The sequence below is a fragment of the Triticum urartu genome, chromosome 7A (genome assembly GCF_056163025.1).
Source record: "Triticum urartu cultivar PI428250 chromosome 7A, HENAU_Tu73, whole genome shotgun sequence".
NCBI lineage: Eukaryota > Viridiplantae > Streptophyta > Magnoliopsida > Poales > Poaceae > Triticum > Triticum urartu.
In genome coordinates this window covers 54,793,063-54,865,151 of record NC_141879.1, presented here as the reverse complement: position 1 = coordinate 54,865,151, position 72,089 = coordinate 54,793,063, and the positions used below count along the sequence as shown (strand labels likewise).

General features: G+C 43.9%; 2 protein-coding genes and 1 pseudogene across 14 annotated transcripts; all 3 read left to right on the top strand.

Moving 5' to 3' along the window:
* Positions 1-25,960: 25,960 nt before the first annotated feature.
* LOC125520113 (hypersensitive-induced response protein 4-like) lies at positions 25,961-52,309 on the top strand. 13 transcript variants are annotated; one of them, XM_087534902.1, is made up of 7 exons: positions 25,961-26,300; positions 27,506-27,627; positions 27,705-27,795; positions 47,704-47,806; positions 47,997-48,093; positions 48,447-48,532; positions 48,614-52,308. In XM_087534902.1, the coding sequence occupies exons 1-2, from the start codon at positions 26,139-26,141 to the stop codon at positions 27,623-27,625; spliced, it is 282 nt and encodes a 93-aa protein (XP_087391028.1). In that variant the 5' UTR covers positions 25,961-26,138; the 3' UTR covers positions 27,626-27,627; positions 27,705-27,795; positions 47,704-47,806; positions 47,997-48,093; positions 48,447-48,532; positions 48,614-52,308. The 13 variants fall into 13 exon arrangements, with proteins under 13 accessions (XP_087391028.1, XP_087391026.1, XP_087391027.1 ...); XM_087534900.1 differs by having other exon boundaries at positions 47,668-47,806; XM_087534901.1 differs by lacking the exon at positions 47,997-48,093 and having other exon boundaries at positions 47,668-47,806.
* Positions 52,310-53,484: 1,175 nt separating this feature from the next.
* LOC125520112 (SPFH/Band 7/PHB domain-containing membrane-associated protein family) lies at positions 53,485-56,574 on the top strand. Its single transcript, XM_048684934.2, has 5 exons — positions 53,485-53,839; positions 54,740-54,860; positions 54,945-55,036; positions 55,642-55,738; positions 55,991-56,574. Exons 1-5 carry the CDS (start codon positions 53,645-53,647, stop codon positions 56,350-56,352), a joined length of 867 nt encoding a protein of 288 aa, XP_048540891.1. The 5' UTR covers positions 53,485-53,644; the 3' UTR covers positions 56,353-56,574.
* A 96-nt stretch (positions 56,575-56,670) lies between these two features.
* LOC125518280 (uncharacterized) lies at positions 56,671-60,580 on the top strand (annotated as a pseudogene).
* Positions 60,581-72,089: the final 11,509 nt, after the last annotated feature.

Here is a 72,089-nt window from a genome sequence, read left to right as displayed (position 1 = left end):
GAACCGCATACCAGGCATGCGTTCAGATCCTTGTATGCACCGCGGTAGAGGATGCAGTCATTAGGGCATGCATGTATCTTCTCCACCTCCAATCCTAGAGGGCATACGACCTTTTTTGCTGCATATGTACTGTCGGGCAATTCGTTATCCTTTGGAAGCTTCTTCTTCAATATTTTCAGTAGCTTCTCAAATCCTTTGTCAGCCACAGCATTCTCTGCCTTCCACTGCAGCAATTCCAGTACGGTACCGAGCTTTGTGTTGACATCTTCGCAATTGGGGTATAACCCTTTTTTGTGATCCTCTAACATGCGATCGAACTTCAGCTTCTCCTTTTGACTTTCGCATTGCGTCCTTGCATCGACAATGACCCGGCAGAGATCATCATCATGGGGCACATTGTCTGGTTCCTCTTGATCTTCAGCAGCTTCACCCGTTGCAGCATCATTGGGCACATCGTCTGGTTCCTCTTGATCTTCACCAGCTCCCCCTGTTGCAGCATCACCGTATTCAGGGGGCACATAGTTGTCATCGTACTCTTCTTCTTCGCCGTCTTCCATCATAACCCCTATTTCTCCGTGCCTCGTCCAAACATTATAGTGTGGCATGAAACCCTTGTAAAGCAGGTGGGAGTGAAGGATTTTCCGGTTAGAGTAAGACCTCGTATTCCCACATTCAGTGCATGGACAACACATAAAACCATTCTGCTTGTTTGCCTCAGCCGCATCGAGAAACTCATGCACGCCCTTAATGTACTCGCAGGTGTGTCTGTCACCGTACATCCATTGCCGGTTCATCTGCGTGCATTATATATAATTAAGTGTCCAAATTAATAGAAGTTCATCATCACATTAAAACCAAAGTTCATACATAGTTCTCATCTAACAACATATAGCTCTCCAGAGCATCTAATTAATTAAACCATACATTGAAACTATGTAAAACATTTCAATGCGAAAACAAATGCGATCATAATCGCAACCAAGGTAACAATTGATCCAACGGCATAATGATACCAAGCCTCGGTATGAATGGCATATTTTCTAATCTTTCTAATCTTCAAGCGCATTGCATCGATCTTGATCTTGTGATCATCGACGACATCCGCAACATGCAACTCCAATATCATCTTCTCCTCCTCAATTTTTTTATTTTTTCCTTCAACAAATTATTTTCTTCTTCAACTAAATTTAACCTCTCGACAATAGGGTCGGTTGGCATTTCCGATTCACATACATCCTACATAAATAAAATCTATGTCACGTTGGTCGGCATAATTTTCATAAACAATAAATGAACCAATAGTTATAAAGATAATATATATACCACATCCGAATCATAGACATGACGAGGGCCGACGGGGGCGGATACCAAAACCATCGCACTATATAAAATGCAATAATAAAAGTAAGAAAATAATACAAGTATCTATGTAAACATACAAGTAAGAATATTTTTCCTTTCAGAAAGAAGATAAGAACAAGAGGCTCACCACGGTGGTGCCGGCGATGAGCTCGGCGCGGGTGATCGACGGCGGTGAAGACAGGGACGGGGCGTGATGGACCGCTAAACCTAGACAAATATTATGGAAAATGGAGCTTGGAGGTCGAGCTTGGAGAGGAGAAAGCTTAAGTAGTGTGGCTCGGGCATTCCATCGAACACCTTGTGTGCATAGGAGGTGAGCTAGAGCACCACCAAGCCCTCTCCCCCTCGGCCAGAGAAAAACAGAGCACTGGGGTGCTCTGCTCGCGAGCGAGGGGTATATATAGGCACCTCATTGGTCCCAGTTGGTGACATGAACCGAGACTAAAGGGGAGCCTTTGGTCCCGGTTCAAGCCACCAACCGGGACCAATGGTGGTGGGCCAGGAGCGAGGCCCATTGGTCCCGGTTCATCCCACCAACCGGGACCAAAAGGTCCAGATGAACCGGGACCAATGGCCCACTTGGCCCGGCCGGCCCCCTGGGCTCACGAACCGGGACCAATGCCCACATTGGTCCTGGTTCTGGACTGAACCGGGACTAATGGGCTGACCCGGCCTGGACCAAAGCCCTGTTTTCTACTAGTGATGGCACAAGCAACTATGATCTCTAATTGTCATTGCAAACATGTTTATTCATAATAAGCTGAATCAAGAATGAGGGACTTATCATATTTACAAAAACAAAAGAGGTCGAGTTCATACCAGCTTTTCTCATCTCAGTCAGTCCATCATATATCATCATAATTGCCTTTCACTTGCACGACCGAACGGTGTGAATAATAATAAGAGTGTACGTGCATTGGACTAAGCTGGAATCTGCGAGCATTCAATAAACATGAGAAGACAAGGCAATATGGGCTCTTGGTTAAATCAACAATAATGCATATAAGAGCCACTTCAACAATTTAATTATGGTCTTCTCCTATTGACCCCCAAAGAAAAGAAAAGAAATAAAACTATTTACACGGGAAAGCTCCCAACAAGCAAAAGAAGAACGGGAAATATTTTTGGGTTTTCTTTTTAATTATTACTACTACAGCAGAAAAATAAACTACTACTAATTTTTTTGGTTTTTCTTAAGGTTTAACAAACACACAAGAAGAAAGTAGGAAAAAGAAAATAAACTAGCATGGATATTACAGTGAAAGAGTATGAGCACTGACATCTAGCAATGAGTGTGTGTGAACATAAATGTAATGTCGATGAGAAATACGTACTCGCCCAAGCTTAGGCTTTTGGCCTAAGTTGGTCTATTGCCAGGGATAGCCTGGCGGATACCCATAGGTGTAGCTGGGGTCGTACTGCGACGAAGAATAGTTGGGATCATACTGATGTGCAGCGGTTAATGCCTGCTGAGCAGCAGCGTGGAGTCGAGCTGCCTCCGCTCTCCTCTCGTACTCTTCTGCCTCCTCTATGGTAATAACATATTTTCTTTTTGTCTATGAATCAAAGAAGGCAGGAGCAGGGAGAGTAATACGGAAAACACGTCGTTTATCAAAAATTAAACGATATAAGAGAGGTGATTCAGGCCTCTCGACAAACTGGTGCGAAGCCATAGAGTTATAATCTAAATATGCAGGAGGCAACTCCGTATCACCCTCACGAATGTCTATCTCAAGAAAATGAGCTAAGCGGGTTGCATAAATTCCTCCAAAGAAATCTCCATTATGTCTATTATGATGCAACCTATGAGCTACAATGGCTCCCATATGATAAGATTGGTCTCCTAACACAGCACTCCTAAGAATGCTAAAATCAGGGACACACATGTGACATGCTTCATCCTTAGCATTTATGCATCTACCGATGAAGAGAGCAAAATAATGTATAGAAGGAAAGTGAATGCTCCCTATGGTAGCCTGCGTTATATCTCTAGATTCCCCCACAGTTATACTAGCAAGAAAGTTTCTAAATTCAGATTTAGGGGGATCCCTAACACTACCCCATGATGGAAGTTTGCAAGGAGAAGTGAAATACTCTAAGTCCATGGTATAAGATTTGTCATAGAGATCAAACATGACTGAAGGAGAATTACGCGAAGATGAATACTCAAACCTCCTCACAAATGAACTTGTGAGATCATGATACTGGAGGCATTTGTTAGCCTCAAAATCATCAAGACTGGCATTGCGCAAATATGCTTTGAATTCTTCTTTAATTCCCGCACTGTCCATAAAATTTTCCGACGGCCATTCGCAAGGCCGTACTGGAGCGTCTCTTGGTGGATCCTCGTCAGCATCGCGCATAGCAATCCTGGGTCCTTGCTTCTTAGAAGAACCACCTTGGAACATCTTCCTAAGCATATTGTTTTTCTCCGAAAAATTCTGAAATTTTTAGTAATCTTCAAACAAAAGTGAACCAACTTAAATAAAACTGATAGCAACTACTCCTACAAGTGACTAGAGCCTAAATCAAGCATTAGAACTACTTGGAACCATATAAATTTGACATGCAATGTCAAGGACATGGTCACCTATGCAGCACAAATTTGCAAAGAATAAAGCACTAGAACAAAAACAAATTGGACCAATGGAGGAGTCACATACCAAGGAACAATCTCCCCAAGCATTTTTGCGAGAGGTGCTTTGAGCAAGGAGATCGAAAATCACAGCAAAAGTGGCTAGAACTCGTGCTTGAGTTGGTTTTTCGGGTTTGTGTGAGACAGAGGAAGAAGATGGGTGCTGGGATAAGTGGAGGAGGGCCACCGTGGGCCCACGAGGCAGGGGGGCGCGCCCACCACCCTCGTGACCAGGTGGCAGCTGCTCCCGCGGTAATTTTTGCACAGTAAATCCTCAAATATTCCCGAAAAAATCATATTAAATTGGCATGGCATTCCGAGGACTTCTATTTTCGGGATATTTTTATATTGCACGGATAAGTCAGGAAACAGACAGAAAAATATTATTTTTACTTTATTTCTACTAATTAACAGAAAATAAAGAGAAGGTACAGAAGGTGGTGCTTCTAGTTTCATCCATCTCATGCTCATCAAAAAGAATCCACTAACAAGGTTGATCAAGTCTTGTTAACAAACTCATTCCGATGATCATGAAACCGGAGAAATTTCGAATAACACTAAGTTACCTCAACGGGGATATGCACATCCCCTATAATAAGTATATCATATTTCTTTTTGACAGTAGGAAGAGGAAATTCAAAACCTCCAATTATAATCGATGGAATTTTTCCAATGGAGTTGATACTATGAACTTGAGGTTGTTTCCTCGGAAAGTGTACCGTATGCTCATTACCATTAACATGAAAAGTGACATTGCCTTTGTTGCAATCAATAACAGCTCCTACAGTATTAAGAAAAGGTCTTCCAAGAATAATAGACATACTATCATCCTCGGGAATATCAAGAATAACAAAGTCCGTTAAAATAGTAGCGTTTGCAACCACAACAGGCACATCCTCACAGATACCGACAGGTATAGCAGTTGATTTATCATCCATTTGCAAAGATATTTCGGCAGGTGTCAGCTTATTCAAGTCAAGTCTACGATATAAAGAGAGAGGCATAACACTAACACTGGCTCCAAGATCACATAAAGCAGTTTTAATATAATTTCTTTTAATGGAGCAAGGTATAGTAGGTACTCCGGGATCTCCAAGTTTCTTTGGTATTCCACCCTTAAAAGTATAATTAGCAAGCATGGTGGAAATCTCAGCTTCCGGTATCTTTCTTTTATTAGCAATGATATCCTTCATATATTTAGTATAAGGATTTGTTTTGAGCACATCAGTTAATCGCATATGCAAAAAGATAGGCCTAATCATTTCAGCAAAGCGCTCAAAATCCTCATCATCCTTTTTCTTGGATGGTTTTGGAGGAAAAGGCATGGGTTTCTGAACCCAAGGTTCCCTTTCTTTACCATGTTTCCTAGCAACAAAGTCTCTTTTATCATAACGTTGATTCTTTGATTGTGGGTTATCAAGATCAACAGCAGGTTCAATTTCTACATCATTGTCATTACTAGGTTGAGCATCATCATGAACATCATCATTAATATTTTCACTAGGTTCATGTTCATTACCAGATTGTGTTTCAGCATCAGACATAGATATACCATTTGGATTATTAGGTGGTTCAGCAATAGGTTCACTAGAAGTTTGCACAGTTCTATAATTTTTCTTCTTCTTCTTTTTAGAAGAACTAGGAACATCAATATTATTTCTTTGAGAATCTTGCTCGATTCTCTTAGGGTGGCCTTCAGGATACAAAGGTTCTTGAGTCATTCTACCAGTTCTAGTAGCCACTCTAACAGCATAATCATTTTTCTTACTATTCATTTCGTCAAGCACTTCTTTTTGAGCCTTAAGTACTTGTTCTACTTGAGTGGTAACCATAGAAGCATGTTTGCTAACAAGTTTAAGTTCACCTTTAATATTAGCCATATAATCACCCAAGCATCTAATCATATAAGCATTTTCTTTTAATTGTCTACCAAAATAAGCATTGAAGTCGTCTTGCTTAAACATAAAGTTATCAAACTCATCCAAGCACTGACTAGCAATTTTAGTAGGAGGAACTTCAGCTTTATCATATCTATAGAGAGAATTTACCTTTACTACCTGTGTCGGGATATCGGGGTCAGGAGGTTCTTCAATAAATAAAGAATTGAGATCATAAGTTGCTTCAGCAGGCGGTATATTAAGACCATGTATTTCTTCAATAGGAGGTAAATTCTTAACATCTTCAGCTTTAATACCTTTTTATTTCATAGATTTCTTTGCTTCTTGCATATCTTCGGGGCTGAGGAATAGAACACCTCTCTTCTTCGGAGTTGGTTTAGGAATAGACTCAGTAATTGGAGCAGGAGCTGGCTTAGGAGGTGCCCAATTATTTTCATTTGTCAACATATTATTCAATAGAATTTCGGCTTCATCTGGTGTTCTTTCCGTGAAAAGATAACCAGCACAACTATCCAGGTAATCTCTGGAAGCATCGGTTAGCCCATTATAAAAGATATCAAGTATTTCAGGTTTCTTAAGAAGATGATCAGGCAAAGCATTAAGTAACTTGAGAAGCCTCCCCCAAGCTTGTGGGAGACTCTCTTCTTTAATTTGCACAAAGTTGTATATTTCCCTCAAAGCAACTTGTTTCTTATGAGCAGGGAAATATTTAGCAGAGAAGTAATAAATCATATCCTGGGGACTACGCACACAACCAGGATCAAGAGAATTAAACCATATCTTAGCATCACCCTTTAATGAGAACGGAAATATTTTGAGTATATAAAAGTAACGCGATCTCTCGTCATTAGTAAACAGGGCGGCTATATCATTTAACTTAGTAAGATGTGCCACAACAGTTTCAGATTCATAGCCATAAAACAGATCAGATTCAACCAAAGTAATTATATCAGGATCAATAGAGAATTCATAATCCTTATCAGGAACACAGATAGGTGAAGTAGCAAAAGCAGGGTCGGGTTTCATTTTATCTCTAAGTGATTCTTTGTTCCATTTAACTAATAACCTCTTAAGCTCATATCTATCCCTGCAAGCTAAAATAGTGGTAGATGATTCCATATCAAAAAGATAACCCTCAGGGATAACAGGCACATTTTCATCATCACTATCATCATCGTATTCAGATTCAATAATTTCTTTTTCTCTAGCCCTAGCAATTTGTTCATCAAGAAATTCACCAAGGGACACAGTAGTATCGGGCATAGAAGCAGTTTCATCATAAGTATCATGCATAGCAGATGTGGCATCATCAATAACATGCGACATATCAGAACAAATAGCAGAAGCAAGTTTAGGTGTTGATAGCCTACTCATAACAGAAGGTGAATCAAGCGCAGAGCTAGATGGCAGTTCCTTACCTCCCCTCGTAGTTGAGGGATAAATTGTTGTCTTAGCGTCTTTCAAGTTCTTCATAGTGTCCAGCAGATATAAATCCCAAGTGACTCAAAGAATAGAGCTATGTTCCCCGGCAACGGCGCCTGAAATTGGTCTTGATAACCCACAAGTATAGGGGATCGCAATAGCTTTCGAGGGTAGAGTATTCAACCCAAATTTATTGATTCGACACAAGGGGAGCCAAAGAATATTCTCAAGTATTAGCAGCTGAGTTGTCAATTCAACCACACCTGGAAAATTAGTATCTGCAGCAAAGTGTTTAGTAGCACAATAATATGATAGTGGTGGTAGCGGCAACAAAAGTAAAGACAACAAAAGTAATGTTTTTGGTATTTTGTAGTGATTGTAACAATAGCAGCGGGAAAGTAAATAAGCGAGAACCAGTATATGGAAAATTCGTAGGCACCGGATCAGTGATGGATAATTATGCCAGATGCGGTTCATCATGTAACAGTCATAACATAGGGTGACACAGAACTAGCTCCAATTCATCAATATAATGTAGGCATGTATTCCGTATATAGTCATACGTGCTTATGGAAAAGAACTTGCATGACATCTTGTGTCCTACCCTCCCGTGGCAGCGGGGTCCTATTGAAAACTAAGGGATATTAAGGCCTCCTTTTAATAGAGAACCGGAACAAAGCATTAGCACATAGTGAATACATGAACTCCTCAAACTTAGGTCATCACCGGGAGTGGTCCCAATTATTGTCACTTCGGGGTTGCCGGATCATAACACATAGTAGGTGACTATAGACTTGCAAGATAGGATCAAGAACTCACATATATTCATAAAAACATAATAGGTCCAGATCTGAAATCATGGCAGTCGGGCCCTAGTGACAAGCATTAAGCATAGCAAAGTCATAGCAACATCAATCTCAGAACATAGTGGATACTAGGGATCAAACCCTAACAAAACTAACTCGATTACATGATAAATCTCATCCAACCCATCACCGTCCAGCAAGCCTACGATGGAATTACTCACGCACGGCGGTGAGCATCATGAAATTGGTGATGGAGGATGGTTGATGATGACGACGGCGACGAATCCCCCTCTCCGAAGCCCCGAACGGACTCCAGATCAGCCCTCCCGAGAGGTTTTAGGGCTTAGTGGCGGCTCTGTATCGTAAAACGCGATGATTTCTTCTTAAGCAAATATATAGAGTTGGAGTTGGTGTCGGAGGGCATCCAAGGGGCCCATGAGGTAGGGGGCGCGCCCTAGAGGGGGGGCCACCCTCGTGGACAGGGTGTGGGACCCCTGGTCTTCATCTTTGGCGAGGATTTTTTATTATTTTTTCTAAGATGTTCCGTGGAGTTTCAGGTCATTCTGAGAATATTTGTTTTCTGCACATAAAACAACACCATGGCAATTTTGCTGAAAACAGCGTCAGTCCGGGTTAGTTCCATTCAAATCATACAAGTTAGAGTCTAAAACAAGGGCAAAAGTGTTTGGAAAAGTAGATACGACGAAGACGTATCAGTGCACATATGGAAAATAAATAAAAATCATCTTTTGTTCACCGACCGAATATTCCCTTAAGAACGCTAGCTTACGGCTTCACCCAGTCTGAGGTACACATCCGGCTGACCCGGCAGTAACAATCACAGAGGTGCTCCCCTTATGCCCTAGCCGAATTAACGGGAACGTAGGGCATACGTACAAGAGCCAGGCAACCCAGCTTGGCCAAAACTTAAGTCATATCGATGCATATAATGGCGAAGAAAAGGTACATGCGGAAGAATAACACATGTGCTAGGCATGAAGCCCAGATAGATAATTAAGCTTATGTGTAAGAAGCCCCCAGGTATAATGAGCGCGGTTAGCGCATCTATAATGTGCAAGCGAGGCACAAGTTGGCCCTTGAAGGCCTAGAGAAAGAATAAAAGAAAGAAAGAGAAAAAAGACAGATAATGTATATGCAAAAAATGGACAGAGGAAGGAGACGAATATAGAGTCCGGCGCTAGGCGTAGAATCTTCGGAGCCTGGCTGCGTTCCATGGGTTCGGCTCAAGCCGATTATTCGATGCATCCCGCAGACGGTATGCTCCACCGGTCAGAACTTGGTCAATAATGAAGGGACCTTCCCATTTGGACTCGAGCTTGGACTTTTTCTTCTCCGGCAGGCGTAGAACTAACTCGCCAACGTTATAAGTTTTGGCCCGTACTTCTCTGCTTTGGTATCTGCGAGCCTGTTGCTGATAAAATGCTGAACAGGCTTTTGCCACGTCGCGCTCCTCCTCCAGGGTGTCCAGACACTACAAGAAATATGTCAACTTATGACCTTTTTTCAGTGACCCTCGAAGAATTGGTCATAAATTTATGACCATTTTGGACCAATTGGTCAAAAGCTGTTCAGGGGGCTCCAAACCCTAAACCATTGCGACCATTTTGGTCAGAAAGGTCGTAATTTCCTTACACGGAATGGTCACAAAGCAAACAGTGCTAGTCCGCTGCCTTATTTCTAATTGTTAATGACCAATATAGATGGTCATAGCCTTGTAGATTGTGGTGGGTTCTGATGACTAGGCGCCATCTCATCAGTTTTGCCTATGTGTCATGTCCATGTGGCAGTTTTTGCCCTAGGTTGTGAAACAACCTATATTTCTATCATTCTCAAAATTCCCAAAAAAATCTCATAAATTCTTTGGGGCATATCTTCATCAAATATGTGAAAATCCTTCCTTGCCTAGTTCAAAACTAATTCAACAATATTCATTTTCCTATTATGTTCACAACAACACTTTATGAAGGAAGTGCTATTTATATATTCTTGATTGCCCTCGGAATTTTTGGGCACTCTTTCCTATCCAAATCATTACCGCATGACAAAATTCATCTTCATTGGCCTAGCAAATCTTCCTCGGCAAATTTCCAAAGTTTTTGTCCACCTAGAAGCATTGTGAAGGAAGTACCTTTTTATATCTCTAAATGACATGAAATTTATACAGTTCCTTCATATGCCCAAATTATCACCCTCCTCCAAATTGCAACTCAGTCAAATCATCTATGTGAGCCCAGGTTCAATATATATATTTTATGGCCAAATTGGCACGTTGCAAAGCAAGTGTTATATAGACCCCTCCTATTACCCTCAAACTTTTCGGGCACTCTTCCATACCCAAATCATTGCCACATGATAATATTCAGCTCAATTTTCCTAGTAAATCTTTCTCAAGAAATTTCCAAAGTTTCTACCTCGAGAGAAGCTTTGTGAAGTAAGTACTAGCTAGGCTCACCCAAATGATCTGAAAATTTACCAGCGCATGACCATACCTATGTAACTTACCTACACCAATTTTTAGCTCATTTCATTCATCCAATCTATCTCAATAGTTTTCCCAAGTTTTTGTCCATAGAAGAGCATTGTGAAGGAAGTACTACTTTGGCATGTCAAAATGATATCAATTTTCTACAATGCTTTCCTATGCCCAAATAACCATCCTCCACCAAATTTCAGCTCAATCCATTCATTATTTTGAGCCCAGCTTCAACATTCATATTTTTGTCCATTGTGGTACTTTGCAAAGCAAGTACCACCTAGGATCCTCCTTTTGAGCTGAAAATTTGTGAATACATTCTCCTTAGTAGATGATCATCCTCGACCAAAACTCACGCCCATTGGCCATGTGCATTTCCCGTACCGCTAATCAAACACTTGGCTGCTTATTCATGTTTGAGCATCGATCGGTCTCCTCGTGAGAATATTATGTTGTGATTTTCTTCCTAGCACCTACCTGGGGAGTGCCCAACCCACTAGACATGCCTAGGCCGCCCAGAACACATGGCAATGCCACGGCCATGCGGTGACCACGCGGCGGGCATGCGAGTTTACGCGCTCTAGAGTTGGGGGCCTCGGCCACCGCCCAAACCTCGACGTATCGCCACCAAACCATGTATTTATGATTAAATAGGTACTTATGTAACTAGAAATGATTTTTGGAAAAAATAAATAGCAAACTATGAGGCAGATGCAGTTCAAATTTGACCCGCTTCCAACTGAATCGGCGGGAATTTGTCTTTTTCACCAGAGGTGGATCAAAACTTTTGACACCCAACCATTTTATCAATTGTGCATGAAATATGTCCTAGTATTTTATAAAATTGATTTGGTATAATTTTGCAACAAATATATGGTAGGTCCTTCACAAAAAAACCTCATTTCGGCCACTCGAAAAATGGAAAATGAATTTTCCGTGCAAAGAAAATGAAAACTCCTTTTGGCAACATTGTTTGGAATTCCAAGATGCACCCTTGTGCACAATATGAGATCATTTGAACAAACTATGCCATGAATGTGGCCATAAGATTGATCATTTGGCTTGAAAGCCATGAATCTTCACGCATGATAGCTCATTTCTGAGAACACTTTTTTAAAATAATTACGGTATTAAAAGTTTATTATTTTTCCTGGAAACTTGGTCACATATAATGACACAATGCGAAGGTTTTCCAATTTTTTGATTTTTTTTGAATTTTTTATGCCCGTTTCAAAATGCGGTCAAAACGGCGGGCTTGACCGTTCCTAGCTAGTGGTTGAACCTTGGAATTTTTTTGGTGTTTCTATGATTAAATAGATACTTATGTACCTAGAAATGATTTTTGGAAAAAAATAAATAGCAAACTATGAGGCAGCTACAGTTCAAATTTGACCCGTTTCCAGCTGAATCGACGGCAATTTGTCATTTTCACCAGAGGTGGATCAAAACCTTTTTCACCCAACCATTTGGTCAATTGTGCATTATATATGTCCTAGTATTTTATAAAATTTATTTGGTCCATTTTTGCAACAATTATTTGGTAGGTCCTTCACAAAAAACCTCCTTTTGGGCACTCGAAAAATGGAAAATGAATTTTCCGTGCAAAGAAAATGAAAACTTCCTTAGGCCACATTGTTTGGAATTCCAAGATGCACCCTTGTGCACAATATGAGATCATTTGAACAAACTATGCCATGAATGTGGCCATAAGATTGATCATTTGGCTTGAAAGCCATGAATCTTCACGCATGATAGCTCATTTTTGAGAACACTTTTTTAAAATAATTACCGTATTACAAGTTTATTATTTTTCCTGGAAACTTGGTCACATATAATGACACAATGCGAAGGTTTTCCAATTTTTTAATTTTTTTTGAATTTTTTATGCCCGTTTCAAAATGCGGTCAAAACGGCGGGCTTGACCGTTCCTAGCTAGTGGTTGAATCTTGGAAAACTTTTGATGTTTCTCTGATTAAATAGATACTTATGTACCTAGAAATGATTTTTGGAAAAAATAAATAGCAAACTATGAGGCAGCTGCAGTTCAAATTTGACCCGCTTCCAACTAAATCGGCGGGAATTTGTCTTTTTCACCAGAGGTGGATCAAAACTTTTGGCACCCAACCATTTTGTCAATTGTGCATTAAATATGTCCTAATATTTTATAAAAATGATTTGGTACAATTTTGCAACAAATATATGGTAGGTCCTTCACAAAAAACCTCATTTCGGGCACTCGAAAAATGGAAAATGAATTTTCCGTGCAAAGAAAATGAAAACTCCCTTTGGCAACATTGTTTGGAATTCCAAGATGAACCCTTGTGCATAATATGAGATCATTTGAACAAACTATGCCATGAATGTGACCATGAGATTGAGTGTTTGGGTTGAAATCCATGAATCTTCACACATGATAGCTCATTTATGAGAACACTTTTCTAAAATAATTTCTGTATTACAAGTTTATTATTTTTCCTGGAAACTTGGTCACATATAATGACACAATGCGAAGGTTTTCCAATTTTTTGAATTTTTTTGAATTTTTTATGCCTGTTTCAAAATGCAGTCAAAATGGCGGGCTTGACCGTTCCTAGCTAGTGGTTGAATCTTGGAATTTTTTTGGTGTTTCTCTGATTAAATAGGTACTTATGTACCTAGAAATGATTTTTGGAAAAAATAAATAGCAAACTATGAGGCAACTGTAGTTCAAATTTGACCCGCTTCCAACTGAATCGGCGGAAATTTGTCTTTTTCACGAGAGGTGGATTAAAAGTTTTGACACCCACCCATTTGGTTATTTGTACATTAAATATGGTCTAGTATTTTAGAAAAATGATTTGATACAATTTTGCAACAAATATTTGGTATGTTCTTCACAAAAAAACTCATTTTGAGCACTCAGAAAATGAAAAATGAATTTTCATGCAAAGAAAATGAAAAGTTCCTTATTACTATTTTGTTATTTTTTTCTTCTAAAAACTAGGTCACATTTGATGGCATGATGAGAAGGTTTTTCATTTGTTTCATTTTTTTCCAATGTATCAGGTCAAGTAAATAGCTAAGATGATCTAACATCTTATTTTTAAATTTATCACGACCAATTCAATTGGTCATAATATTGTATTGCGTTCTGATTGATCCGTGGACAAGGCACACGGATCATGCACAAAACACCATTGGATCTTCCCGGATCCAACGGTAGCCGTCGCTCCTCGCCTCCCCCACCAACCCCACCTGAGGCGAAACCCTAGCTGGCATCTTCCATCCACCCCCCGCCTCCTTTCTTTCTTTCTTTCTTTCTTCCTCTCCCCTCTCCCCCGATGCAGATCCCCTCGTCCCCCTCAGATCCCCCTCCCCCGATCCCACCAGCTGGCGGCGACCTCCCCGCATCCATGGCCTCCCCGCGCCCATCCACGCCGCATTGCCACCCCGACCCCTCCCTTCCCCACCGCATCGCCACCCCCAAGCCACCTCCCTTCCCTAACCCTACACCCGTACCTCAACCTGCGCCACAACTCGTCGGATCCCCCTTCTCCGTTGCCGCTCCCCCTCCTCTCCCCTCAACCGGCGGCCAGATCCACCCACTCCCTCTCCCCACCCACTCACCCAACTCCCTCTCCGTCACCGCCATCTAGGCCGGCAGCCATCTCCGGCACGCAAGGCATCGGTGACCAGGGAGGAGGCATGGAGATGAGCTTCGGGGGCGGAGGTGGAGGGGAGTGCTCGTCATCGTCCGCGGCGTCGATATAGTTCAGCGGTGCCCCTCCCCCTCCCCGCCTCCTACCCCCCTCGCCGCCGCCTCCTCCTTCCTCCAGCACTACATATCCAACCTCGCCTCTCGCTTCGCCGCCCCGCGCTCGCCGCCCCGCACTCTGGTCTCAAGAGCTCGCCAGAATGGTCGCCCACAGGGTAAGCTCCTCCTCCCTCTCTCTCTCTCTCTCTTCCCCGCCCCGCCGTCCTCCCCCAGTCCTCTAGATCCGCCGCGCCGTCGATCTTACCCCCATCGTGGTTGACCTCTTTGTGTTTGCGCGCAGTTCCACCAGTACCAGGTGGTTGGTCGCGCGCTGCCGACCCCCGGCGATGAGCAGCCTAAGATCTACCGCATGAAGCTTTGGGCCACCAACGAGGTCCGCGCCAAGTCCAAGTTCTGGTCAGTCTCCTCCCCCGACCTCGATCTTCCTCGCGCGCTGGTTTTGTCGGCGCTTATGTGTTTGGTTGTTTGCGCGCAGGTACTTCCCGAGGAAGCTCGAGAAGGTGAAGAAGGCCAACGGCCAGATGCTCGCCATCAACGAGGTATATCACTTCTCTCGAGTTGCCATGATCCGTGGATGCAACTTTAACTGTGCTGGCTGGTACTAACTGCCGTGGTTGTGCAATAGATCATTTTTGGTACCGTGTTGGTCTTGTGTATGGCGAAGACACTTGATTTTAGTTGCTGCATAGGGAGATGTATGCAGCGTCACAGTGTTCTAGCTTTAACCAAATGGTAGAATAATATTGTTTCTGTGGATCGTGCCAAGGTTTTGGTGGTTTCTACTGAAGGTCCTTGGTTCCTTACTAGGTCATGTATATTGGTCGTGACCTCACTTGTATGTTAGGTTTAGTTCGTGTGTTCTGTGATGTTGCTGAAATAGGGTATTTGGTAGATTTATACCAGATCGTGTAAGTTGGTTCTGGCCTCATTCGGTGTGAATTTAAATTGAATGAGCCGCTCTCTTAAACAACACTGCGACACTAAGTTCACTTTGCTCTTGTCTTGTTATGTAATAAGTGTTCTCAGTTGGTATCAAATGCGGTACCCTGTTCACCATGCTTATGTTATGTTACAAGTGTTTTGAATTAAGTCCATAAATGATTGTTGTCCAGTGCACACAGTAGCACTGCAAAATGCAAGTATGCTGATTATTTTTTGAAAACTCTACATCTTATTTCTAGCATCTTATACATGTAAAAAGAGAGTTAGAAAATGTGAATTAAGTGTAACCATGAGCTTTGTTTGTTCTTGTACTCTTTGTATGTTCCTGGTCGCCACCACCGACTGCGAGCGGGGGTCCTGGTCCTCTCCCTCGTCGTCCTCGGCGGAGGCATCGCGGCTTGGCGCCATCGCCGTGCCCTGCGTCAACGTCACGATCAGCTTCACGGATCGCCATCTTCACGGTACGCACGCACACATTTCTGAAATCCACAGTCAACAGTTTGGTGTACGCGCTGACTACTGAATCATGAGACATGCGTGTGGTTGTGGTTGTGCTTGTGCAGAGGTTGGTCGAAGAGGGCTGGAGTTCATGCCGTTCCTGCGGTCCCTATTCATGTTCCTCTTCGGCACCTCCTGGTTTATCTTCGACCTCATCCTGGTGAGATTTCCATCCAACCCTCCCCGTCCCCATGGTGCTCTTTCTAGTTAGTACTTGTCCGAGAGAGTTGCTTGGAGTAACTATACTCAAGATGCAGTCGCAGTAGGATTAGTTGCTTGGAGTATTTAACAAGACCGAACAAGATTTAACTTGTCAAGATTTAACAATATTTCTTAGTAAAGCTGAGTAGAGTATATATTCTGAACATGCAAGCATAAATATTCTCAGCATAAGTACATGATTAGGAGTATCATGCTTCTGAATATCTCCAAGCTGGATATTTCCATTAAACATGTTTCTGAATACCTCCCATATATATTTCCGTTAGTCTGCTTAGTGCATCATTAAGATTATAAGCATCATTTTCATTGAATCCTGGTTACATATTTGTGTGTACTCAAGTTGAAAATGGGACTTGGAATAATATGCAAGTTTCATCTGTTCTATTGCAGCGAGTGGGTCGGTTATGCACTGGCAGCATCCTTGCTACTAGCGGTGGGCGCGATGGTCCAGGCCAAGCAGAGAAAGATAGGTGAGATATGCTCAGAGGTGATCATCGACAAGTCCTCGGACAAGATGACGATGGACAGTATAGTGGAGGCACAGCACATCATGAAGAAGGTGCACGAGTACGTCAAGACGACGAACGTCGTGATCCTCAGGCTATGGTCCATTATTCTAGCCCGTTCACCAAAGGTATATATCATTGCACACTACTCTTGATCATTGACCATCCTTTGTGTAATGTTGGGGTACCGTCCGTCACATATGGTTCTGGACTATAATGTTTTGTGTACTGTTCATTGTCCTGATCATTGTTTCAGTTAAATTCAGTCCAAATTCAATCCAGGAGTACTCCAAATTTAGTCCAAACACAGTCCAGATATTGTTTTGGTTTCCTTGTACTCCAAATTCATTCCAAACACAGTCCAGGAGTATAAACAAGTTTACAGATTCAGTCCAATTTCACTTGTGCAGGAAATTCACCTGTGCGGCGGCGGCGGGGAAGGAGCAGCACCGGCAGCCCTGACAGAGGAAGCCATGTTGCCATTTTGTTTGTTCCCAGCCTTGACTATGGTTTTCCAGCGAGTCCGGCATGTCGTCATTTTCTTGTAAAGCAGTATTGTATCACACTTGTAGAGCTCGTTACACATGTAGATCTTGTAAAGTACTGTATTACACATGGTCATATGTATTGGCAACGTGATCTGGTTGCTCTTATTTGAAGTATCATGTGTGCTTTTGTCTGCCAAGTTAAATACTAGTTGAAATATGAAGAATATGAGCCTGATAGATGGGACTCACTTACCAGACCCAAACCTGACAACTGGGACCCATCTGACTGGTGGACCCATTTAATAAAAAAAGGAAACTATAATTATTTAGACGAAAAGGCCAAGGCCCAATAATAAAAAAGGCTGCAATGTTGGGCCAGGCCCATGAAGTCGACCAAAAATTGACAGAAAAAAATATAGAAAGGCTGAATTAATGGGCTAGGCCCATGTAGAAAACTGAATTGGACCGGGCTGAATCTTGTGCCACATCAGCTTGCCACGCTGGATGCCTACGTGGCCATATTGGACATATTTTGGTCGTAAACGTCTTCGACCATTCCAGAAGAAAGGCCGCTATAGTCAGTTTATGACCGCCAGCTTTTGACCTTCTGTTTTTGGTCACAAAAAGGTCGCAAATGGAAATTTGTGACCTTTCAGTGACCAATAGTGGTGGTCACAAGTTGACATATTTCTTGTAGTGAGACTGTCCTGCCGATCGATCTCGGCTTCTCTTTCTTCGTACATGCGCACTCGAGGTGAGTCATGAATTATGTCGCAGGGCAGAACTGCCTCTACGCCGTACACCATAAAGAAGGGTGTATATCCGGTAGTACGATTCGGCGTGGTCCGCAGCCCCCCAGAGTACGGAGTCGAGCTCCTCTACCCAGTGCGTGTTAGACTCCTTTAAGGACCGCACTAATCTGGGTTTAATGCCACTCATGATAAGACCATTTGCTCGCTCAACTTGGCTGTTGGTTTGTGGGTGATAGACAGAAGCATAATCGAGCTTGATGCCCATGTTGCTGCACCAGAGTTTTACCTCATCGGCCGTGAAGTTCGTGCCGTTGTTAGTGATGATGCTGTGGGGGACGCCATAACGGTGTACGACCCCGGATATGAAGTCTATCACCGGTCCGTATTCGGTTGTTTTAACAGGTTTGGCTTCTATCCATTTGGTGAATTTATCCACCATGACCAGTAAGTATTTTTTCTTATGGGTTCCCCTTTAAGGGGTCCAACCATGTCAAGCCCCCAGACCGCGAAGGGCCAGGTAATGGGGATTGTTTGGAGGGCGGTGGGTGGCATGTGGCTTTGGTTTGCAAAAAGCTGGCAACCGGGCAGCGTTAGACCAAGTCATGTGCGTCTGATTGGGCCGTCGGCCAATAAAACCCTGTACGGAAGGCCTTGCTTACAAGGGCCCGGGCTGCGGCGTGGTAGCCGCCAAGTCCGGCGTGAATTTCTGCCAAAAGCATCCGCCCTTCCTCTTCGGAGATGCACCTTTGAAGGACTCCGGTAGTGCTTTTTTTATACAGCTCTCCCTCGTGGACCCTGTAGGCTTTAGATCGCCGCACTATGCAGCGTGCCTCATTTTGGTCCGCGGGAAGTTCCTGCCTAGTTAGGTAGGCCAAGAATGGTTCTGTCCACGGGGCAATGATGGCCATTATGACGTGGGCTGAAGGTGTTATTTCGGTGGCAGAGCCTCCGATTATGTCAGAGTGTTCGGTATCGGGCATTTTGGCCGGGTCCAGACTATTGTTACCGGTGTCCCCTTCCCATACCACAGATGGCGTAAACAACCTCTCCAAAAAGATGTTGGGGGGGACCGCATCATGTTTTGCGCCGATGCGGGCGAGGATATCCGCCGCCTGATTGTTTTCCCGAGCCACATGGTGAAATTCGAGCCCCTCGAACCGAGCTGACATCTTTAGGACGGCGTTTCGATAGGCCGCCATCTTCGGATCTTTGGCATCGAAGTCTCCATTTATTTGGGATATTGCGAGGTTCGAATCCCCACGCACCTCTAGGCGTTGAATGCCCATGGAAACTGCCATCCGAAGACCATGTAACAGGGCTTCGTATTCGGCTGCGTTGTTGGAGTCTGTATACAGTATCTGCAGTACGTATTGCACTGTATCTCCAGTTGGGGACGTCAGGACGACGCCAGCCCCCAGACCAGCCAGCATTTTGGAGCCGTCGAAGTGCATGATCCAATTGGAGTATGCGCCGTACTCTTTAGGGAGTTCGGCTTCCGTCCATTCGGCGACAAAGTCGGCCAATACTTGCGATTTAATGGCTCACCGAGGTTTGTATGTTATGTTGAACGGGAGGAGCTCAATGGTCCATTTGGCAATCCGGCCCGTGGCGTCGCGGTTGTTTATAATATCATTAAGGGGCACTTCCGAGGCTACTGTAATCGAGCACTCTTGAAAGTAGTGTCGCAGCTTCCACGATGCCATGAATACCGCGTAGGCTATCTTTTGATAATGTGGGTACTGTGATTTGCATGGAGTGAGGACAGTGGATACATAATATACCGGCTTTTGAAGAGGGAATTTATGTCCGTCCGCTTCTCATTCGACGACGAGCACTGCACTTACAACCTGATGAGTTGCCGCAATGTACAACAACATTGGTTCGCTGATGTTTGGCGCGACCAGGATTGGGTTGGTTGCCAATATGGCCTTTATTTCTTCCAATCCGGCTGTGGCAGCGTCCGTCCACTCGAAGTGTTCGGTGTGCCGAAGGAGGCGATAAAGGGGTAATGCCTTTTCTCCTAAGCGGGAGATAAAGCGGCTTAGAGCCGCCACACATCCAGTTAATTTCTGGATTTGTTTGAGGTCTGTTGGGGTAGCCAACTGTGACAAAGCTCGGATTTTGGCCGGATTAGCTTCAATTCCTCTATTGGAGACAATGAAACCCAGTAGCTTTCTGGATGGTACGCCGAAAACGCATTTTTCTGGATTGAGCTTGATGTCGTATGTTCGGAGGTTGTCGAATGTGAGCCTCAAGTCGTCTATTAGAGAGTCGACGTGTTTGGTTTTGACGACCACATCGTCTACGTATGCCTCTACTGTTTTGCTGATCTGTTTCTCCAGACTGATGGGGAACGTAGTAATTTCAAAAAATTTCCTACGCACACGCAAGATCATGGTGATGCATAGCAACGAGGGGAGAGTGTGATCTACGTACCCTTGTAGACCGACAGCGGAAGCGTTATGACAACGCGGTTGATGTAGTCGTACGTCTTCACGGCCTGACCGATCAAGCACCGAAACTACGGCACCTCCGAGTTTTAGCACACGTTCAGCTCGATGACGATCCCCGGACTCCGATCCAGCAAAGTGTCGGGGAAGAGTTCCGTCAGCACGACGGCGTGGTGACGATCTTGATGTACTACTGTCGCAAGGCTTCGCCTAAGCACCGCTACAATATTATCGAGGACTATGGTGGCAGGGGGCGCCGCACATGGCTAAGAATATGATCACGTGGATCAACTTGTGTGTTTCTGGGGTGCCCCTGCCTCCGTATATAAAGGTTCAAGAGAGGAGGAGGCCGGCCGGCCCCTATGGCGCGCCAAGGAGGAGTCCTCCTCCTAGTAGGAGTAGGACTCCTCCTCGGAGGGGGAAAGAAGTGGGGAGGGAGAAGGAAAGGGGGGCGCCGCCCCCCCTCTCCTAGTCCAATTCGGACCAGGGGGAGGAGGCGTGCGGCCCACCTTTGGCTGCCCCTCTCTCTCTCCACTAAGGCCCATATGGCCCATTACTTCTCTCGGGGGGGGGGGGGGTTCCGGTAACCCTCCGGCTTTCCGGTTTTCTCCAAAATCACCCGGAACACTTCCGGTGTCCGAATATAGCCGTCCAATATATCAATCTTTATGTCTCGACCATTTTGAGACTCCTCGTCATGTCCGTGATCACATCCGGGACTCCGAACAACCTTCAGTACATCAAAACGTATAAACTCATAATATAACTGTCATCGAAACCTTAAGCGTGCGGACCCTACGGGTTCGAGAACAATGTAGACATGACCGAGACATGTCTCCGGTCAATAACCAATAGCGGGACCTGGATGCTCATATTGGCTCCTACATATTCTACGAAGATCTTTATCGGTCAGACCGCATAACAACATACGTTGTTCCCTTTGTCATCGGTATGTTACTTGCCCGAGATTCGATCGTCGGTATCCAATACCTAGTTCAATCTCGTTACCGGCAAGTCTCTTTACTCGTTCTGTAATACATCATCTCGCAACTAACTCATTAGTTGCATTGCTTGCAAGGCTTAAGTGATGTGCATTACCGAGAGGGCCCAGAGATACCTCTCCAACGATCGGAGTGACAAATCCTAATCTCGAAATATGTCAACCCAACATGTACCTTTGGAGACACCTGTAGAGCACCTTTATAATCACCCAGTTACGTTGTGACGTTTGGTAGCACACAAAGTGTTCCTCCGGCACACGGGAGTTACATAATCTCATAGTCATAGGAACATGTATAAGTCATGAAGAAAGCAATAGCAACATACTAAACGATCGGATGCTAAGCTAATGGAATGGGTCATGTCAATCAGATCATTCAACTAATGATGTGATCCCGTTAATCAAATGACAACTCTTTGTCAATGGTTAGGAAACATAACCATCTTTGATTAACGAGCTAGTCAAGTAGAGGCATACTAGTGACACTCTGTTTGTCTATGTATTCACACATGTATTATGTTTCCGGTTAATACAATTCTAGCATGAATAATAAACTTTTATCATGATATAAGGAAATAAATAATAACTTTATTATTGCCTCTAGGGCATATTTCCTTCACAGACATGTCTGAATCATGCGCTGATATGTTGCGTCAGCGTTTTTGAGCCCAAAAGGCATTGTGTTGAAACAGAAGGGGCCGTATGGTGTGATTAATGCCGTTGCGGCTTGGTCGGACTCCGCCATCTTGATTTGGTGGTAGTCGGAGTATGCGTCGAGGAAACACAATGACTCGTGTCCTGCGGTAGCATCGATAATTTGATCAATACGGGGGAGGGGGAAGGGATCCTTTGGGCAAGCCTTGTTGAGGTCCTTGAAATCGACACATAGGCGCCAGGATTTGTCCTTCTTTGGTACCATCACCAGGTTTGCTAGCCAGTCCGGGTGTTCTATTTCTCTAATGAATCCGGCCTCCAATAACTTGGCTAGTTCCTCTCCCATAGCCTGTCTCTTAGGTTCAGAGAAACGCCGAAGAGCCTGCTTGACCGGCTTGAATCCCTTTAGGATATTGAGGCTGTGCTCGGCCAGCCTGCGTGGGATTCCTGGCATGTCTGAGGGGTGCTAGGCGAATATGTCCCAATTCTCGCGCAGGAACTCTCGTAGTGCGGCGTCCACGGCAGGGTTTAACTGTGCCCCGATGGAGGCTGTTTTTGTAGGGTCCGTTGGGTGGACTTGGAATTTGACTATTTCATCCGCTGGTTTAAAAGAGGTGGACTTGGATCTCTTGTCAAGTATCACGTCGTCCCTGTTCACTATGGAGCGTAGTGCAGTTAATTCCTCGGTCGAAAGGGCTTCGGATAATGCCTTGAGGGCCAATGCGGCTGTTTTGTTTTCGGCGCGGAGTGCTGTGTCCGGATCACTAGCGAGAGTGATGATTCCGTTGGGCCCGGGCATTTTGAGCTTCATGTACCCATAATGGGGTATGGCTTGGAAGATCGTGAATGCCTCCCGTCCTAAAAGGGTGTGGTATCCACTACTGAACGGGGCCACTTGGAATGTAATTTCTTCGGACCTGTAGTTCTCCGGCGTGCCGAATACCACATCTAGTGTGATTTTCCCAGCACAGCGTGCTTCCCGACTGGGGATGATTCCTCTGAAGGTTGTGCTGCTTTGCTCAATGCAGTTCTAGTCTATTTTCATTTTTTGAAGAGTTTCCTCATAAATGAGGTTTAATCCACTGCCGTCGTTCATGAGTACTTTGGTGAGTCGAAAGCCGTCCACAATTGGACTGAGGACCAGTGCAGCTGGTGCTCGGGCTGTTCGGAATTTAGGTTCGTCACTAGCATTGAAGGTAATAGCCGTGTCACTCCATGGATTCATTGCTGCCACGTGGCAGATTTCGGCGAGGCTGTGGAGCGTTCGCTTGCGCCTATTATTTGATGCGAAGGTTTCAAAGACTGTTAATACCGTATTGTTATCCACGGGATGGTGCTCTGTGGCATTTGGGATGAGAAGATCCTCACCACTTTTGGCTACCTGCCGGAGTATTCAACATGCTCTAAGGCTGTGTGTTGGTATGGTATCCGATGTACTATGAATTTTGCAGGGTCCGTTAAGCCATCCCTCCAATATGGTTCCATGCCCTGTAGAGGGTTTTTGTTTCTTTGTAACTAACTCGGGTGTCTTATGATAGTGCACCCTTTTACTTCGGATTGGGTGTATATTCTGAGCCGGATTATCCCAAAATTTCGTTTCGGTTTTCCAGGCGCTTTCCTTTGCACAGTACTTTCGTACTATGGATGCCAAGTCAGCGAAGCGTGATATGTCACGGCGACTTAAGGCGTTAAGGATTCCCTTGTTCGTGCAATTATTGCAAAAAAATGAGACTGCGTCTTCCTCGCGGCAGTCCTTAACCTTATTCATCACAAGGAGGAATCTGGCCCAATAATGATGTACTGTTTCATGGGGCTCTTGCCTGATGTGGGAAAGATCGTTTATGTCTGGGTGGGTGGGTGGATTTGAGTCCGAACCCCTACCCGATCTGAGACCCAGGGGCCGAGGAGTTTCCGATCTTGGAAGTTCGGGTTCCGGAGTGTTGCCCGATAAGTCTGGCCCGCTGCCTGATTCTAGGTTCAGGGCTTGGGTGATGTCCTCCCGTAAGCGGGTATCCGGCTCGGAGAGCTCAGGAATCCGGACATAGTTAGTCCTCAAAATAGAGGAAGAATCGCCGCATTGTTCCTCCACTACCGCAATATGATAGGTGACCGGTGGAGAGTTAATCTCCCTTTGATCGGGTTTAAGCCCAATCCAATCATAGTCTGTAGCGACTCCCAAGGTGGCGATACGATCCAAGAGCTCGTTTAGGGAAGAGAGCTCCATTGGATCCATCCGCTCGGCGAATTCCGAGCCGACGTGGAGGCTGTTTTTGATGACCCGAGAGGTCATCGTCGGTGCAGCGGCCGAAAGGGCGGTCATGATGAAACTGCCAAGCCGGAGAGTTTGGCCGACAGCCAGGGCTCCTCCGGCGGTAATGTTGTTTTTAACAACGAGACGAGACATCCTTCCTTACGGCGACGGCACAGTAGAACTCTCAATGAAAGCACTAATGTCGGTGTCAAAACCGGCGGATCTCGGGTAGGGGGTCCCGAACTGTGCGTCTAAGGCGGATGGTAACAGGAGGCAGAGGACGCGATATTTTACCCAGGTTCGGGCCCTCTTGATGGAGGTAAAACTCTACGTCCTGCTTGATTATTCTTGATAATATGAGTAGTACAAGAGTTGATCTACCACGAGATCGGAGAGGCTAAACCCTAGAAGCTAGCCTATGGTATGATTGTATGTTGTCCTACAGACTAAAATCCTCCGGTTTATATAGACACCGGAGGGGGCTAGGGTTACACAAGGTCGGTTACAAAGGAGGAGATATACATATCCGTATTGCCTAGCTTGCCTTCCACGTCAAGTAGAGTCCCATCCGGATACGGGACGAAGTCTTCAATCTTGTATCTTTATAGTCCAACAGTCCGGCTAAAGGATATAATCCAGCTGTTCGGATGCCACCTAATCCAGGACTCCCTCACTAAGGAACATTCCTTTCATGCGTTGATTACCTGCCTAGTCCCTGTCTCGCTTTGGATCTGATGTAGCAGGTATGGCCACTACCCTTAAATGATAAACTAATTGACACTGGCCTGGAGTGGTTGTTATGCCTATTGGCGGAACAGAGCGAGGAGGTTCGGCCCATGATCATCATGTTGTTATGGCGTATCTTGTCCTTGCGAAATGACCAAATGCACCAAAAAGACCCCCTCCCCCCCTGGAGAGATTACACATGCATTTTTGTGTAGCTACCTTTCTTCATTTGATCAAGTTGAGAAGCATAGCGTCGAATATATCATCAAAGGTAAAATGTCACTGGACGAGGAACACGCACCTTGGCCTAGACCTTCTTCAGGCTGGGTGCACCATATGTGGATGGTTCATTCGTGCAGGATACCGGTCTAGCTGACAAGACATGGCATGGTTCTCAAATATGGCGATGGAAAGGTTATCTCCTTGGCTTATCAGTACTTATTTCACTGCAAAGATGCCCTTGAACCTAAAATCAGTGCTAGACTAGAAGGCGTGTCTACGAGTATAAATCAGCCAAATCTCCCAATTGTGATACAATTCGACGACAGGATTATTGTTGCCAACTCTTTGGACTGCTTCGCATATGGCCATCTTATACTGTAGATCAAGAAACTTCTGAAACTGTGAGGGTTTATATTCGATTGAAAATTGAGCGTCATCATGAACCAGCCTGTAGTTTTTTTTGAAGGTAGTTGAATACTTAGATGGTTAGAGGGACCCTCATAGGGATAGGATATGTGTGCGCGCGTCCATAGGGATGAGTGTATGCGCGTACGTATGAGCGCTTCCGTCTGTACTAATGTTCAAAAAAATAAAAATTGAGCGTCGCTTGTTGGTTGTGCCGGATGCCAGACAATGTAAACACAAGTTGTATTAGCATACTGTAGTTCGGCTTCTTTCTAAGAAATAAAATCCACATTTTTGTCTTTGAGATTAGCTGCTCAAAGTCACCCAAACCTAACGTCCGCGAGATATTCGGGTGACTGTTTTTCTTTTCTCTAGAAGCAGTAAAACACTTCGTTTTTTTATTTCAGTGCCACGTAGTCCGGGTTGGCACGGCCAGGGCGCGTCCCACCGTGCCCACGCACACTCGTACTCGTATCCGTGCCGCACCCGCATCCAAAGTTTCCAAACCCCCCAGAGAGGAGAAAAGCGTGTCGAAAGGGGAACCCAAGTCCCGCACGCCGCACGCCGAACTCGTCGCCGGAATCGTCGTTCCAGCAGCCCAGCCCGCCGACAGAGGGAGCGTAGGGAGTAGGCGACGAGGGATCGTCGGAGATGGTGCGGGTGCGTGGGCAGGCGAACGTGGCGGCGGCGGAGAACCGGGGCCGCTTCCTCCGCCTCGCCGAGCCGGGCATCAACTTCTTCAACCGCCGCGCCGGCGAGCTCGTCGCCGGGACCCTCTCCACCCGCGTCCAGTCGCTCGAGATCAAGACCAAGGTTCTCTTTCTTTTCCCCCTTCGCTTCCCGTCCCTCAGGCGATTGCTCTGTTCTGTTCCCCCTGGATTGATGGTACCCTACCCTAAATTCATCATCTTTATCACTCGCCCGGGCTAGATTCGCGATTAATACTACTTGCTGGGATGCTAGTAGTAACTTAGTAGTTGATCAATCGTGGTTGCCCAATTCTCTGCAGCGTTGGGAAGAGTTGTTGCTATAGGTTGAAAACATGAAACAACCCGGGCCAAGCCTAAATTCACCAAATTAAGAGCTGTCTGCGCCCAGGACCTCGTGTCCAGTCCGTTACAACAACCCATGTTACTAGTTTCGACTTTAGCCACAAAATAATACATATATGTGTTTGCGCCTTTGCAATCCCCATGTAAGCTAGGGAGGGAATTTGTTTTGCCATTTCGGAACCAGTTCTTTTGGCGCTAGATTGTTCGTTGGGAGGTGGTTGGTAGTTAAGATCATTTGTTGAGTTACAATGAGGTTGCAGCACACAGAATTGGTAGTTAATCTGTGCTATGCTTTCTGTCCCTTAGCCACGTCTAGATTGCTATGTTCCCCCTGGATAGATGTTAGCCTAGATTGATCGTCCGCGTCACTTGCCACTGCCGGATTCATAATTAAGAACTGCTGGATTATGATCCCACAGAGAAATAACATAGATTCAAATGGAAATCATTCAATATACACATAACAAAATCCATAGAACTTGCCTTGTGCTCCGATTCATCAGAAGAGTCCACCTTCCTATGCAGAGTCTTAGGATGAAACTTGAAGTCTGTGACATGTACATGGCCCATTCCATTGTTAGTTCAAATCATTGTTGCGTTACAATGAGACCGCAGCAGGCACTGATGCTAGATTCTGAATGTTAAAAAAGATAGTAGTGTTAACGCTGTGGGATGATGTTAATATTGATAGAGAAATTATGTGTGACAGTTGGAGAACATTGTTTGCACAACGTTGGTTCCTGGACTTAAATTGGGTTTATAACTGGAGCAAACCATCCTTTTTATCTAATTTTTGCTACTGATGGGAGATGTTTGGAAACTTGGCCATAATGACCTAATCGTTCACTTGAGTTTCTGACCATGTGATTGATGAGCTGTAGTACCTAAAATCCAGGTGAATGCAATGACGGCTTTGCTTATTTGTATACTTGCTGAAATAATTGATGATCTCCTTTTCCCTTGCAGGATAATGTCTTTGTTCAGCTGATCTGTACAATTCAATACCGGGTTGTTAAGGAGAATGCAGATGATGCATTCTACAAGTTGCAGAATCCCCCAACAGCAAATTCAGTCCTACGTCTTTGATGGTAAATAATCATATCTTGCTGTGTTGTTTATACTGTTTCTTTAAAGCCTAAGCTGGTGTTCTTTCTCTGGAAAATAGTGGTCTGAGCCATAGTTCCAAGAATGGAGCTGGACAGTCTTTTTGAGCAGAAAATTTTGTTGCAAAGGCTGTACTTGAGGAGCTTGAAAAGGTAACCCCATTAACCTGTTTTTCTTATTACATGTGCTACTTACTGCCACAGCACATCATTACATGTATTTAAGTCATTCTGCCGGCTCTGAAGTTGAAAAGCGTTGAGGTCCTGATGTATAATATTATAGTCGTGACCCTTTGCATTTTCCCTGTTATACAAGGAGCCTTTTGTGTATTGTACCACACATGTACGTGTATAGCCTATGGCCACCTAGGAATACAAGTTTGAGTCGTGCCGCTTCGGATCTGGGGGCATGCGTTTTAGTGCAATTGTCGCTTGTGTAGTGTGGTCGACGAGGCTATGTCGCTTGTGTCGTGGCCTCTGTTTGGTTTCTGATCTGGTTTCCCTTGTAAACTAGATCAATCCTCTTTTTGAATGAGATCACATTCAGGTGGAACCCCCTCCCCCCATGCCGGGTTTAAAACAAGAAACACATCCCACCCCAAATTCGACAAACAAATGTGTTCGTTTTAATTTGTAAATTTGCTACCAGCCGCCTTGCATGCTCACATGACTTCAATTTCTGTTCATTCATTCCGGCAAGAAAAAAGTTTTGGCAGCTACAACAATAGTTCTTGCAGCGACAATTGTAGTTATCTGCTAGTTTTAATACTGATGCTAGCACTATTTATCTAAATTTTAATTTGTGTTACTCAATCTGATGTTAGCATGAAAGTTTGTATGAGTGCGCGTTAAGATCAAACTAGAGAAGCCTGCCCCCTTTGAGGTTCTTAGGGAATGTTGAGCGAGGTAAATTACCCCTAATGTTCCATGTGCTATACAAGAAGATGCCGCCTTTTTGTGCAAATTACGATACGATTGACCATGTTATAGAACATTGTGGGGATGGGATTCATGATCAAAAGGAGTTTTTTTTGGCGATTTTATGATGGTTCCAACTTAGGGCCAGGTCTGATTCTCTCCAAGCTTCTCCAAATCTGCATATGGCTTCTGTCGCTAGCTTCTAGCTTCCCCCGGCGATTAGAGAACATTCAGGATGAGCAGCAGCTTCTCCAACCAGCCTTGGCCTGGCAGAGCTCTTCTGGCCTGTTCGGCAAGACTTGGGTCGGAACAAACAAGCCCATTTGAAGGGAGACAGGAGTGTAACGATTAGTTGGGCTCATGGTGCCCAAACATTTTCTTTGGTGGTAGCAGTGTGGATGTAAATATGAACAACTCCAGCTTTCTAGTTTTGTGAAGCTGGGCTGGCCCAGCTTGGTTTTACGCTCTGGGAAGTTCACTCCATGGAGCTCAGGCGTTCGGGTCAACTTCACTAGTGGAGTTTGTGGAGTTGAGAGTTGGGGAGAATCAGAACAGGCCCTTAGATGTGTTTCCAGCCTAGAAATGAGTTCATTGCTCAGCCTTGTGGTATTACCACCTGTGGAAGAGGTGGCTGGGCTAGTAGAAGCCAAGGTGGTCGTGGAGGGAAAACTAGGCATGACTCGACCTGATGTATATGGAGAAAGATGATTTTGACCCCGCGAATGGAAATATAGGTACTTGCAGTGCCAATGCGAACAACTGTTAATTTAGGGGATCCTGGTACGAAGCCACCTTGCAAGAGGTTATTGATTGCAGGCAACCCCGCGTCGTTGGTAAAGGGACCTCCCTTGTGCAAGGGGAAATAAGGTGACAAGTCTTAAGACCGTGAGGGCAAAATTGGGACGAGTAATTCAGCTCAGGGTTCTTTGGAAGTTCAAGTGAAAAGGCAGAGGATGGCAGGGTGTGCCGCTCCTGATAGCGTTTTCATCGCTTCCCCATACCTACCGTTGCACTCTTCGTTGCCTGTCGATTTGGCTTGGTGTCCTTCCCTTGTTTGCGGGTTATGTGTCACGGACTTGGTTCCGCATCCCACGCTCCCTTGCTGGGCGTCCCTAGCCTTGGCGAAAGGTAGCGACGTGCACTTGGGCCCTTGTCGTCCTTGGGTAAGTTCGGGGGCGGTGCCTGAGCTTGCAGCTATGGCGACAACTTGCATGGGAGCACATGATGTAGGAACAAGGCAGCACACAAGTAACTCGTAGCCAGGGAAAGGATGCCTAGTCGGACTTGCAGGCAGTGGAGAATACACGAGAGGTGTGGGAAGGGGTGAAAATGCTGGCGGGAGCGGATGCTGCTGTCGTCAGTCAGCCTTCAGACCTAGAGCTGAGCGGCGAGGGTATGGCGAAAGCGGAAGCGAGGAAGATGGGAAGAGGACACTGGGAGGAGAAAGGCACCATCCGCCACCCTATGCTTATGCATCAGCCATGACGGTGGACGATTGTTGGTAGATATGACGGTGGACGATTGTTGGTAGATCCAGTGTTTACAGTGGATCTGCTACTTGGGATGGCATGACATGGTTGTTGTGGAGTGAGGTGCCACAACTATTGTGGGTGTGTTTGGTTGTTGGCGGCAGGTCACTCTGATATGTCCACTGTCGTCACGTAGTCTGAGCTCCCTTGTGTGGCTCAGTGGTTGTGAAAGCCCTGCACTTATTATGGTTGGCGCCAATGATGACGGCGACCGTGAGCGTTGTTTCCTTCATGAAGTCTTCATTGAGGTGCTACATCCCTCTCCATCGTGATTGTCGGTTTGGCAGGGTTGCTATGGTCAAGCTCGGTGGATGACGGAGCGACGACTTCAAATGATGGTTGCATGCCGAGGTGACGACTTCGGTCGACGATGCAACAACAGTTAATGGACAGGTCTCTGAATCTACAACGCAAGGGCGGCGCCCTGATGTTATGAGGGTAGTGAGTTTGTCGGCATGGTCGACGTGATCTGCAGGTTCGGTCTGGCTGCTACGTCCGGGCAGTAGCCTCAGATGTTTGGTGCAATGTTTGTGGTCTTAAGTGGCCGTCTCTTTTGGAGAGATAGAAGCACCAAAATCCTCAAGCTCATGGTGGATCAACACTGAGATTGGAGAGATAGAAGCCGTGTTGTGCTCTAGTCTATGTCTTTGTGAAGAAATCGACCAAATGTAAATTGGAAGGCACATCTGAAGAGCAATAATTTGATCTTGCACACTTGAGCACATGAAGGAATCATAAACATTAATATGCTTGGTGAGCTCATGGTTCATAGGGTAGTACGCAATACTACTTGTACTATCTGACACAAGAGAGTAGGTGTAGTGACAAAAACACCAAAGTTCTCAAGCAGTCATCGTAGCCAAGTCACCTCTGCTGCCAAAAGAGTCATAGCTCGCAACTCCGCCTCTGCACTCGAACAAGAAAGTGAAGTATGTTTCTTCGTCTTCCAGGTAATGAGAAAAGTACCAAGAAATACATAGTAAGTAGAAGCAGACCGTCGAACTTGAGCGTGGGAAGAAGAGACGACGAGAGTCCCATGAAGGTATAGAACATGGAGGAGGTGACTGTACTGGATCGAAGTGGGAGCAGAGATAAACTGACTTAGAATGTGAATGGGATATGGAATGTTCGGAAGAGTGGCATCTAAATAGACAAGACTCTTAACAAGATGACGGTAGCGCGTCAAATCAGACAAATGCTCGCCGTCATAAGCACGCAGGTGGACGTTGAGCTCCATAGGAGTCTCAACAGTGCTTTCCAATAAAAGCAATGTGAGTAAGAAGGTCCTGGATATACTTCTCTTGGGAAATAAAGAAGTCATTAGAGGCAGCAAGGTGGGTCAAGATCAGACATAAGAAACTAGTCACTAAGACGAGCCGTCACAAAGGCAATGTACTCAGAATCATCACCAGTAATGATAATGTCATCGACATATAGAAGAAGAGTTCGACGACGAAATGAAAGGTGGACATATAGTGCAGGCTCACGAGTACTAGTAAGAAAACCACCCATACTCATCACTAAGACGAAACACTCAAACTAGGCACGAGGGGTTTGTTGGAGAGAGCGACGAATACTAGGAATCATGCCATCAGCACCAGAATACCTAGGTGGTGGCTACGTACATTATGCAACTAGACCTCCTTATGCAACTCACCATTAAGAAATATGTTTTTGGCATCAAGCTGAGAGACAAGCAAATGGCGAATAGAAACCACAATGAGAAGTGTGCGATGAGTAGTCATGTGGGCCACATGAGCAAATGTCTCATCTGGTCATGGCCATATTCCTGCTGAAAGCCACATACCACATAAGCTTTGTCACGCCCAAGAGAACAATCGGTCTTAACATTGTTGACTCACTTACAAGTATACATGGCCATGGGAAACCCGGCTTGACCTGACCTGGCCTGATCTTGCCTATGGGCTGAGCCTGGGCCTATGTTTTGAGCCCGAAGGATTGGCCGCGCTTGCGCTTGACATATTTGTGTTTTAGGGAAGAGGCCCGGCCCGAGGCATGACTGGTTTTTTCATTGATGGGACAGGCCTAGGTCTGAAATCTAGGCCTGATGGCCGGGCCGGGCCGGGGCCTACATTTTGCTGCTACGGGCTTTATTAGACTCGGCCTGGCCTAAGTCAGCACTTGGAGGAAGGGAAATGAGATCCCATGTGCTAGTGAGCTCACTAGTAGCAATTTCCTCTGTTGTTCGGGATGAATAATAACAACACGATAAGAAGTCTAGACGCCAAAATAACCATAACGGTCAATAGTAGGTTGATCTGGAGGTGGTGCGTTGCCAATAGAAGGTGGCATGGTAGTCGAGGGAGATGGTGCATTAGAAGAATCCACAACACACGGGCAACCAATGTGGTAAAGAAGAGGACGCGGGGGAATCATCATAGAAGCCTCGGGGGACGAGCAAGGTGATGTAGGCTTAGGTAACGAACGAGGCAGGGAAGCCGTAGGTGACGACGGCATGGGGTCTAAAACAGTAGTATGGGAAGGTATGATGGGATGCATGGATGAGGACAATGCATGAGTGATAGGTGTATTGAGAAAAGTGAAGAAAGAAATATCCTTAATGGGGAGGCCGAAGGAGAGGATCGACATGGATAAAAAGGATGAGACTCATCAAAAGTCATATCCTAAGAAATGTGCATCCGACAACTGACAGTATCCCAACATGGATAACCCTTCTGCTCATCATTGTAACATAAGAAGACACATTCAACAGACTGAGCAGACAGTTTGGTGCGTTTAAGGAAGGGGGGCAAAGAACAACGTAGCAAAAACAACCAAATAAATAAAACATTGAGTAGTCACGAAAACGACCAACAAGATGCTCGAGAGAAATGTCAACCTGTAAAGCAGAAGATGGGATAGGTGAAAGTAGAAACAACCTCAACCCAACGCACGAGCCACCTTAAAGGTGACAATGCTTGCTCTCATCAACACCATTCTAAGCATGAGCACCAAGATAAGAGAACTGAGCAAGTGTGCTCTTCTCAGCGACGAATCCGCCCGGCAAATGAGAGATATACTCACGAGTTGAATCTGCATGGAAGACATGGATAGAAGTGGAAAGCTCGGTATGAACCATGGTGGCAAACGTAATGTAACGCCCTTGATGCGGCTATATCTCCCACGTGTCGAAGCACGACTTAGAGGCATAACCGCATTGAAAGCAATGTCGCAAGTGAGGTAATCTTCACACAACTCATGTAATATATAAGGGACAGAGATACATAGTTGGCTTACACTCGCCACTTCACACAATTACATGAATAAAGCATTACATCATCCAAATACAATCAAGGTCCGACTACGGAACCAAAATAACAGAAGACTACCCTAAATGCTACACAGATCCTCGATCGACCCGACTGGGCTCCACTACTGATCAACTGGAAACGAAACAACATAAAAGACAAGATCTTCATCGAGCTCCTCCTTGAGCTTGGTTGTGTCACCTGCTCGGTAACATCGGCACCTGCAAACTGGTTTTGGAAGTATCTGTGAGTCACAGGGACTCAGCAATCTCACACCCTCGCGATCAAGACTATTTAAGCTCATGGGTAAGGTAAAGGTATGATGTGGAGCTGCAGCAAGCGACTAGCATATATGGTGGCTAACCTATTCGCAAAAGAGAGCGAGAAGAGAAGGCAAAAGAATGATCGAACAACTATTGATCAAGAAGTGATCCTAGAACAACCTGCGTCAAGCATAACTCCAACACCGTGTTCACTTCCCGGACTCCGCTGGAAAGAGACCCTCACGGTTACACACGCGGTTGATGCATTTTAATTAAGATCAACTTCAGGTTTTCTACAACCGAACGTTAACAAATTCCCATCTGCCCATAACCGCGGGCACGGCTTTCGAAAGTTCATAACCCTGCAGGGGTGTCCCAACTTAGCCCATCACAAGCTCTCACGGTCAACGAAGGATATTCCTTCTAGCGGAAAGACCCGATCAGACTCGGAATCCCGGTTACAAGACATTTCAACAATGGTAAAACAAGACCAGCAAAGCCACCCAGATGTGCCGACAAATCCCGATAGGAGCTGCACATATCTCGTTCTCAGGGCACACCGGATGAGCAAGACGTCGGGTAAGCCAGCCCAGAGTTGCCCCTGGTAGCCTCGGACATCGCTCAGTTGGACCAACACTCAGAGGAGCACTGGCCCGGGGGGTTAAAATAAAGATGACCCTTGAGTCTGCAGAACCCAAGGGAAAGAAAAGGCTAGGTGGCGAATGGTAAAACCAATGTTGGGCCTTGCTGAAGGAGTTTTATTCAAGGCGAACTGTCAAGGGGTTCCCATTATAATCCAACCGCGTAAGGAACGCAAAATCCGGGAACATAACATCGATATGACGGAAACTAGGGCGGCAAGAGTGGAACAAAACACTAGGCATAAGGTCGAGCCTTTCACCCTTTATCAAGTATATAGATGCATTAATTAAATAAGATATATTATGATATCCCAACAAGTAAACATGTTCCAACAAGGAACAATATCTCCATGTTCCAACAACGAACAACTTCAATCTTCACCTGTAACTAACAACGCTATAAGAGGGGCTGAGCAAAGCGGTAACATAGCCAAACAACGGTTTGCTAGGACAAGGTGGGTTAGAGGCTTGGTTCAACAATATGGGAGGCGTGATAAGCAAGTGGTAGGTATCGCAGCATAGGCATAGCAAAAGAGTGAGCAACTAGCAAGCAAAGATAGAAGTGATTTCGAGGGTATGGTCATCTTGCCTGAAATCCCGCAAGGAAGAAGAACGAGTCCATGAAGAAGACAAACGGACGTAGACGAACGGATCCTCACAAACACGACGTTACCGGATACCGAGAAGAAGTACACCGGAAAAGAGCAAACAACATAGTAAACAACCACCACATAATCATGGCATGATGCACAATCAAGTATGATGAATGTCCGATTTAAATATGCATGGCATGGCAAAGGGCACAAACAAAACTACAAGTTAAGTGGAGCTCAATATGCAACGGAACACCACATCAATTATTTAGTTCTCTCTCGGTTAGGTACTCAACAATATTAAATATTGGTTAACATGGCAAGAGGTGAAACATAAAGGAATTATCTATCTAAACAATTTTAAATGGGGCCGGATATAGCAAACAACAAATTCAGTAAATCCCCATATGCCTTAGTAATTTATTGCAACAACAGTTTAAACATTTTAATTGTTGTTATCATGATGCGGATAACATGAACACATTTTAATTTTTATTAAAAGTTGACGAGAGCATTATGAAGCATTTGTCACCATGGTAGAAAGGAAAGGGGTGCCACGGCAACGATAACGAAAACGGTGCCACGGCAGCGTTCCGGTTCCGGTAACTCGATTGAGACGTCGGTGCAAAAGAAAGTGTGGCGGGAAGGTGGGGTGCTCCCGGTTACCGGGTTCCCACATGACGGTGACAAGGTAAAAGAGGGCAACATGCACCGACAAATCGAGCACAGTGCAAGCACGAGCATCTCATACATCGCAAGCATTCGTTCAAGGACGTCGTCTCAGGGTTATACCTTCGAAGCGTGCAAGCGGGACAGTTCTCGTTCGGTGCAAAGTAGAGGAAGTAGACGGTCTCAGGACGTTCGTAGTGGAAGTAGTGGTACTATCGGTCATCGGTGATCAACGGGACGGATGCAAGTTTTGAAAACATGATGATGCAATGCACATGATGACATGACAAGATGCAACATGCAAGCGAATGACATGGCAACAACAACGAATAACTGGAAGACACCTGGCGCAACGGTCTCGGGGCGTCACACGTAAGACCATAGATAAGACCTCACTATAAGAAATAAAATATATCTGTGTGTCGAGAGATCATCTATAAAAGTAATATAGTAACGATGGCTCCTTTCGAGGCAGAGTTAGAAGCCAAACATCAGAGTGAGAAAGTTCGAAAGGACGTTGAGGCATAGTCTCGCTATGAGGATAAGGTAACTGAACCTGTTTACAAGCCGACAAACCTGACAGTCTAAAGTCATACCTCCAAAGATAGATCCAAGAAGACCATGCCGAGTTAAGGGTGGGAGATGAGAGCCACACAAGTGACCTAGGACGATGATGCCACAAAGAGTCGGTAGTCAAGGTAACACAGGCGAAGAGACTGGCAGCGGTGGCGGCGGAGGGAAGATGAAACCGGTCAAGCTCTCGGAGACCCTGTGAGTCACGGTGTCGAGGGCTAGCACCAAGTAGACCACCCGTGTGATGATCCTAATCAAAACAAGAGGCAAAGTCGAGAATGACTACAACCAGAGTCGACAATCTAACTACCTGAAATGTGGCAAGTCAAGGAACATGAGCAAAAGAAGGAACATGACGAGACAAAGTGCTAAGAGCGCCTCGATTACCAACTGGGAGGGAAGTACCATTAGCAGTAAGAACATGAACATGAGAATCTAGAGGTTTGAGTGGAGGACAAAATGGGAGAAGCACCAGTACCAAGGATCCATGGAAATGTACTCAACTGTGTAAAAAGTGGTCTCGGTACTAGAAGAATCAGTAGGATCCATAGAAATGTACCCGACTGTAAAAAGTGGCTCTTAGTACTAAAAGAATCAGTAGCGAAACCTGCAAAACTGTCTATGGAGAACTAAAAGAAGCATTTAGAAGACACTGAAGTCTCGTAATCTCCAGCATAGCTAGGGGCTCAACTGAAGAGGCCGACGAAGAAGTGCCAGAGGATGAAGAACCAGAAGCAGTGAGTAGTTGTTGAAGTCATGCAATCTCCTGCGCGGTGAAGGACACCGCTGAAGTGGTTCACGTAGAACTACCATAAGAGGAGTGGCCACCAGCACTTGTGTAAGCAGCTAGAGGTGGTGTAGCACGACAAATACCGGTTGTAGAGGTCGGTGGAGGAGATGAGGTCGCAGGCATAGAAGCGCCAAGCAAGAGAAGGTGCATGTGTGAGACGTAGTCGGTGGGTGATGTGCACAAAGGGAAGGGAAATGTTGCGCCCTGAGGTACTCACCCACCGTAGGCAGTTTTGAAATAGAAACAAACCCTGGTGAGAAACTACAAGCGGTTTCAACGTAACAATTGCCTCAATGTTTTCCTGCAGGTGGTTTGAATTCTAACCGTCTATGATGCTTTCTATAACAAGAATATCCACCTCTGGTGTGGGTATTATAGGCGGCTTTGATGTCTTGGCTCACAACCGCTTCACAGGGCCGCTTGTAGTGCCCATTTTTGTACTAGTGTCGAGTCTGGAACAACAATGGACATGTTGGGCCCTATTATCTTGGAGTTGTTTGTAGAGAAGCTAGGGGGACTAGCTCTCAAGAATGCTACTGGTCTAGAGATGAGAATGGTCGCCTGCTAGTATATCTGGTGGGAGCGTCGACCCATCGTACATGAGAAAAAGGCGGGATTGGCCGTGCGTGCCATGATGAGCAACACAATAATAGTTGCAAACTCCATTGCTCAGAAGGAGCGGGCACCATCTCTGATTCGAAATAGGACTCGGCCAGTGTCAGGTAGGTTTCAAGCTCAATGTGGGCGCCTTCCCCCATGTTAATGGATGTAATGGGTCCTTGGAGCTGTTCTCTGTGACTCGTAGCTTTCTGGCGGCTATACATGCAGATACAAGTAATAGGCCCTCAACGTTCCTTCTATAAAATTGAAGCGGTTCTAATGGGTCTCCAACTAGTAGAAGGAATGGGCAATCATCTACCTCGTGGTGGAGAGCGATGGCACTACCATCTCTATATGGGAGGATAGTTGGATCTTGGGTCTATCCACTTTGCCCCCCACGGTCATACCGGGGAGTACAACATTTGGTACTGTCGATCAACTCATCGACTCAGAAAATTGGACATGGTGACAAGAGGTGATCTGTAACTTTTTTTTATTCTGCCAGAAGCCGAAGCCATCCTGTATATCCCGCTGCGTTTTGGTGGTGGTGATGATTTTCTTGCTTGGGCCCATGGAAGAAGTGGCATCTACTCTATTAAAACTGCGTACCGTGCTCTCGTGACTCGGAAAGAGCGTGCTGCTCTAGAGGAAGGGACGGTCACGAATATCTCACAGACCGATGAACAAATGTGGAAGCTACTATGGAAGCTCAAGGTTTTGCCGAAGGTGTGTGTATTCTTGTGGCGAGTTGTCCGTGGTATCCTACCTGATGAGTGCACCCTTCGACGTCGTCATATCAAAGTCATCAGTAGATGCAATGTATGTCTTGCGATGGATGAGGATCTGATGCACGCTTTAGTGCATTGCTCTCATGCCAAGTTTTTTTGGGAACAAGCGCGTGCGTTCTTTGGCATTCGAAGACCTCGCTTGCACCCAAATACATGGTCTCGGGATATTCTCTATGATGGGCAATTCTCTGACAATGAGAGGGTTGTGATGATCTCTGTCATGTGGTCTATATGGCATTCAAGAAACAGGGTTACTCATGATGACGAACAGCTCGACCCATTCACTTTGGTCAAGCGCATCAGGGAGGATCTGGCGTTGTTTGATATACCCTAGTCTCATGTTTCCATTCTTCCTGGACATGGCTAGGTACTGCCTGACGTAAGGGTTGTTAAGATCAACACGGATGCGGCTTTGAGCATGGATTTCGACAAGGTGGGTGGGTGCTGGCGGAGTTGCGCGCTCCAGCACTGCTTTACTTGGCGCTTGGAGTAAACCCCACTTGGGGTCTCTGATCCGTTCATTGGTGAGATGATGGCGCTGCGAGATGGGGTGATTTTTGCAACCTGCGTGGATTCTCACATGTGATCATGGAAACAGATTGCCTGGAGATTGTTAATCTCTGGAAAACTCGCCACTATAGCTTGTTTGTTGTGGCACCAGTATTATCAGAAATTGGAGAGCTAGCTTCCTCTTTCTTCTTTTGATATTCAACATGTAAACCGATCAACCAATGTACTAGCCCATCTTTGTGCAAAACATGCATCCACTCTGACGGTTACCGAAAGTTGGACTGGTTCGAGACCCTCTTTCCTGCTCACCAGCTTGTTAGCTGATGATGCCAGGAGTTCGTTCGTTGAATAAAGCTCTCTGATTGGAACGCAAAAAAAAACTAGTAGAAGGAATGGGTAATCAACTACCTCGAGGTGGAGAACGACTCATTGGAGATTGTACTTCAGGTGTGGTGGTGGCACTACAGGAATGAAACATGCTGAGTATAGCTTCGACAAGGCGCATAAGGCACTATGGGCAAGAAGCAATTGAGGTTTCACATGAACTCGCTCGCTTTAGCTTCATTGAGTGATCCTGCGAGGTCCGGAGTAAGGGTTGAAACCGGATCGAATAATTGCTGGACCGAATCCGGTTTCGAATTCATAGGATATGGGAAGAGAAAACACTAATTGCTGGACTGAATCCAGTTTTGAATTCAAGGATATGCGAAGAGAAAATGCTATCTCGCGGATATGGAACCGGATAGCGGATTCCTACACGCCTACACTAGATCGGGAATACGATGCGGTGCAGGCATTATCTGCCAGATACCAAATTATTTGTATTTACGATCAGTTATCCGGTCTAAAATTTTAATTATCCAATTTTTATGTTATGTTGGCCGTGCAACTAGCCAAAAAATGACTTACAACAATTTTTCTCGAGAAACCCAAGAGGCACTCAACTAGCGACGTGGGTGCATAGCTATTAGCTAGTTCTTCGACTTTGCGGCTTTCCTGGTCTATGCACACACCCTCATTCTTTTTTTATATAGCACCAACCGTTGGTACCCTACGCTTGGGAGCGCTTTGGAAGGGAGGTGGTACTAAACAATCGCCTCCGACACCCGTAGACTGTTCGCAACTTTCTTCTAGATGAAAGCAGTTCGCAGTTCACTGTTGTGTGTTGTGCACATGCAGTCGGAGAGGCATAGAGAAATGTGGTGCATGCGCTTTAGTCTTTAGAGGCCCTTTCTTCTAGATGAAAGCAGTTCGCAGTTCACTGTTGTGTGTTGTGCACATGCAGTCGGAGAGGCGTAGAGAAATGTGGTGCATGCGCTTTAGTCTTTAGAGGCCCAATATGCAAGCACTTCGTGGTTTGTTTTATGGGTTGGATTACTACGAGGGAATAATCAGTGAAAAGATCAGCCAAAGAATAAGGCATAGAGCGATGGATGACTAGGTTACGTACTGTTAATCATTTGTGGCTCTTTTTGTGTATTCTTGAGTACTTGTGGATGTTTCTTATTTACGATTATGTTTGTCCACTTTTGACCCGAGTGCATTCCGTTATCGTATTGGTATTTGAATCCGCATAATCTGGTATTCGAATATGCACCCGTCCCACTTCTGAATCCGAAAATAAATTTGGAATAGGATACGTATGACCATTATCGATCCGAATGCGATCTGGTTTCACCCTTAGTCCAGAGGGATCATCCGTCTAATTTCCTGGTTCCATTTCTAGTAAAGGACATATTAATTGTTTAAATTAATTCACCAATTTTTTAAGAAGCATGTTAATTTGCAAATTGGGATGGAAAGAAGCACCGATCTGACCAGCATGAGCCAACCTCCAATATTGAGCAAATTAGCTATCTATGTGGGGATGCGATTGTGATGTAATTGAGATCTTTATCCAAAAGAGGCTGCAAGTGGACCTTGCGAATCTTCTTTAACGACAAGGGGGGGCTTAGGTAGGTGCACGGTGTTAAGCTTGTTGAATTCATACTCCAGCCAACTCATCCAAAAACTAAACTTATGGAAAGAGATGGGCAATATATTTCAACACTCTCCCTCATGGCTAGGCTATTCAGTCCTTAGATGTGGGATCGATGTAGGCCGTAGAATCTTTTTCTTTAATACTACGTTGGCAGGGTCTCAGACTCAAAACCTCTTGGCTCGGATACCATATTTAATTCATGCTCCAGCTAACTCATCCAAAAGTCCGAATTGATGAAGAGAAATGGACATAATATTTTAAAAAAGCTTCATGCACCAGCCAGCACAACAAAAGTCTGAACTGATGGAAAGGGCTAGGGTAATCCTCATATACACTTCAACACTCCCTCTCACGTGTGATGCCAGAAAATCAACACATGAATAGACTCAGAGGTATAGCTCAAGAGGCCTATACGTGAACACAGAGGGGGGCAACAATAAAGTTTTGGATAAACTGCGTAAGTCAGGACTTGAACTCAAGACCATAGGCGTTGATAAAATGTTAAGCTTTATGCCACTAGCCAATGCAACCAAAAGTCCAGACCAATGGGAAGGGCTAGGCAATCCACATATGCACTTCAACAACCCCCTCACATGTGTTGTGGAAGTCAACATGTTAATAGAGGTATGGCTCAAGAGGCCTATATGTGGACACAGAGGGGGGCAACAACAATTTTTTAATAAATTGCAAAAACTCAAGTCCTTAGGCCTTGATACCATGTTGAGCTTCATGCACTAGCCAACGCAACCAAAAGTCTGAATTGATGGAAAGGGCTAAGGCAATTCACATATAGACTTCACACACATGGGAGCAGCAAGAAGGCACATGGGAAGCCTTTTATGATCCTTGAAGCTCAAGTTCGCCGCAAATGGATTGGTACGACGGGTGCAATTGTCTTTTCGTGCTGCGGAGCACTTGTCAAAATTGGTGCATAAGCCTGCCAAAGAGCTAGGCACAAGTCGTTCCAAGATTAGTTTGTCGCATGTTGGAGAGAGGACGACAACCACGTCGACAATGTACAATGACGCTCGGTGCTTGGCGCCAAGGCAACGCAGTGGCTCTAACATGCCTATGCCCTATAAATAAGAAACAACAACACCGAAAGGGGGTTGCCTTGCCACAACCCACGACGGTGAAGAATATGCCTTCCAGCCATGACGGCGAAAGGATTTTTGAGGATGTCGGTTGTAGAATAATGCAGACCAACTTGATGAATCTGTCCCCAAAGTCGGTGTGCCGCAAGAGCTGTAGAAGGAAGGGCCATGAGATTGAACGGAATGCCTTCACAACGTCAACCTTGAGCGCGAGCATCTGATGTGCAAGGCAGTGGCGGTGAGCTAAACCATATGGAAGTTGTCGTGAATGGAGCAACCGTGAATGAAGGCGCTCTGGTTTTCCTTGATTAGCTCGAGGAGTCAATGTACGACACAGAGGGCAAGCCGCCTGGAGAAAAACCTACCAAAGCTATATGACAAATAGATCCGGTAGAAGTGCTTGATCAGGACCGATTTTTCCTTTAGTAACAAGACGATGAGGGCACCATTGAGTTCGGGAGGCTAACCACATAGAGCTGGTGGATGGTGGCGGTAATCTCGTGTTTGACGATCTCCCAATTGAGCTCATAAAACCACAAGGCAAGGGACGGTACAACCCATGATTGTTGACTAGTCTACCAGCATCTTCTCCTTATCCTCGTTGGTCAAGGTGACAACATCGTCATAGGCAATGGTGACCAACATGCTTTTTATGGTGGCGATGGCACGCATGGGTGTGGAAGTAGCGTGTGTTCTTACTTTCCGTGCCCAACATCTGCTCCCTATCCTCGTGGGAGCGCTGGCGGGCAATGGTACGCTTGAGGGATGCCAAACCAAGCAACTTAAGCTTTAACTCTTTGCATAGGTTGAACTTCTTGAGGGAGAACTGTCAAGACTCTTGCACCACGTTGAGCAGGAAGATGCTTTCATTGGCCATGAGTAGTTGTAGCTTGATGCTACCAATATTTTGATTGCTCCACGACCGCATTGGCCGTACGCTTTACCAGTGACACCCAAATGCTGGATTGGGTCGAGGTGCGGTTGCACATTCCAGTCATCGCAACCACCTAGCGGAAGCCATCAAAATTCGGCTAGATATCCTCGAAGTGGAACTTGTGAGCCCTAGGCGTCAAAAGCGTGGCGCACAGGATAATTGGGCAGTGACTTGACACCATGGAGAATCCAACGTGGAACAAGCAACTAGGATGTCGTTATTCCCAGTCCATCGAGCAGATCAAGCTGTCCAGCCACACCAAGGTCGGCGACCATCTCTCATTGCTCCAAGTGTAGCGCCGCTCGATGAGGTTAATCTCACCAAGCTCGAGGTCATCGAGGAAACGGTGGAATCTGGCCCCAGATTCCATCGTTTCCTCGATGACCTCGAGCTTGAAGTCGTCGGTACAGCCCAGGGTCCATGGTGAGAGGAGCACAACTCCCGTGACTCTTGGAGTAAGGCGAGGCGATACACATCAGGTAAAGGATCATATATGGTCGAGAGGCACTAAGGGCCAGTTCTTTTGCAGCTTATAGTAGCTTAACTACCAAATTTAGCCAAAAGTTCAAAAGAACTTGCTTTGGGGTGCTGGGCTTAACTTATTTTCAAGTGCATCTCCTTCACAATGGAAACAAGATGGGGGTCGAGTGACTTCCCGCAGTAGCTCACTTAAAAATGATAAGTTATATCCAAATGCCACTGTTATTTGCACATTTTACAACAAACATGCCACAACACTCACCTCCCATTATTCTCTCGAACACCCAAAAGAAAACCGACTGGACTTGTTCACCCCCCTCGCACGAGAGAACAAATTGGGGAGCTCTTCGTCCCTCGTTGCTAGGGTTCCTGCTAGCCATCGCCACATGAACCACCATCACATCTCAGTCCAGTCGTCCACACCCGCCGCCCCTCCCGTTCCCTTAACGGCCACCACCAAGAACGGAGGGTAGTCGTTCTAGCCCCTGTCGTCCCCCTTTGATCCCTCGACGCTTGGACACCGATGAGCTTCAAGGCTGCGCGTAGTTGGCCTGAGCACGACAGGAGCAACAACTCGTCATGTTGCCCTCGCCTAAGCTGTTGGTCGTGAGCCTGAGCACCTGCTCGTCGTGGGAAGGTGAAAATCGCCTTTGTTCCTTCAGATGTGTCGCTCTTTGTGGGGCAGCTGCGGTTCTTCTATGACCAGTCGCTGGAGGTGATGAAGAGCATGTCGACGGCCTTCTACTTCTAGTCCATCTCGTCGGGATGGTTTCCATTGGAATTGGATAATGGATATCTAGATTACTACTTTCTGCTCGTTGTCACCATCACTTTGCTGAACTTTGCCATTTTTGTTGCCCTTGCCAAAAACTACACGCCCAAGAGGGCTAGATAGTTGGATTCCTCTTCTTCGTGTGAACTACACATATGGTAGGACAAAATGAGTGAACCTTTAAGAAAGGAAATACTTCTCGTATTCTGTTGCTTTTCTTATTCCCTGGAATGGGTGTTTAAGCACGTGCGTGCGAGGTGTGTCAAAATATGCACGCGAGGGGCGGTCTCTCAGAGTGCATGGCATAGAACGGTTCGAATTTAAATCCCGTGATCATGGTGCGTGTCTCCCTTTTAGTTGGCAAATTATGGCGGTAGCACAAGGTGACTTTGGCTGGATGGTGCTCTTCGAGTATCGAGCTTCAAGGAAAATTTTATGTTTAACCTTAGATGGTTTTCGGCACGGTTGAGAATGGATCTTATGTTCACAAGGAGAGCACCTCTCATCACTTTGCATCCATTGATCAAGGTAATATAGGTACCATACGTGCTATTGTTGTGAGTGTCTTTCCTTGATGGTTAGGTTTATGGTGTATGCTTTTGTTGAGAGAACCATGTAATACTTTAAAGATCTTCCTTATTCATATCATATTCTCAAGGACTCGTATGTGAGACAATGATGTTTGCCTGATATTCGTATGTGTGACAATGATCTTCCATTTGTTCGACTATAACACTACATGATGTTTGCAAATTGATTTTATGTTCAAAGGTGGCCTTAGAGGAGTTTGGAGTGTCCAGGGGAAGGAGAAGCGAAGCAAAGGATACCCGGTGGTGGAATGATGATGTCCAGAAGGCTATTAAGGAGACGAAAGATTGTTTCAGACGCCTATACCTTGATAGGAGTGCAGACAACATAGAGACGTACTAGATGGCGACGAAGGCTGCAAAGTGAGCTGTCAGTGAAGTAAGCGGTCGGGCGTATGAGGACCTCTATACCAGCGGTTAGGCACGAAGGAAGGCGAAAGAGGCATCTATAAGATGGCCAGGATCGGAGAGAGGAAGACGAGGGTTGTTGTCCAAGTCAAATGCATCAAAGGACGGAGCAGACTAACTCCTGGTGAAGGATGAGGAGATTAAGCTTATATGGCGGGAGTACTTCGACAAGCTATTCAATGGGGAGAATGAGAATTCTACCATTCAACTGGATGACTCCTTTGACCGCTCGCCGTGGCCTGCAACAGCACCCGCGGTGCCTCGTGTGTGACCAAGAACCGAAGACGATCAGACACTTGATGCTCACATGCCCATTCACTAAGCAGACATGGCACGAGGTCCTATCTTGACTACGCTTGCCGGCGTCACCGCCCGAGCACGACGACTCGCTCATGGACTGGTGGCTGTGTGCGAAGGAGTCCACGCCGCCAACACTACGCAAGGCTCTGAAATCCGTAGCGCTCTTAGTACCATGGATGCTCTGGAAGCATATGAACGCGTGCGTGTTTGACCATGTTAGCCCATCGCTCAATGAGCTAGTTGACAAGATCAAGGACGAGGCCCGATGCTGGGCAAAGGCCGGAGCTCAAGGGCTCAGGGTCGTTTTGCCATCATCCTGGGACGTCCACTGAGCCAATGTTGGCTGTGTAAACCTGCCTCCTAGGAGGATGTAAATTCCCTCTCTTTCCAATGCAATGAAACGCAAAAGCCATTTGCGTTTTCTCGAAAACTGGATGACTCCTTTGATTATACTAGCAGGCATTTTGTGCGGCGAATCCAAGAGTCTGAGGTCAAGGAGGCTTTAAAAGGATGAAAGGAGGCAAGGCGATGGTCCCTGATTGTATCCCCATTCAGGTGTGGAAAGGCCTCGAGGACATAGCGATAGTATGGCTAACCAAGCTTTTCAACCTCATTTTTGGGGCAAACAAGATGCCAGAAGAATGTAGACGGAGTATATTAGTACCAATCTTAAAGAACGAGGGGGATGTTCAGAGTTGTACCAATCACCATGGAATTAAGCTGATGAGCCATACAATGGAGCTATGGGAGAGTCATTGAGCACCACTTAAGAAGAATGACAGGCGTGACCAAAAATCAGTTTGGGTTCATGCCTGGGAGGTCGACCATGGAAGCAATTTTCTTGGTACGACAACTTATGGAGAGATACAGGGAGCATAAGAACCTGCATATGGTGTTCATCGACTTGGAGAAGGCCTATGATAAAATATCACGGAATGTCATGTGGTGGGCCTTGGAGAAACACAAAATCCCAGCAAAGTACATTACCCTCATCAAGGACATGTACGATAATGTTGTGGCAAGTGTTCGAACAAGTGATGTCGACACTACATCAAGGGTCAGCTTCGAGCCCTTATCTTTTTGCTTTGGTGATGGATGAGGTCACAAGGGATATACAAGAAGATATCCCATGGTGTATGCTCTTTGCGGATGATGTGGTGCTAGTTGACGATAGTCAGACGAGGGTCAATAGGAAGTTAGAGTTACAGAGACAAACCTTGGAATTGAAAGGTTTTATGGTTAGTAGAACTAAAACCGAGTACATGAGGTGTGGTTTTAGTACTACTAGGCGCGAGGAGGAGGAGGTTAGCCTTGATGGGCAAGTGGTGCCTCAGAAGGACAACTTTTGATATTGGGGATCAAAGCTGTAGAAGGATGGGGGTATTGATGAAGATGTGAATCATCGAATCAAAGCCGAATAGATGAAGTGGTGCCAAGTTTCTGGCATTGTCTGTGACAAGAGAGTGCCACAAAAGCTAAAAAAGGCAAGTTCTACAGGATGGATGTTCGACCTGCAATGTTGTATGGTGTTGAGTGTTGGCCGACTAAAAGGCAACATGTTCAACAGTTAGGTGTAGCGGAGTTGCGCATGTTGACATTGATGTGTGGCCACACGAGGAAGGATCGGGTCTGAAATGATGAATACGAGATGGAGTTGGCGTAGCACCAATTGATGAGAAGCTTGTACAGCATCGTATGAGATGGTTTGGGCATATTCAGCGCAGGCCTCTAGAAGCTCCAGTGCATAGCCGATGGCTAAAGCGTGCGGATAATGTTAAGAGAGGTCGGGTAGACCGAATTTGACATGGGAGGAGTCCGTAAAGAGAGATATGAAGGATTGGAGTATCACCAAAGAACTAGCCATGGACAGGGGTGCGTGGAAGCTTGCTATCCATGTGCCAGAACCATGAGTTGGTCGTGAGATCTTATGGATTTTTCACTTTCTGAATATAAAACTTTAAGAAATGAACTGGAGCGAGGGACAAGGAATAGATACTTGATGTGCCTGCTTGGGAGGCAATTAAAAAGGAATTGGTGGTCCGCTGTCCTCACTCCTTTGAATGATTCATTTTCTTTTGGTGTGCAATGACATGACTAATGCCGACACATCTCCACCGTGGGTTTTATATTTTCACTAATCATGTCAAGTTTCCCCTTCATTGGAGTAACTACTTAAGGAATCTGTTAACCGGTTCATGGTTCCTGTAGCAAGAAAGAAGCCAAATCTAAATTTCTTAATGAACGGGGGAATGTATATTGCCGTATTTAAGATTTTAATTATTGATACAGTTTATCAATAGGATCTATTGACAGTCTAAATTCTCAGAATGCAGTCTAAATGAGACTCAACCTCTTAAACCAGCTCAAGTGCTCTATTCAACTCAAAACAAAGTACAAGAGACATTTGGAGGTGGCTTTTATGGACGCGTACTACCACAATGTGCATTTGGAGTACTTGTTGAAAGGTAAAGTTCTTGGAATCTTTATATCTTAACCAAGATCATCCTCCCCTCCCGCTGCAAATTTACGTTCGTGTATCATGCTGTCTAGGTGTTATCAGATCTTAGCATTACCCCAACCTTTACTTGCAAGTGTTCACTAGGTGTATTACTTGCCAGCTAACTTCTTTAAAATTAATCTCTTTGAATGTTACAGCCAATTGAATTTGGGTGCTTTTGTGATGATTCACCTCATGCGTGTCCTAAAAGTATTTGCAAAAAGAGAAGAGAACAAAGATACTGTTTTTTTCCGGGTAAGAACAAAGATAGTTGATACGAGATTGTGCTTGCAATTCTTCATGATGTCTTGCATTTCATATGCATGGTAGTCTTCAACTATTCATTGACTTTGGTTACATTTTGAGGCATCAGTTTGATGAATTTTATCATTTAGCATGTCTAGCTCTGCATACTAGTAGAGTTTGTACTAACATTACCAAACTGTACTTAAGAAAACCACACTGCTTCCTTGATATTTGGACAATTAACTCTGCCTTTCCCTGCCATGTTATAATTAGCAAACCACAACCACTTTTCAAGTACTCAACTCCACATAATGTTATGCAGCACATATTGATTCTAATATGTTCCTCCTTCGGTCTTACAGGTTGCTCTTTGCCTCGAGCGCAATCTGGATTGAAGCAGCTTGAAGCATGTTTGAGTTTGAAGGAAGCTGATATCTGTCCTGCCAAGGTATGTCCGTAAATATATTTTTGACATTTTTTGTATCAGCACAACTGAAATTTTAATCTCTTCAGTTGTTCCAAAATTCAGTGGTTCAGTACAGTAAAGATGAGAAACCCATGAGTTCTCCATTGACACGGCTGCTGCATTTGTGATAAACTTTTAAAAGGTGGAAAAGCAAGCTGAAGGTATGTGCACTCCTCATGGCTGTTCTTGTCTCTTTTTTTTCTTAACGTTATTGTCTCAAGTTGTTTGCCTGTTGGATAGTGGAATTTCACAATTTATGTCACAGTTAGAACACTTGGAGAGGGATTTGTAACTGAATGTTAGACTCAACAGTAGATAAACGAGTTAACTGACCACTGCAGTATCGATTATCATGCATGTTTTATGAGCTTTTGAGAAGGGTGACAGATATCATTTGTACGATCCAAAGCTAAATAATTTTGTTCTCTTTGTCTAGCTTCGTACTTTGGTGATGTACCTGCTTACAGCCAAGGACCTCTTCAGAGTATTACCTAAGTAGACCATGTTCATGCACTTTGAGTGAAACAACGAGTCATCAGAGTTATGATGTAATTCTGTGAACACCCTTTTTATGTGAGAAATGCATCGTCTCAATTTTTAAGTTTAAACCTCATATGGGAGGATAGTTGTGATTTCCAAATGTTCTGATTTTCGTCATGAGAAATGGCACGGGCTGAATTTGGCCACTGTTTTGAGGAAGGAGGTCAACAGTGTTCCCATAATCTTTATGATTCAGCATTAGCTTTACACCTTTGTCATTTAACTGTCGAAGGTAAAACTATGATGGAAATTATTTCGAGTGTACTGGGTTTATGTTTCTTTCCTTGCCAAGACACTGCATAAGTGCGATGACGTATATGATCTGGAGAAATGGTTCTGATACTCCTAGAGAGGCTATAGTGTATTGTACTGTTTGTTCAATAGAAAATATGGATTCATGTGTATTGTACTAGACTATTGCCGGTGATCAAAGACATTGGAAGAGGGGTGACGGAACACGTAAGGCCTCGTTTGGTAGGAGAGGATCGAGGGGGTTTTGAAGGGAATTTCCTCGCGTGGCCCAGAAACCCTGCGAAACCTCGATGGCCCATTTGGTACACGGGGTTTCGGCGGCCCAACCCCCTCTGACCCCCTCCCACACCCTCCTTTTCACGCGGTTCAGAGCCCTCGAGGGGGGACGCGCGGATTTGGGGAGGAAACGACACCGCGCCGCCGCCCGCTCACAGTGCCGCCGCACGACTCCTCCTCAACGCGCCATCTACGCCGACGTACCTCCTCCGCCGGCTTCTCCCCGATGGTAAGCCCTCGCCTCGTCTCCCCCTCTTTCCCCTCATCGTTCAGGTTTCTTCCATCCACCCGTCCATGGCTGCCGCCTGGTCTTCCCCGGCGAGCTCACCAAGCACGCCGTCTCCGAGGGCACCAGGGCCGTCACCAAGTTCACCTCCTCCTAGACTGATGACATATTGTTGGTTTCTGTATCTGCACTGTTGACTCTGCCTATCTATCTGCAGGTAGTGGTAGTAGTACGTGTTGTTGATTTTTTACTTGGTGACTGAATTGATCTCTGCTATGCACATTAGGTGTATCATGGAGCGGCTGTAGTAGTAGCTTCAGACTTGGCTCCGGCGGTGCTCTGTAGTTAGGTGATGGTGTGTGCTCTGACCATGTTATCCTACTGCAAGATTTTTGCTGGAATTCATGTTCTTGGATAAATCAGAAGTGGCATATGCAACTGAATTATGTCGCTCTTAAGTCTTAACTAGCAAATGTCCTACCTAGAAAATGTGCAGATGTTTGCCGATTACTGTGTAGCAAACTGTTAGCAATGTAGTACTATTTTGGCCATTAGTCTTTTTTCCGAACCATGCATGTATGAGAGCTGATAAAGGTACAAAAGAGGTTCATCTACAGGATACACTACACTCATGTTCTTATTTGACAACCTGCTGCTTGGATTCTTGTTTGGGTGGATGAGTTGCCTCCATCTTTATATGCTTACTAATGGTTGTTCATGTTCTAGAATTGTCTCGGTTTCCCAGTTCCAAGTTCCAACTGGTGGAATACATCTTTTTGAAGAATTAATTGTGTGTTACTGATTCAATTTGGCTGCTGCGACGTAAAGAGCAGGTTGTGGCAGATATATTGTTCACCCTGCTTCATCCAGGCTGCTTCTGGAACTGTGGGAAGAATGGAAGACTTGGCTGCTTGTGAGACGATGGGCTGGCTGAGTCCGAGCAGTGAACTACTAGGAAGAGGAACCCATAAGCATCTAGATGGATGGAGAGGTTAGTAGGATTAACTTAATTAGTACTCAAGTCCCAGCATTTGCATGATGTGCTCATATACACCCACACGTATGTTCCATCCATATAAAAGGATTCAGATATAGTTGCATGAAAGTGTAGTACATGATTTGACTGAGATCCGATTTGGGGAACTCAAAGTGTTTGTTCATAGTTGTGGTCTGACATTGATATATTGTTCTCTGCAACTACTGTACTGGACTAGAGAGGAGATGTTATTCTGAAAAACATCACTCCTCTGGGTGCCTTATTTTTGTTCAATAGTTTTTTTTCCTTGTTTGAGTGTCGCTTTGCTAATTTTGTCTCTATTTGAAGGCTATATCATCTGAGCAGTCATCCATTACCCAGCTTAAGCCAATACAGGTTACACTCCAAACAGACCGGGCAAGTGATTGTCTCTCTGTAGATATTATATAGGCAATATTCTGCCAAGCTTAGAAATATATATTATCCCAAGTTTGGTGTATATTCATTTTTATTTGCATTCGTTTATGTTTATAATTAGGGTCAGATGCTCGTTCAGTTGCACATGTTTGTCTGGAGGAATCGTGCTTATAAACATTCTTTATACCTTGTATTGTACAAGTCGTCATCAGTCACTCAATTGATTAGGTGGATGTTTGTTTCTAGTCTGAATGATTATGTATCATCTTACATGCCTGTTCCGAGTTTTCCTTTGCCTGAATCATAATCAATTAACGGATAAGATCTTACACAGTTTGTTTCTTGTTTTGTATACTATTCCAAGTTGGTCTGTACTGCTTTTGTTGGAGAAGACATGAAGATGCAGTACTACTATGGAAATGTCTAATTGTTTGCCACTAAGATTGTAGTTCTCATATGATTCTCTTGCTGCTATTGAGTGATCCTTCATATTGTGGCTGTATGTGTTCTCTGGTTTATAAAGGTCATAGTGATTATTTTTGTGGAGTCCCCCTTGTTAGTTTATTTTTTCAGGTTACATCCTCAACTAAGATTTGGTAAGTAGCCATCTCCTATCTTCTCGGCACCGATTCTTTTTGCCATTCACCTGAGAAAGACAACATTAATACTAAGCTCTTGCTATGATCTTGAATTTTTGCAGTGCAAATGGCGGACATTTAGCTAGTGGTACATGCCTTGCCGAGCTCCCCGACGGATAGTGCCTGACTTGCAAGCATGGCGGAGGCTTTGTCCACGGTCTTGCAGTGGACGATATTGTTTGGTCGGCAATGATAAAGTGTTCCCACAATGGCTGCCAGAGCGAGTCACCTAGCACGAGCTTGATGATCACCATAGTGCTTCTACACTTCTGTAGCAACATGATTAGTTTTACGTGTGGATTCTACCTGTAGCAAGTTTTTCTGTTATGATGTTGTTTTGCTTGTAAAGATTGGATTTTTGGATGCCTTGCACTATCGTAAATCAATATGCAAACCCTGCGTATCAAAAAACACTTCTATACAAAAAGGATTGTGACTAGAGGGGGATTGGGAATTCAGGGGGATTTGAGAGGATTGGGTGGAAGAGATGGATTCACCGAATCCCCTCAAATCCCCACCCCTTTTGGGGCTGGAAACCCCCCTCTACCAAACAAGGCCTAAGGGGGAGGGGCAGTTGTCCAGATCTTCAGGAATGAAACAAACAAAGAAAATATATAACTAACTAAAGAGAAAGAATAGAACTAAAAACACATGCAACCAAAGGTTTTGGATCCAACTCTCAAGTCAATAACGTTCTCGTCAATATGGATTCTCGGAGATCAAGAGGAAAACAAGAAGGCAAAGGTCTTGTTCACCCTCATGAGGTGGATAATTTGTTCATTCCTAACGAATTGCAGGTCTTGGATATATTCGATACAAGGGATGGCTTAATCCAACAAGAAAGAGAGCAAAGCTGCAAATGTCAACTATCCTCTTTGAGTTTTATGCTTGGCTAGCCTATATATGTAGTGTACAACTCAGATGAAAGGTCGATACATGTGCTCATTCCGGATTCCAACATGAAAAACCTATTAAAAAAACAACATTGAAGAAAACCACACACAATTTTGTAACTAGTTAGGGATAATTTCTGCTTATTAGCAACCATCTTAAGTTTAGCAATCATTACTACTCCCTCCATTCAATTTATAAGAAGTTGTAGAATTTTCAAATAGTGCCCAAAACAGTTCAATCTCAGCTGTCCGAAATGTCTTATAAAAAACCCGGAGGGAGTAGTAAGGATCGTGTTGCGTCTATATATCGCACCCACTCACATTATATACAGTCTTTCGTCATCGATAAGCAAGGACAGATTCATTCCCTTAAAAACAAAGGAAGAATGTTCCATCGTCATTTGCCTTTCCCTCTAAGCAACATATTATTCCCAATTTTTAGCGGTACTTGACATTGTTGAAAAGTTTTACTGCAAAAGAATAACATAAGTGAATACTCTACTTTTTTTCACCGTTGTTTAATTTCTACGGAGCTTTTACCATGACTCCCTTTCCACCAGATATTTCATCGAGTAGTATCTCCAAATATCTTCTCTTTCCGGAAGTAGCACAGCACACTTTTCTCCCCAGCGCCACGTGGACGCTGCTCGCACGGCCAGGACGCCTCCCCTCCCAGGTACGCCTACGCGGCTTCCTTCCGTGCCGCACCTGTACATAAAACAAATCAGAAAAGGGGAAAGCGGGTCGGAAGGGGAGAAAAGTAAGCGCCGCGCACCGCAATCGGAACGGAAACCCCCCGCGCCGCACGCCGAATCCGTCGCCGGAATCCATCGACCGATCCGCCGGCCGGCCGACGGGAGAAGGGAAGCAGCGGAGATGGTGAGCGCCTTCTTCCTCTTCTGCGGGTGCGTGGAGCAGGCCAACGTGGCAGTGGTGGAGAAGTGGGGCCGCTTCCTCCGCCTCGCCGAGCCGGGCCTCCACTTCTTCAACCCCTTCGCCGGCGAGCTCGTCGCCGGGACCCTCTCCACCCGCGTCCAGTCGCTCGACGTAAAGGTCGAGACCAAGACCAAGGTTCGCCTCCTTCCTCCCTGCCACGTCACGATTGCTCTGCTCTGCTCTGTTCCCCCTGGATTGATGGTAGTCTTCCTAGATCGATCGCCGTTGTCACTCGCCGGCGCTAGATTCGCGATTACTACTGACCGCTGGAAGAGAGGCAGACGCGATTGCTTCTGCTGGGATGCTACTAGGAATTAATTGGTCCTGGTTACCCAACTCTCTGCAGCGTTGGGAAGGTTGTTGCCATGAGTTGAAACACCCCTGGCCAAGGCATCCCGGTAGTATTGGCAGAGAAATTATGTGTCTGGTCCGGTAGAGCGACCCTATCAATAATGTCATGGTACTAGTTTCTACTTCAGTAGACACATAATAATGCATATGTGGTTGCGGGTTGTTGCAGTCCCCATGTAATCTAGTGGGGAAATTTGTTTTGCCGTTCCAGACCAGTTCTGGGTTGTCCTTTGGGAGGTGCTTGGTAGTTCAAATCATTGTCGTGTTACAATGCGATTGCAGCACGCAGGGATGCTAGCTATGGCCGCTCAAGTATCTCTGAATGTGAAAAAATAGAGTAGTGTTACGTCTTGGGATGATGTTAATATTGGCTGAGAAATTATGTGTGACAGTGGGAGAACATTGCTTGCACAACGTTGGGTTATCTGCAATTCAATTGGGTTTATAGCTGGAGCAAACCTTCCTTTTTATCTATTTTTTCTTCTGATGGCAGATGTTTGGAAACTTGGCCATAATAACCCAATCGTTCACACATTCAGAGTTTCTGACCATATGATGGATAAGCTATGGTAGTTAAAAATCAAAGGGAAATATGTGTCATTGAAGGGCCATTGTCATAACATCGATGGCTTTGCTTGATTCTGTGCTTGCTGAAACAATCGATTATCTCTTTTTCCCCTGCAGGATAATGTGTTTGTTCAGCTGATCTGTACAATTCAATACCGGGTTGTTAAGGAGAATGCAGATGATGCATTCTATGAGTTGCAGAATCCCCAACAGCAAATTCAGTCCTACGTCTTTGATGGTAAATATTAATATCTTGCTGTGCCGTTTATACTGTTTCTTCAAAGCCTAAGCTGGTGGCTGGTGTTCTTTTCCTGGAAAATAGTGGTTCGAGCCATAGTTCCAAGAATGGAGCTGGACAGTCTTTTTGAGCAAAAGAATGATGTTGCAAAGGCTGTACTTGAGGAGCTTGAAAAGGTAACTCCATTAACCTATTTTTCTTGTTACATGTATTACATACTGCCATGGCACATTGTTTCATGTATTTAAATCATTCTGCTGGATTGGTCAGCAATTTATTTTATTCAGTTTTCTTTGCCCCAATGTGTACCATTACACTGGATTTTGGTCAAACATGCTATTCTGATGCCCACAGATGTTACTACATTTTTGTGAAAATTGGATTTATGGTTCACTTAATACCACTAAAATAGTTCAGTTCAACTTATGTCACTGCTCAGACAAGTACATGGTTATCAAATTATAAGCAGCATATTTGTTTCTTCCTTGGATGATTGGTTTTAATTTCTGAGATAACCATATTCTTGTCTGATTTGTACAATGCTATCTGCTGTTTACCCTTATTGTTATTGCTGGTGGGTAATGCCTGTTTGTCCCCTAAAAGAACTGTTTCCCTCTGCAGTATCCACTATGCTTTGTTGTTTCTTCTTATTACACCATCTCTTGAGAAAGTGATCCTGTGTTATGTACATCATCTTCTTGGATGGCTCTGCTGAGTACTGCTTTTTTCTGTCTTGCATGGAAACTTGTTAACTTGATGAATCCTACCTCTGTTTGTCCAGGTGATGTCAGATTATGGTTACAGCATTGAGCACATTCTCATGGTTGACATCATCCCTGATGCTGCTGTCCGCAGAGCAATGAACGACATAAATGCAGGTATAATGCTGTTTTGAGCAGTAGTGTATGTGTATCCAGAGTCCTGTTTTCAGGTTGTACAGCCTGGGAAATGTTTATTACATGCTGGATTGTCTTCAAAACTTATCTCAGTTCTTACCCAACTCTTAAATTGCTGTCTTCTCTTCTCATGCTTCATATGGTTGTTCTCTAATAGAGTACACTTGTTTAGGCTCTAAGCAGTTCTGTTTATATGCATGTGTGCTCACTTTAGCCTGTCAACCCTTGTCACAGCCCAACGGCTCCAGCTTGCGAGTGTCTACAAAGGAGAAGCGGAGAAGATCCATCTGGTGAAGAAGGCGGAAGGGGAGGCCGAGGCTAAGTACCTGTCAGGTGTCGGCATCGCCAAGCAGCGGCAGGCTATCACGGACGGCCTGCGGGAGAACATCCTCAACTTCTCGCATTCGGTGTCGGGCACGAGCGCCAAGGAGGTGATGGACCTGATCATGGTCACCCAGTACTTCGACACCATCAAGGAGCTCGGGGACAACTCGAAGACCACCACAGTGTTCATCCCCCATGGCCCGGGCCACGTCAAGGACATCGGCGACCAGATCCGCACCGGCATGATGGAGGCGTCGAGCAGCGGCCTGTAGGCCGTGGCTGTCTGCCACGTGTATGGTTTGGTTGGATGGGTTTTCTGCGTGAGGCGGGGAGAGTCGATCTGTTTATATATATTGTTAGAATTATAGTAGACTACTTATTTATTTGTTTTTAGTGTGTAATAATACAGGCGCAGGGACTTGGTTGTGCATGAAGATTGTCGAATTCTGGTATTATATAATCATAAAATGGGAAACATTTTGTGTTAGATTTTACATTGGGTTTACTTGTTTGAGATGTGATGGGAACTATTCCGCTCCAATTTATTTGAAGTTCTAGCTTTGCACTAATTTCGCCAACGCTTTGGGGCCATGGCATGGCGACTCGCCGCTCCTGGGTCAAGAGTTGTACTTCCTCCGTTCCGGAATACTCATCGTGGAAATGGATGTATCTAGATGTATTTTAGTTCTAGATACATTCATTTCTGCGACGAGTAATTTGGAACGGAGGGAGTAGCTGCCAGGAGCGGTGCGGACTCCACTGTGCATGACAAATGGTAGTTGTTCTATATCAGGCGTCAGATAGATGAGGGAACAGGACACTCCCACGTCGACCTAAATGGACTGGAAGTGTTGTGGCCCATTTACGTTGTTCTAATTTTTGTGCAAAAATATATATTAACTAAATAAAAAATATCTGGAAAATATATTTATAAAAAATATACTATTAGAATAAATTTGATGTATAAAAAAGACTTCAGAAAAAACATATGTTTTGAAAATGTTCACTTTATGTCTAAACAAATATTCACATTATATTTAAAAAATGTTCAACATGTATTTAAGAAGCGTTCACCATATATATAAAGAAATGTTCAGTTTGTGTTTACAAAATGTTAACCGTATATATAAAAAAATGTTTTGCATATATTTTAGAAAATGTTCATCATATATTAAAGAAATGTTCAGAATACATTAAAAATAGTTTACCTTATTTTGAAAAAAAATTATGTATAGAAAATAGTAGATTTATAAATGAAAAGAAAAAGCAAACAAAAAAGATAAAGAAAAGAAAAACGAGCAAAAAAAAGTGAAGACAAGAAACTGAAAAAACCCATTCATGGAACCTTCTAGAATCCTCATAATACCAGCTGGGGGAGTATCTTGACAAAAACGGATGGGGAGTACCTAAACAAAACCAGAACAAAAAAACTGCAAACAGAAAAAAACACGCAACGAACAAAGCAGTACCAAACCTGTTACTGGGCCTACCCAGTTAATTATGAGGTCGCCTGCGGGCGTCAAATAGGGATTCGCCGACTGATAAGTCCCGTCAAATAGGTGTCACATTCGGTTCGCGCTTGGAAGCTGAATGAGAACCAGTTAGCTGCGGAGGTTCTCCGCCTTCGAATGAAAGGCAAGCATGAAGAAGCTGGCCAGCTTTCGGTAAGTGCTGCAGCTGCTGTTGCTGTGTGTTGACTGTTGACAGGATTTCTTCTTCTTTATGCAAGAGCAAGATCACATGACCTCTTAACTGATGTTTGTTCATTTTCAGAGAGCATATCAGAGAGGAATGGAGGCTGTGCTGGGGGACCAAGACACTTCTGCTGATGAGCCTAGGCATGAGAAGGGAAGGACCTCAATCAGGTTAGTCTATGTTACGCCAGAGTTCATTTGCTTTACCTATTATTAGTTAATATGATTTTCCGGTATGCATGTTAAGTGAGGCTTTCTCCTGTTTGTATCCCCTGCGGTGCGGTTGAAACAAATTCAGTCTCTTTGCTGGTCAAAATTCTTATAGCATCTAAGTTCCGTTGCTTTGTGTATTTGTTTAAACCAGTGCCGGTCGTACTTGGCAGTTGCCACTGAAGTGAAGCGAGCCCATGTATACAAGGCACCTGACATACCCTTAGTTTTGTCATTTTGAAATAAGTACAGTAGTACACAACAGATGTTAAATTTGAAGACGGCTCATGTACTGCTATGTGCAGATATTGTTATATCTCATTGCTTTATTACTATATATGCTCCTATAGTTTATCTGTTTGCTTAACATCCTATTGGCTACTTTTTTCTAACTGCACGCATACGATAAAACATATTGCAGCTGAGCAGAGGAAAGGGGAAGAAGATGCTGACCTGCATGCTGCAAATATGATTGTTCGGAACAAACATTACAACGTGTCTAGAAGTCTAGATGCGTCGAGGATGAGTATGATGATTTGGGTGATGCTCCCAGAAGGAAGAGTAAAGATACAGGTGAGGAGGAGAAGAGCACCCATAGGCACATCTTAACCCAGAAAGAGCGCTGTTTGTACTGTTTCGAGAACCCATCCAGGCCAAAGCATTTGGTTGTTGCTGTAGGAAACTTCACTTACCTGATGCTGCCTCAGTTTGAGCCTGTTGTTCCAGGGCACTGTCTTATTCTTCCGTTGCAGGTATTTCGCGCCATGCTTCAATGAGAACCGAGTCACAGCTGATCTGAATTCCAATCATTTTTACTGATTCTTTGATTTTTGTGGTTGCAGCACGAGCTGCAACTAGAGCAACTGACAGCGGGGTTTGGGAGGAGATTCGCAACTTCAAAAAGTGTCTCCTGAAGATGTTCGCGCAGCAGGACAAGGACGTGGTCTTCCTGGAGACCGTTGTAGGCTCAGGGCCGGTCCTGAGATTTTAGGAGCCCGGGGCGAAACTAAATTTTGGGGCCCTTAATAATAAATCAATACATGTATATATAAAAAATATTTTTGGTGAATACTTGATATTTGTGTTATTGTGATCTTATAAGTATCCCTATATATATAGAAAATATATGAATGTCGTTATCAAAAGACATCTTTGGAAATACGAAGGCATGTTAATTATCAAGGTTACTAGAACGATGGAGCATAGTTATATGGTTTCAGGTATAGAAGGTTCGAAGACAATGACTCCATGAATAGTGCTAAAAGAAATTTGATCAAAAAGCATAGTTGTTCTTGGACTGCTTAATGGTAAGATTATTATTCTATAAATAGCAGTGTCCAAGAAATTAAGATTAGAGGAGCAAATAAATAAAAATGATATGCAAAATATTCTTCATAGATTAGAAATCAAATCTGCAACCGTGCAAAGTTACTCCTACTAGTTGTGCAAATTTATTGTGCCATCCTATAATTCAACCCAAAACTACTCGTCACGATTTGCATCCAGAACATCATCCTGTTCTTAATCTATTTGAGATCTACACCCTAAAATCCTTGTTCCCAAACTGTAGAAGCATATCGGTCAGTGATACGTACAGCGGAAGACATTGACCTGACAGACAACGCTCAGATCCACAAACTACACGCCGTGCGCCGCCGGCTCCGACGCTCAGCCATGTATCTTTGGGTCTCCTTCTCGAGCAAGCGTTAGGTTAACTGTGGCGATCTCATAGCTAGGCAAAAAGGGCAGCGCGCGCTAGTGGAATGTGCCCTGGCTCCTAGCCCCCGATCCTGACCGACGGTCCAGCTTTATTTAAGGGGATTAGACGCTCCAGATAAATCAACGTAGCTATTACTTCTTGGGCTAGGTGGAGCGATCCAGTACAGGCCCAACTACCTTGGGCATTCAGCGATCGGAGAGGAATGAAAGCACTACGTGCGCTCGGCTGCATTTTCTCCAAAAAAAAACGTGCGCTTGGCTGCACTGTGTGCGTACGCTACAGGCTATACGTACGTACCTGGGAAGGGGCCCCTTGATCGTGGGGGCCCGGGGCGGTCGCCCCTCCTGCCCCCCCCCTCAGTAGGCTTGGCCAAGCAACGGAGGCATTGCATGATCGAATGCATCCCTGTCCCCTGCGAAGTTTCACACAAAGCGCCCATGTACCTCAAAAAGGTAGGTTAGTGTGTACTGCTGTCTGCATGACCAGAGCCATTCGTTGTCCTGTCTCCTGTGCTTGAGGTTCTAATGAAAGCCGTTCTGTTTTCTTCAGGCGATCGATGAAGCCGAAGAAGAATGGTCCCAGCATGAGGCGAAGAAGCTCATCCCGACGAGCGGTGACCTACGGCAAGTCATTCCGGAGAACTTCGCCTACTTCCATGTGGAGTTTGGGCTGGACCGTGGGTTTGTCCACGTGATAGACGATGAGAGCAAATTCAGCACTGGTTTTGGACTGGATGTTATCAGAGGGGTGCTCCTCTTGCCAGCGCAGGGCATGGACCGATGTCCAAGGCGTGTGCCCATGGATGACCAGAAGCGAGCCGTCGCCGGCTTCGTGAAGGACTGGGGGCCAGTCGACTGGACAAAGCAACTCGACTAGATGTAAATAATTTCAGGAGCAGTTGGAAGATACAGAAAGTAACAGTTTTGTAGGAAAAATTGCGCTGTTGTTCTACATCTTGTATTTGTGTCTATGTTTTTTTGTTTTTTTTTTTTGCAAAAGTTGATAGTTTCACAGGATACGGTTGTGAGAATTTGATGATTCTGTTAGGCTTCTAGTTGAAAGCAAATATCTGATATTGAGCCCGTATGTATGTCACCGTTGATCATCATCGATGATCAAACTATATGAATGAAATAAAAAGGAGATGGGATTTTCCATAGCAGTTGATGATGTGGTATCTGGAATCCATGCCATCCCGGTCATACAAATGCTCAGCTGCTGATTCCAAGTGGCTTACTTTCATCCAGGCTCTAATTTACATTTTAAGAATACTAGGTATATGCCCGTACGTTGCACCAGGTGTTGAATTTTTTTTGATGCGACAGGGAGCATACGGGCACACATCATGATGCCAATAAAATAACAAAAAGAAGATTATGTTTTAGTTATGAAGCATAGAACTTTTGACAAGTTTGTCCTGAGATATACTAAAGCCAAATAGTATCACAGAGGGAAATCAAATTATCTGAACGACATGATGTTATTTCCCAAAAGAAGTTAGCTTTACATTTAAATTTATAATTTCCAATTGGTCCTCTTTATATGTAAATAAAAAGGTGGGAGTCAATATTACAATATACTTACCAAACATGTTTCTCTACGAAGAATTATCACCAAGAATCACCTGCCAATAATAAAAACTGAGAGCAAACCTGCAAAATAACAAATTGTTAACAGTACCTTCAATAATATAAATCTCACTGTTCTTGCACACCCTTGAGAGCATACCATTTTTTCCCTTCAGACTATACTCTCGTCTATGAACAGAAAAAGAAAACAATAGAAACTAAATTCAACTCTGCAGAATAACACAAAGCATCATTAACAGTTTAGTAATATAATTACTATTTTTTTGCACACCATGTGAATGGAGACACACCATACCATCCTTGTTACCTTCTGACTGCACTTCTATTTGTGAGAATTCGAGTAAGTAGATGGCAATTTAGCAAAGGAGCTCACTTACCAGTTTGTATAGCGCATGTAGAAGCTGATCCGCCTGTTTCTAATACGTAAATGCAAGGAGCTCAGCTCGGCGGGTGCGACGGACATGGCGAACGGAGCGCGGAGGCAACGGCGGCCGTGGCGCAGCGTCACCGGGAGGACGGCCTTGAGGTGCTTTACACTGGTGAGCCCGTCCCGGCTGCCGGCGTTTCGCCGACGTATATAGGTTCTCTTCCATGACTGATGAACATGCCCACAAAGGATCGGCCAGAGAGAGAAGAAAGAGATATATGCGCACAAATGATTGGCCAGAGAGATAGAAGAAAGAGATATATGCAGGATCGGTCAGAGATAGAAGAAAGAGATATATGCAGCAGCCTAGAGATTCATTTTCATTAACGCTAGGTAAAACATGGTGATAGATGAAAGGAAATGATTGAAAGAAGGAAGGAGATTGATCACCGTTTGATTGAAAGAAGGAAGGAGATTGATCACGTCATGAATGAATTGATTGCCATGCATGAATTGATTGCGTTTGGATTGATTGTGCTTGGTTACCTTATGTGAATTATTTGTTTACCAAAGATAGAGGAGGGAGAAAAGAAAATCGGTAGGAAGAAAACCGGTGGAGAGAAAACCAGTGGAGGGAGAAAAGAAAATCGCTCGAGGGGAGGGGGAGTCGTACACAGGGTTGGACGAAGAGGGGGGAACGTAAGAGGGGAAACGGAACACTCCGTTTCTTTTAGGTAGTAGAGATAGTCCGATAGGTTTTTCTTCTGGCGTGTTTTGTCCTGAAAATGCAGACATTTCATAGAAAAAAGATTAAAAAATACAGTCCGTAGAATTTTTCTTCCATGGTGTTTTTTCTTGAAAATGCAGACATTCATAAAAGGAAAAAGTTCACATTCTTGAGGTTTTGCAAAGAGTAAAGCAGGCACTCTACCATCTGAGCTACATCCCCTTACATTGTGCCAATAATTAACAGCCCATATTAATTTTTTGACAACACGTGTCATAATTTTTTTCCGCAATGAAAAGCATCCTTTATTAACCAAAGTGCACCTCCTAACATCCCTCCCATTTCAGATTCAAATTCAACACCACTTCTTACATTCCACCCATCTTCTTCAATGATCATTGTCGTGGCCATCTCAAACTCATCATGTTCTTTCTCCTCCTCCGACTATGAGTTGTCAAAAAATTCTTTGACAAATCTCCTCTGTGTGAATTGCATCACAAATAAAAAAATATTAAAAGAAAAGGTGAACAGAAAAAGGGCATTGTGTTTTTTTTTTTGCGGGGAAGGGCATTGTGTTTGAACTCATTTCCACAATTATTCTAGTTTCTTTAATAGGTGGAATTACTATGGGTTAACGAGGTGGAGGCGGCAACTATGCGTGACACGACAAACTTTTTTTGAGGGAAAGCATGACATGACAGATGGGAAAATGCAATTTGGCACTTCCCGCGCCCGATTTAGCTCTTTTCATATGCAGTGCCCACGTTGCTTTCGATACGTTCTAAGCAGACCCACCCATAGTTCGTCTCTCCCATCACTGGTTTTGGGAACCTTCTAGAAAGTTCCCGCTGGTTAGCTTGGGCTGTCTTATTTTTTCTGTTTTTTCAGGCTTGATTTTTTTCCTTTTCCTTTTTGGTTTTCTTATTGTTTTGTTCCTTATTTTATCAAATTCATGAACGTTTTCAAGCCACAAACCTTTTTCAAATTCGTGAATGTTTTATAAATCCATGATGAGTATTACTTCCTCGAGTGAAATTCCGCATCAATTATTCCTTGTCACAAGTATTAATTGTACGAATAATTCCATGATGAGTTAAATAAATAATAATCATGTTGAATAAATATTGAAAGCCACATAAATATCCAACACTCTCGTGTGTGTGTGTGCGCGCGCGCTAATTTATAATAATTTTAAATTTTGTACTAACCAATACCAATAAATTTTCCTTCGTTATTTCTTCCAAACTTTTTTTGCAAACACAGACCACTTCGTCAATTATTATTTTTATACTGTAATATATTAATTCAAACCTTGATGTTTATCATGCAAATATTTCAACAATATTACAAATTTCTACATTCACATTCGAACATAACATATGTTCCAAATGAAGTGCCACTTCAAACATCCCTCCCATTTCAGATTCAAATTCAACACCACTTCTTACATTCCACCCATCCTCTTCAACGATCGTCGTTGTGGGCATCTCAAACTCATCATTCTCTTTCTCCTCCTCCGCATATGAGTCGTAAACAATTCTGAGACAAATCTCCTCCATGTCAATTGCATCACAAATAAAAAAAATTAAAAAGAAAACGCGAAAGAAAAATGGCATTGCGTTTGAACTCATTTCCATAATTTTTCTAGTTTCATTAATAGGTGTAATTACTATGGGTTAAAGAGCTGGAGGTGGCCACTGTGCATGACATGAAAACTATTTTTAGGGAAAGCATGGCATGACAGATAGGCAAATGCTATTTGGTGCTTCAGGCGCCCGATCTAGCTCCTATAGTACACAACACCCATGTTGCTTTTGCTGCGTCCTAAGCAGGCCCACCCATAGTTCGCCTCTCCCATCACTGCTTCTAGAAGGTTCCCATCAGTTTTCTTGGTCAGGTTTCTTTTTTGGTTTTTTCAGGCTTGGTTTTTTTGCTTTTACTTTTACTTTTATATTTTTTTTCTTTCATTTTTATTTTTTCCTTTCATGATTTTTTTTATGAATATTTTGGATTGCTTATCACATGTGACATGTGGTAAATTCATGGACTTTTTCAAGCCATAGACCTTTTCAATTTCGTGAACGGTTTATAAATCCGCGGGCTTTTTTCTAACATCATACACTTTTTTCTATTTTATAAAACTCAGTGAACCATTTTTAACTCATAGTTTTTTTGAAATCCATGAAAATTTTCAAAATCCATGAACTTTTCCAAATTCATGAACTTTTTCAAATCCACGACAGATTTTAAATCACTGACTATTTCAGACCACAATTTTTTTAAATCCATGAGTTTTTCCGTGAATTTTTTTCAGACCGTGAACTTTTCAAATCCGTGATTTTTTAGATTTCCTGAACTCTTTTAGAATCTATGATATTTTTCAGATATTTGAACATTTTTCAAATCCACAAATTTTTTGAAGCTCGCGAGCTTTTTTTTCAAAGCAGTAAATTTATTTAAATATGAAAAATATTATATATTATTATTCTTGAAAAAGTAAATGCTCAAATAGTCAATGGATGACCGGTCAACCATGCACAGATAGAACCAAGCGTTGTGCAAGTGAACGAAGCGGCATGCGCTATGCGAGCGAACTAAGCGAGAAGCCAGGGATTGGCTGGTTTGTAGGGCCGGCTCAACCGAGCGGCTGCATGTGCGCCAGTGTGTGAACTGGCCCCTGCGCGTCGATTAGGAGCTCGATGCGAGAGGTAATGTAGGAGTCCAACAACCACCGAATATGCCAGGATCTTATTGCCGGGAACTCCTATTTGCCACATTCTGCGGCAAATAGACGTCTATTCGCACAGGGGGCGCCCCGACTGCGCCGGCCCATTCGAGTTGAACTGTGCCGGTCGAAAAATGCACAAAAACATAATGGAGCTTTCTAGGCTTCAAACGCAGACCTGCTGCTTGTGCACGAATCCGAATAACCAGTCCACCTACTTCGTGATGTTGACATAAGAAGCAGAGCAAGTCTAAAGAACTAAATTTAGTGGCGTAAACTGAACATTACTTAAAAAATTGCAAACATTGTTTCAAATTTTGAACACTTTAAGTTACGAATAACTCTTAACAAACGCGAACAATCATAGAAATTTCTCATCAACTTTTGGAATTATGAAGAAATATTCAAATTCCTGAACAGGTTTGGAAAATGTGAGCGGTATTCGAATTTGTAAACAAAACTAGGAAAATGGAGCATCGTTAAAAATCTGAACAATTTATTTAAAACTCGAACATTTTTTTAATTTTTAGAACATGTTTTGGAAACGTGAACATTTTTTGGATTTGTGAACAAAATTTGAAAACAGGGAACAAATTTAAATTCAGAGCAAGAAAATTAACCTGAGAACAATTCAAAAATCCTTAAAATACTGAACATGGGAAAATGTTTTATATAGGTGAACAAAATTTCTAAATCTTAGAACATTTTCGAGAATGTGAAAGTTTTATGAATTAGTGAACAAAATTTGAAAACAGGGACAGCTTTCGAAATCTAGAACAAAATTATGAAACTGAGAACAATTAGGAAATCCCGAATTCTGAAATAGGAACATTTTGAGAACTCCCGAACAAAAATCATAAAAGCGATCAATTTTTGAAAGGAGGAATATTTTTTTCAAATCCCAAAAAGTTAAAAATAGGAACAAATTTTGGAAGTAGGAACATTTTCTGAAACTCCAAAACAAAATTCAAAATGCAAATATAATTTGAAATCATGAACATTTCTTTAAAATTGGAAAAATTTCTGAAACTCCCGAACAAAATTTTGAACACATGAACATTTTTTGAAAAAGAGTTTTTTTATTTCATGCACAAGTCTTTTCAGAAAACATGGATTTCTTGAAAATTCTGCAACTTTTGGAAAAGATAAAAAAATTAAAAAATAATAAAGCAAAAAGAAACGGAAACAGGAATCCGAAAAGGAAAAAAGAAACAGAAAAATAAAAATGAAAATAAATTACAAAACAAAAACCTGGTTCAGGAATCTTACGGATTTTCCACTTTCTGAATATATAACTTTAAGAAATGAACTGGAGCAAGGGACAAGGAATAGAAACTTGATGTGCCTGCTGGGAAGGCAATTAAAAAGGAATAGATGGTCCGCTGTCCCCCTTAGTCCTTTGAATGATTCATTTTTCTTTTGATGTGCAATGACATGACTAATGCCGACACATCTCCACTGTAGGTTTTATATTTCACTAATCATGTCAAGTTTCCCCTTAATTGGAGTAACTACTTAAGGAATCTGTTAACCGGTTCATGGTTCCTGTAGCAAGAAAGAAGACAAATCTAAATTTCTTAATGAAGGGGGGAATGTATATTGCCGTATTTAAGATTTTAATTATTGATGCAGTTTATCAATAGGATCTATTGACAATCTCTTATGCATGCCTTCGGTGGTATACTCCATACATGTTGAAGCTCTTAAGCCTCTTGTTTGCCACATTGTTGTTTAGGTATCAAAAGCCTTATCTTTTGAAGGTATTGGCTTATATTTTTGCATGAGTAATTATGTGCAAAATAATAAAGCATCACTGTCTTGACCTTCAACATTGTTTGTATCATTGGTAGCTACCCATGAATCTACTATGAAGGTGTTGAATGTCAACTGGTAGGAGCAGACATCACCTATGAGTTTACGTGAGGGGGCAAAATATTTGAAACTACAGTGATTCTATGTTAAAAAAATGCTTTGTCACAACTTCACATTCTACCCCGAGGTCTCTGCTGAGGAGTTTCATGGCGCCATTGCTCTGATCACGAACTACCTGGAGGGACGTGGATGGCGCATCAACTACACATCCCGTTGTGGTATGGGTACTGCTCTGGTTCAGTTTATAACTGCCTGTTCGCGTGATACTGCTGTCAGTCTTAGTCCGTTTCAGATTGGGGACTCTGTTCTTAGAATTAGCAAACAGGATAGAGGTCTTAATTACCGCAGCATAACCTTCACTCATGATGTTTGGATCTTACTCATGAACTATCCATTAGAATGTTGGGATGTTGGGGTGATTAGCCGCACTATTTCTCCATATGGTCGCTTTTTGATCTGGAACAAAGATCCAAGGGACAAATCAAGGGTTATTGTTAAACTCAGGGTCATGAATGTTGACACTATTCCAGTTAGCTTAGTAGTTCTGAGGAATCTTGATGATGTTGGCTATGGTGATTCATGGACTTGCCCAACTTATATTCTGTCGAGGGATCTGATTGGTCAGCAAGGGGGTGATGAGGATCCATTGCCACCTGATGGTGGAAATCCTCACCCCCTTCCTCATGTTCATGGAGGTTTCTGGCATGATGAGGTTTTAGGGAATATACCTATGGATCAGGTTGTTATTAATCCTCATAATGAGAACCTTGGTGCACCTTATGAGGATGTTCATGTTGTCCATAATGATAATGTGAACCATGCTGCTGATCACCTGGCTGCTGCTACTGAACCTATTACTGTTGATCATGTTGAGGCACCTGTTTTGGAGGAAGTAAGGGCACCTGTCCAGATACACTCCAGTACACTCTATGTTGAACCTCATGAGACACTTGGGCCTGATTAAATCCCAATTAATCATGTTTCTTCACAGCCCAGCTCTCAGAAAGTTCCAAGTCCTGTGTTTATCCCCAAGAACTGCAGCATGAACTACAATGACATACCATCCACTAGCAGTTCCCAGCCTATGCAGACAAGCAACATTGCTGTTGAGGGTGCTACTGAGCACATTAATGTTCTTCAGGAACTTATTGGTAACCTGGTGACAAATGCTCAGGACATCATCCCCAAACTTGGTGGCAGCCAGATTGTCAATGCTTCCTGCAATGTGGTTGATGTTGTGGGCACAAATGGTAACAACAAAAGATGTTATCTGCAGATCCAAACCATCCAGAATGAGCCACCTAAGAATGCCAGCTCTGTCAGCATTGAGGAGATCACATGCCAGGAGTTTACTGAAGTCCAGAAACCTTCTAACAGGTAGAAAAAGAAGAAGATCATTGATGACTCTTTCTGCAGGAGGAGCAACAGGATTGCCAAGCTCACCAGGGGCTTCAAAGACCAGGCTGCTGCAGATAATGCCATCAATAATGATGTTAAGGCTGATCATAGTACCAAACAGGGCCCTAAGAAACTGAAGAAAGATATATCTGTTAACCTGGGACCTCAATTTGATGTTGTGATTATTAATAAGCAGGCACCTCCACCACCTGAATTTCCTATGAAGACCCTGTAGGCTATTGGCACAGGTCCATGTAAGATGGCACCTCAGGATGTGTCTCCTAGTGCTCTGATGATTAGGATCTCCTACTATGATGTGGGCTTTGGTGGCTCCCCTAACTGCCATCTTGTTATGATTTCCATGCTTTTTGCTTGCTCTACCATGTCATTTGGATGCCTGCGTGCATCATCTATCAGTTTGGTGTGTAATAATTATTACTTGTGCTACCTATGTTATTGGAGACTGCCTGTCAGATGCTTATGCTGTTATAAATGCTTGTTCAGCCTGGTTATCTCCTATCTGTCAATGTTCCAACAAGTATTATACAGTGATATTTCTTATACCTCTGACACTTGCTGCAATAGCAAGACTCACAGATCCTGTAGGAGTACATATTATGCTATTCATAATATGTCACAATATTACTACCTATACATTTGCCATGAATAGAAGTTGGAATATCCTTAATTGGAATGTTAGAGGTATAAACTCCACAAGTAGGTGGAATGACATTAGAAAGAAAATTGAGGAAAGTGCTTGCTGTATTATGACTTTTCAAGAAACCAAGAGAGATACTTTTGACAATGCTTATATCAAGAATTTTTGCCCCAAGAGGTTCAACCAATTTTGTTTTTCACCTTCTATTGGCAACTCTGGAGGTTTGATTACTATTTGGAATGGCAACTTAATGAAGGGCAAAGTGATATCCCAAAACTACTATCAGATCACCATTGAGTTTACATCTAATCTGGATAATACCTGCTGGTATCTCACTAATGTTTATGGACCTAACAGCTCTGAAGGTAAACAGGAATTTACTGATTGGCTTATAGGTCTGAATATGAACCAGTCTAAGTTATGGATGATTCTGGGTGATTTTAATTTCATAAGAAGTCCTGACAATAGAAACAACCTGGTGGTGATCCTGCTAGTATGATGACTTTTAATAATATCATTGTCAATCTGGATCTGGTTGAAATCCCACTCAAAGGAAGAGCCTTCACATGGAGCAATAAACAAGATCAACCTCTATTGGAAAAGTTAGACTAGATTTTTACCAGCTCCCAGTGGACTACTGCCCATCCATCTACTATGGCTATTCCATTAGCTAAAATTTCTTCTGACCATGTACCTATCAAAATCCAGATTGACAGTAATATTCCCAGAAGCCAGATATTCAGATTTGAAGAGTACTGGACTGAATTCAGTGGTTTTATTGAAACTGTGGAGAAACATTGGTTGAATTCCACTCATTTCTCTGATTCTGCTAAAAATTTAAACTCCAAGTTTAAAGCTATCAGAAGAGGTTTGAAATCATGGAGCAAGCAATACTCCCAGCTGAACAAAATCATTGATAATTGTTGTTTCTATGTGAAATTATTTGATGGCATTGAGGATCAAAGACCACTAGCTAGGGTGGAAAAGAATTTCAGGAAATTGCTCATCAAACATACAAACAAGTTGCTGGAGGCTAAGAGAATTTATTGGAGAATCAGGGAAAACATCAGATGGGCAAACCTTGGTGATGAAAACACCAAATTCTTTCATGCTATTGCTACTTATGTATTTAGGCACAACTACATCACATATCTTATGACTATGGATGGACAACAAGTATTTGATCATGATCATAAAGCTGCTATACTATGGGCTTCTTTTAAAGATAGGATTGGTACTGAAACAACCTGCACACAAAACTTTGACATATCCCATCTTTCTATGGAGGAGGATCTTTATGATCTAGACAGGCCCTTCACTAATGATGAAATTGATGATATCATCAATAAAATGCCCAATGACAAATCTCCTGGACTTGATGGTTTTAATGGCCTGTTTATGAAGAAATGCTGGCACATAATCAAGCAGTACTTCTACAAATTCATCAATGATTTCTACAATGAATTTGTTTCCCTTGCTCCTGTTAAGATTGCATACATAACTTTGATACCCAAGAATGACAATCCTGAAACCCTGATGATTATAGGCCCATCTCCCTTGTAAGTATGCCTATCAAAATTCTTACTAAACTCCTTGCTAATAGAGTGCAGCAGATTATTATATCTAGAATTAGCAAGAATCAATATGGGTTTATTAAGACATGGAATATTTAGGATTGCCTTGCATGGAGTTTTGAATACATACATATGTGCCACAAATCCAAGAAAGAAATCATTATTTTTAAGATTGACTTTGTTAAGGCTTTTGATAAAGTGAACTACAAGGCTATCTCACTACTAGGAAAAGGGCTATAGATAGGATTGATACTAATGGCGCACCAGGGAAGCAGTGCGCCACTACTATATACTAATGGCGCACCTGTTGGTGATGCGCCATTAGTGTGGAAGACACTTATGGCGCACCAGAAACAGGGTGCGCCACTAGTATTAAAAAAATTTCTTCCATTTTTCCATACATACTAATGGCGCATCAGGTAGAAAATGCGCCATTACTAGTTCTAACTAGTAATGGCGCACCTGGTAGAGAGTGCGCCATTACTGTAATTTTTTCTTATTTTTTTTTGCAAAACTACTAATGGCGTACCGTTTCACAGTGCGCCAACTAGTAATGGCGCACTATTAGACTGTGCGCCATTAGTATATATATTTATATTTTTTACTTTTTTGCAAAACTTCTAATGGCGCACCACCTGCCGGTGCGCCATTAGTAACCAGGGTTACTAATGACGCATTTCCTTGTGGTGCGCCATTAGTAACCTGGGACCCCAACAAGATATTTTGGACAGCCCCACACCTACCCACTCACTTTCCCCACTTCATTCCCTCCACCTCCTCCAAGATTTTGGCTGCCTCCTCCTCCTCACCTCATTTGCACCATAGATTCATGAAAATTAAGTGGTGAAATTACCTTTTTTTGATAGGTAAGTAAGGGGAAAGCTATCTTCATGATGTAGATCTACTTTTTTTCTCCCTAGCTCGCTCCAACAACGTGCACATGCACTTTTTGTGGCCTAGCTAGATCTATGTATGTTTGTGGTGTTGCATGTGTTTGTGGTGTTGCATATATGTTTGTGTTTGAAGGTACCGGTATTTGAAATGCGATAGTTGCCAATATTTTGCCGGAATGTTTTGATTCATTTCCGTTTCGGCGAGAATTTTGGCACTATGCATTCTTTTTGGTCCTATTTTTAGGGAAGGTCATGCCAAATTTTTTCTTGGTTCTAAAATATCGTTTTGCTCTACCCCGCAGGCGACCATGGTCCGCACGATGACTGAAGGCATCGTGAATAGGTTTTTGAGCTCCGCGAAGGCCGAGATGCTTCAAAAGAACAAGACGGAGATAAGATGTCCGTGTCGAAGATGCAAGCTGAAGAGCCTTATTGCGGACCCGGATTCCGGGCAGGTGCGGGACCACCTGCTCTTGCGTGGTTTCATGGATGACTATCGGTGGCAAGGTGATGAAGATGACTATGAAGTCGTCCATGGCCGGGGCCGGGCAATAAATGAGGAAGGGCAACAAGACAAGTACC

Coding starts and splice junctions, on each gene's coding strand:
- LOC125520113 (XM_087534895.1), top strand. CDS start 27,728: ATGGAGCTGGACAGTCTTTTTGAGCAGAAAATTTTGTTGCAAAGGCTG. Junction 47,807..47,996: donor TTTGGAGTACTTGTTGAAAG/GTAAAGTTCTTG, acceptor TGAATGTTACAG/CCAATTGAATTTGGGTGCTT. Junction 48,094..48,446: donor AAGATACTGTTTTTTTCCGG/GTAAGAACAAAG, acceptor TCGGTCTTACAG/GTTGCTCTTTGCCTCGAGCG.
- LOC125520112 (XM_048684934.2), top strand. CDS start 53,645: ATGGTGAGCGCCTTCTTCCTCTTCTGCGGGTGCGTGGAGCAGGCCAAC. Junction 55,037..55,641: donor TACTTGAGGAGCTTGAAAAG/GTAACTCCATTA, acceptor CTGTTTGTCCAG/GTGATGTCAGATTATGGTTA. Junction 55,739..55,990: donor AATGAACGACATAAATGCAG/GTATAATGCTGT, acceptor CCCTTGTCACAG/CCCAACGGCTCCAGCTTGCG.